This window comes from Triticum urartu, chromosome 7A (assembly GCF_056163025.1).
Source record: "Triticum urartu cultivar PI428250 chromosome 7A, HENAU_Tu73, whole genome shotgun sequence".
NCBI lineage: Eukaryota > Viridiplantae > Streptophyta > Magnoliopsida > Poales > Poaceae > Triticum > Triticum urartu.
Genome location: NC_141879.1, coordinates 667,485,919 through 667,558,007, shown reverse-complemented (window position 1 = coordinate 667,558,007; position 72,089 = coordinate 667,485,919). Strand labels below are relative to the sequence as shown.

The 72,089-nt window shown below is 48.5% G+C and overlaps 1 pseudogene; it reads right to left on the bottom strand.

Annotated features, from left to right (window-relative positions):
• Positions 1-33,604: 33,604 nt before the first annotated feature.
• LOC147961233 (uncharacterized) lies at positions 33,605-45,098 on the bottom strand (annotated as a pseudogene).
• Between the last annotated feature and the right edge of the window lie 26,991 nt (positions 45,099-72,089).

Here is a 72,089-nt window from a genome sequence, read left to right as displayed (position 1 = left end):
GAGAGTTAAGCTTTCTTAGCCACCCACATCTTCAAGGGTGGCTTAGAAGCAATAAGTCTAAGTGCAGCATCTGAGAACTTTGGCTTCGGAGCCCTAGCAAACAGTCTTGCAGGCGGACAATAGTACTCATAAGAATAAGCAGAATAGTTCTTGGTCTTATGAACATGGCGGTTTGATGAACCGCTCTCATATTCATATGCCTGAGTATGGGTTCCCTGCAAAACATTTGCGTTAGTGCGACTCAGGTGAGTCCTCTATCTGTATGAAGCCTTTGGACCGTATGAAGCCTTTGGTCTGAGGTTTGTCTTCTTCATGTGAGGTGTCATGATGACATTCACAGGAAGATTCTCCAGACACCTTTTCGGAACCCAGATCTTCTTCATAGGCGGTCCATTCCTACAGTTAGTACCAATGTACCTGGCAAACACTTCACCATTCTGATTCTTAAACAGTTTATAGTTTGCATCAAGGGATTCATCAATGATAATGGGGTTAGCACAAGTGAAGCCAGATAGATTGGATGGATCTGCTGAAGGTTCCTTTGCAGCAACCCACGTGGTTTTGGGGTACTGCTCAGGTTTCCAGTAAGAGCCATCAGCATTCATTTTCCTTACGAACCCAACACCCTCTTTCCTCGGGTTTCGGTTCAGAATCTGCTTTTTGAGGACATCACATAGTGTCTGATGCCCTTTAAGACTTTTGTACATCCCTGTTTCAAGCAATGTCTTCAACCTAGCATTCTCATCAGCAATAGCAGTGGTATCCTCGGCAGAGAGGTTCGTTACCACATCAACAGTTAAAGATATTGCAACAGTAGTAGCAGTAGAACATTCAGCAACAGAAGTAGCATTATCACGCTCAATGCATTTAAGACATGGTGGTTCAAATCCTTCCTGAGTGGAACTGGTCTGTTTGGCACGAAGTGACTCGTGTTCCTTTTGAAGATCTTCATGAGCCGCTCTCAATTTCTCAAGATCTTGCTTCCTTTGAAGATAATCATAGGAAAGCTTTTCATGAGTTCTTGAGAGAGTTTCATGAAGACTTTCAAGTTCCTCATACTTAACATGAAGATTTTTTATGTCTTCAATTAAGGATTCAGATCGAGTCATTTCAGCACCTAACAGATCATCGCTTCTGTCTAACAGTTTTTGAATATGTTCCATAGCTTTCTGTTGTTCAGTTGCAATTTTAGCAAGTGTTTTGTAGCTGGGTTTTGAACCACAATCAGAGTCATCGTCACTAGATGTTTGATAGTGAGTAGTGCGTGTGTTTACCTTGGCACCGCGTGCCATGAAGCAGTAGGTAGAAGCGGAGTAGTCCTTGTCATTTGCATCGGTGTCGGTGATGAAGTCATTGTCTTCAGTGTTGAAGATGGACTTGGCAACGTATGCTGTAGCCAGACTTGCGACGCCTGAATCGGACTCCTCCTCAGACTCCACCTCCGCCTCTTCAGAAGCGGACTCCTCCTCTGAATCCATTTCCTTGCCAACAAACGCACGTGCCTTGCCAGATGAGCTCTTCTTGTGTGATGAAGACTTTGAGGAAGACTTGGAAGAAGACTTTGAGTATTTCTTCTTCTTCTTGTCGTCAGAGTCATATTCCTTGCTCTTCTTCTTCTTTTTGTTCTCATTGTCCCACCGTGGACACTCAGAGATGAAGTGGCCAGGTTTCTTGCACTTGTGACATGTTTTCTTCTTGTAGTCGTGAGCAGAAGCTTCATCATTCCTTGAGCTTGATTGGGAAGACTTTCTGAAACCTTTCTTCTTGGTGAATTTTTGGAACTTCTTCACAAGCATAGCAAGTTCCCTTCCAATGTCTTCAGGATCATCCAAACTGCTGTCTGCTTCTTCTGATGATGAGGAGATAGCTTTTGCCTTCAAGGCACGAGTTCGCCCATAGTTTGGACCGTAGATATCTATTTTCTCAGAAAGCTGAAACTCATGTGTGTTGAGCCTCTCAAGTATGTCAGACGGATCGAGTGTCTTGAAATCAGGACGTTCTTGAATCATCAGGTCTAGGGTGTCAAACGAACTATCAAGTGATCTCAGTAGTGTCTTGACGACTTCATGTTTGGTGATCTCAGTAGCGCCGAGGGCTTGAAGCTCATTTGTGATGTCAGTGAGTCGGTCAAATGTGAGCTGGACATTCTCATTGTCATTTCGCTTGAAGCGGTTGAAGAGGTTGCGAAGGACACTAATTCTCTGATCTCTCTAGGTTGACACGCCTTCATTGACCTTGGAGAGCCAATCCCAGACCAGCTTAGATGTTTCCAAAGCACTCACACGGCCATACTGTCCTTTGGTCAGATGACCACAGATGATATTCTTGGCAGTAGAGTCCAGTTGAACGAACTTCTTGACATCAGCACCAGTGACACCTTCTCCAGCCTTGGGAACGCCATTCTTGACGACATACCATAGGTCGACGTCAATGGCTTCAACATTCATGCACATCTTATTCTTCCAGTAGGGATATTCAGTTCCATCGAAGATGGGGCACGCAGCGGAGACTTTAATTATCCCTGCAGTCGACATAGCTAAAACTCTAGGTGGTTAAACCGAATCACACAGAACAAGGGAGCACCTTGCTCTGATACCAATTGAAAGTGCGTTATATCGACTAGAGGGGGGTGAATAGGCGATTTTTATGAATGTCTTCAAAACGTGGAAGTTATGAAGACAAACGATAGAAATAAGCCTATTACCCTGCAGCGGAAGGTAGACTACACTAGGCAAGCCATAGTCAAGTATTCAATAGAGTGAAAGCACAATGACTAATAGCAGCAATGTAGTAAGGATCAGGTAGGAAGATATTGTGAAGCCACATAGAACACGCAGTCACTCAGTGAAGACAAAAGATAGTGCGAACATACAATGACTTCACAAGGAGTAACAGTATGTAAAGGGAAGGGAAGATGAAACCAGTGACTCGCTGAAGACAATGATTTGTTGGACCAGTTCCAGTTGCTGTGACAACTGTACGTCTGGTTAGGGCGGCTAGGTATTTAAACCTTAGGACACACAGTCCCGGACACCCAGTCCTGAACACGCAGCTCAGGACACCCAGTCCTCACTGTATTCCCCTTGAGATAAGGTCACACAGACCTCGCCCAATCACTCCGGTAAGTCTTCAAGGTAGATTCCCAAACCTTCACAGACTTCGTTCACCGGCAATCCACAATGTCTCTTGGATGCTCAGAACACGACGCCTAACCGGCTGGAGGATGCACAGTCCTCAAGTGTAATAAGTCTTCAGATCACACAGACAAGAAGACTTAAGTGATGCCTAATTCTCTTTGGCTCTGGGTGGTTAGGGCTTTATCCTCGCAAGGAATTCTCTCTCAAAGGCTTCAAGGTGGGTTGCTCTCAAACGACAAAAGCCGTACTCTGAATCTGAGCAGCCAACCGTTTATGGTTGTAGGGGGTGGGCTATTTATAGCCACTTGGCAACCCGACCTGATTTGTCCGAAATGACCCTGGGTCACTAAGGAACTGACACGTGTTCCAACGATCAGATTTCAAACTCACACGGCAACTTTACTTGGGCTTCAAGCAAAGCTGACTTGCCTGACTCTGGACAAGATTCGCTCCCAAAGTCTTCACCCGAAGACATAGGTTTTGTTTAAGCATCACTTCAGTCATTCTGACTGGTTCTCTTGGACCCCACTTAACAGTACGGTGGTTCCTATGACTCAACACAGAAGAAAGAGAACTACGAAAGATCTAAGTCTTCGAGCTCCATAGGCTTCATGTGGTGTCTTCTCTTGTCATAGTCTTCAATGTGAATATCTTCATATACCACCTTTGACTTCAATGTCTTCATACATTTTTAGGGGTCATCTCTGGTAGGAAAACCGAATCAATGAGCGACTTCTACCTGTGTTATCCTGCAATTCTCACAAACACATTAGTCCCTCAACTAGGTTTGTCGTCAATACTCCAAAACCATCTAGGGGTGGCACTAGATGCACTTACAAAGACAGTGCAGAAAGTGTTAGAAACATTTGACATTCTAGTAAAAAGTGTTAGAACCGTTCCACTGGGGCACGCCCCCTGCCTCGTGGCCCCCTCGGGCATTGTCTCGCGTTGATTCTTCTTCCCAAAAATCACATATATTCCAAAAAAATCTCCATCAGCTTTTATCCCGTTTGCACTCCGTTTGATATGGATTTTCTGCGAAACAAAAAACATGCAACAAATAGGAACTGACACTTGGCACTGCATCAATATGTTAGTCCCAAAAATAGTATAAAAAGTTGCCAAAAGCATATGGAAGTTGTATAATATTGGCATGGAACAATCAAAAATTATAGATACGACGGAGACGTATCATGCCCACGCGCGCGGTGGCTCGCAAGACGAGGATAGGGTTTTGACTACAGCGCCCTCTCCCTCTCGCTCGCCATCGCCCTCGCGGTGGACGTGCAGCAGTTCAATCGGTGTTAGATTGCCAAAAGCATATTGTATTGTAGTATCATCATTGTTGGACCTTCCGAAGAGGCGAAGAGCCAAGTGCAAGGTTCACACGAGTATGAACAGTTGAACCCCCGAAGAGGCAAAGAGCCAAGTGCTAGGTTTTATAGGAGTTGTCGTCCTAGTAGGAGTATTACAACTATAAGGAATGATGCTACTGTATGATGCCGCCACGTCACCTATATCCAAAGCTGTGCCACCTTTTTTTCTCAATGAGCGTGTTGGATCCTGTGGGAGTCCTGGATTAGGGGGTCTCCGGATAGCCGGACTATCTCCATTGGCCGGACTATTAGACTATGAAGATACAAGATTGAAGACTTCGTCTCGTGTCTGGATGGGACTCTACTTGGCGTGGAAGGCAAGCTAGGCGATACATATATGGATATCTCCTCCTTTGTAACCGACCTTGTGTAACCCTAACCCTCTCCGGTGTCTATATAAACCGAAGGGTTTTAGTCCGTAGGACAACAATCACAACATACAATCATACCATAGGCTAGCTTCTAGGGTTTAGCCTCTCTGATCTCGTGGTAGATCTACTCTTGTAACACCCATATCATCAATATTAATCAAGCAAGACGTAGGGTTTTACCTCCATCAAGAGGGCCTGAACCTGGGTAAAACTTCGTGTCCCTTGCCTCCTGTTACCATCCGGCCTAGACGCACAGTTCGGGACCCCCTACCCGAGATCCACCGGTTTTGACACCGACATTGGTGCTTTCATTCAGAGTTCCTCTGTGTCGTCGTTGTTAGGCTTGATGGCTCCTACTATCATCGATAGCGATGCGGTCTAGGGTGAGACTTTTCTCCCCGGACAGATCTTCGTATTCGGCGGCTTTGCACTGCGGGCTAATTCGCTTGGCCATCTGGAGCAGACTGAAAGCTACGCCCCTGGCCATCAGGTCAGATTTGGAAGTTTGAATTACACGGCCAACATCCGTGGGGACTTGATCTTCGACGGATTCGAGCCACAGCCGGGCGCGCCGCACTGTCACGATGGGTATGACCTAGCTCTGCCACCGGACGGCACTCCAGAGGCCGCGCCCGCATCAGCTCCGACCCTTAGCTCGGAGCCAACTGCGCCAATCAAGGATAGGTGGCTAGACACCGCCTCAGGGGCTACAGTCTCGACGGCGATAGAGCCAAACACCAGCATAATCCTCTGCACAGCCCATGACTCGAAGGTGCCGGACTCTCTTCCGGACCCCGAACCATCCGTGCCCCTGCCAATCGAATCCGATTGGGCATCAATCATGGAATTCACCTCCGCGGATATCTTTCAGCACTCGCCCTTCGGCGACATTCTGAATTCACTAAGGTCTCTCTCTTTGTCAGGAGAGCCCTGGCCGGATTATGGCCAACAGGATTGGGATGCGGACGACGAAGAAATTCGACGCCCACCCACCACCCACTTTGTAGCCACTGTCGATGATTTAACCGACATGCTCGACTTCGACTCCCAAGACATCGACGGTATGGACGACGATGTAGGAGATGAACATGAACCAGAACCTATAGGGCACTGGACAGCCACCTCGTCGTATGACATATACATGGTGGATACACCCAATAAAGGCAATGGCGACGAGATAGCGGAGGATGACTCCTCCAAGAAGCAACCCAAGTGCCGACGTCAGCGGCGCCGCTCTAAGTCCCACCAAAGCAAAAGTGGTGATACCGACACAGGAGACAATAACACTCCGGATAGCACCGAAAACAACAACAATCCCCTCCAGCAAGATTTAGAGCAGGAGGATGAAGGAGCCAGCTCTCCTAAGAGAGCGGCTGGCGGAGAGGAGGAGGGTGACAATCACATGCCCCCCTCCGAAGACGAGGCAAGCCTCGGCGACGATGAATTCGCCGTACCAGAGGATCCCGTCAAACAAGAGCACTTCAAACGCAGGCTTATGGCCACGGCAAACAGCCTGAAGAAAAAGCAGCAGCAGCTTCAAGCTGATCAAGATCTGCTAGCTGACAAATGGACTGAAGGCCTCGCGACCGAGGAGTATAAACTCGAGCGTCCCTCCTAGAGTTATCCAAGGCGCAGGTTACTACCCCGACTGGAGGAAGAAGCATATGAAACGGCTGACCGGCCACCTCGTGGCCGCGATAGAGAGGCATTCCAGCCAAAAGCTCAGCCTCCACCCCAACGCCATCCAAATAAAAAGGCATGGGGAGATACGCCAGACCTGCGAGAAATATTGGAGGACAAAGCAAAGCATTCAAGATCGATCTACGGATCACGACGGCGCACCACTCTACGAGACGATAAACGTCACGTCGAATACAGTAAAAGCAAATCCGGCCGGGCTGAACACAGCGGGCAGGACCCATTCGAGCTGCATCGCGATATAGCCCAATACAGAGGCGCCACACACCCCTTATGCTTCACAGACGAAGTAATGGAACATCAATTCCCAGAAGGTTTCAAACCTGTAAACATTGAATCATACGACGGCACTACAGATCCGGCAGTATGGATTGAGGACTTCCTCCTCCACATCCACATGGCCCGCGGTGATGACTTACATGCCATCAAGTACCACCCACTAAAACTCAAAGTACCAGCGCGGCATTGGCTTAATAGCTTGCCAGTGGACTCCATTAGTTGTTGGGAAGATCTGGAAGCCGCATTCCTCGACAACTTTCAGGGCACTTATGTGCGACCACCAGACGCCGATGACTTGAGCCACATAATTCAGCAGCCAGAAGAGTCAGCCAGGCAATTCTGGACTCGGTTCCTTACAAAGAAAAATCAAATCGTCAATTGTCCGGATGCAGAGGCCTTAGCGGCTTTCAAGCACAACATCCGAGACAAGTGGCTAGCCCGGCACCTTGGTCAGGAAAAGCCAAAATCTATGGCAGCCCTCACGATGCTCATGACCCGCTTTTGTGCGGGAGAAGACAGTTGGTTGGCTCGCAGTAATAACATATCAAAGAACCATGGTACCTCAGATACCAAGGACGGCAATAGCAGGTCACGTCGCAACAAGCATAAGCGCCGCATTAACGGAGAAAGTACTGAGGATACGGCAGTCAATGCCGAATTCAAAGGCTCTAAACACGGTCAGCGGAAAAAGCCATTCAAACAAAGTAAGCCAGGTCCGTCCAGCTTGGACTGTATACTCGATCGCTCATGTCAAATACACGGCACCCCATACAAGCCAGCCAATCACACCAACAGGGATTGTTGGGTGTTCAAGCAAGCCGGCAAGTTAATTGCCGAAAACAAGGACAAGGAGCCGCATAGCAATGACGAGGAAGAACCCCGGCAGCCGCACACTGGAGGACAGAAGAGGTTTCCCCCACAAGTGCGGACGGTGAACATGATATACGCAACCCACATCCCCAAGAGGGAGCGGAAGCGTGCGCTCAGAGACGTATATGCGTTGGAGCCAGTCGCCCCAAAGTTCAAACCTTGGTCCTCCTATCTGATCACCTTCGATCGCAGGGACCACCCCACTAGTATCCGTCATGGTGGATTCGCCGCACTGGTCCTAGACCCAATCATCGACGGATTTCACCTCACTCGAGTCCTTATGGACGGCGGAAGCAGCCAGAACCTGCTGTATCAGGACACAGTGCGCAAAATGGGTATAGACCCCTCAAGGATCAAACCCACAAAAACGACCTTTAAGGGCGTCATTCCAGGCGTAGAGGCCCACTGCACAGGCTCAATTAACCTGGAAGTGGTCTTCAGATCCCCAGATAACTTCCGAAGCGAAGAGTTAATCTTCAATATAGTCCCGTTCCGCGGTGGTTATCACACGCTGCTCAGACGAACTGTGTTTGCTAAATTCAATGCGGTACCACATTATGCATACTTCAAGCTCAAGATGCCAGGACCTCGCGGAGTTATTATAGTCAATGGAAACACAGAGGGCTCTCTCCAAACAGAGGAGCACATCGCGGCCCTTGCAGCAGAAGCGCAAAGCAGCCTCCCAAGGAAATCTACCAGTTCGGCGTTTCAAAGCCCGGACACCTTCAAGCGCGCTCAGGGCAATCGGCAAACAGACCGCCTGGCGCGATCTAAGCTCGCGTAGCAATACGGCGGCCACCCCAATCCCAGCCCAACGGCATTATTCGTGCCGCGCGTACATAATTACGCATTAAAAATACCATGGGCACAGGTGGGAAGGGGGGGCACAACTGCGGCACGCCCCAAAACGCGGCCTAAACCGCACTAGGGGCTTCCCGTTTGGTTATTTTTCTTTTTCTTTCAGGACTTTAACCTCTGGAAACACTGTCCGACAGCTATATTTCCGAACACATGATAGAGTAACCAAGGAGGCAGACAACTACGGAATTCCCAGGTTGATTACAGATTTCATATCGTTCCTCAGCTCGCCCTTGGAAGGGACATAGTCCTACTCTTTTGCTTATTGCACTATCTGTATCACTATGCTTTAATGCAATTTTTTAATATACAATGCATGACATTAGGACTATTATTGCATTTTCGTTATATATATATACCTCTGTGTTCATTAATGATGCCTTGCAACCGTACACTCTAGTACGGCCAATGCACCAGGGGCTTACGTACCCACAATATGGTGTGAAAGGTCCGAACACTTTCACAAGTGCGGCACCCCGAACTTATAGCATTATATGCATCAGCTCCGAATCATGTCTTTGGTCAAATGTTGGGTTTGCCCGGCTCCTATGTTTTGGTACCTTACGTTCCGCTCTATCGGCTAAGGTAGCGCTAGGAGAACTACTGCGATTGTGCCCCGATTCTGCCGGGCTGAGCACCTCAGTAGAGAAAGCTAAAACTGACTGTCATGATAAGGTGAGAGACTGGTCGCTGTTTGGCGAGGTTTTTTGAGTCCCTAAAGATTTATGCCGCTTAGGGCGAGGGGCCGGCTCTATCCGGCTTACAGGCATGTATCATGCCCTGAATTCGGCCTTCCGAATACCAGGGGCTTCACCGAAATTTAAAATTATAGAATTCTATGGCTAAGTGAGAGTGATAAAGCATTATTAGTCTGGTTGCCTTGTTTGTTGTGCTGAGCACCTCCCACGAAGGACCCAAACATGGGAACAAGAGTGCTCAGGTTTATCCCGAACACCCCAGCACTCATGGCATGGGGGCAGAAGCCGAGGACTAGCCATCTCTTAGATTGGATAAACAGCCAAACAGAAGGTAATATTTTAAATTCACACAAGCGTTGCACAGCGAATATGATACAAGTTTTCATACATACAGGACAAAACGATCAAGTCTCATTCAAATATTACATTTTGAGAACACTCATCCGCGGTAAGACGGGCGCCCGACAGAACACCCTCATAGTACATCTCGGGGTGGCGGTGCTCCTTGCCCTCCGGCGGCCCCTCCTTGATCAGCTTCACGGTGTCTAGCTTGACCCACTGCGTTTTTACACGGGCGAAAGCCCGGCGTGCACCTTCAATGCAGACGGATCGCTTGACGACCTCCAGCTGTGGGCAGGCATCTACAAGCCGCCTCACCAGGCCGCCTTATGTAGCTCAACCATCTGCTTCAGCTGGTCGCTCATCGGCACCGGATGTTCGGCCTCAGCATACTGAGACCAGAATAGCTTCTCCGTCGAGCTCCCGTCCTCGACCGGGTAAAATTGTGCGGCATCAAACACACTGCGGGGCATATCTGCGAATGCTCCTGAAGAGCTCCGGATCTGGGTAAGTAATCGATAATTTACTTTTACATGCTTGCTTTGCATATAGAAAGCCTTACCTGCCGCTATCCTCTTGATCGCGTCGATCTCCTGAAGGGCCTTCTGGGCCTCGGCCTTGGCACTCTTCGCGCTCTGACGGGCCGCGGCAAGCTCAGACTCTCGCGTCTTCAAGTCAAGCTCCAACGCCTCGTGCTTCGTCACGAGAGCCTGGAGCTCTTGCTGCACCTCGCCCACCCGAGCCTCGTGCCTCTCCCGCTCGGTGCGCTCCTGGGCCGCCTTCTCTTCGGCCTGGGACAGCGCTTGCTTCAGGGTCGCCACCTCGGTCGTAGCCCCTGGCAAACATACAATGATCCTATCATTTAGCAACCGCGTCCTTTTTCTCATCTATAGACGGGGTATTACTTACCCTTGTTCTCCTCGAGCTGCCTATTAGCAAGGACGAGCTCTTTCCGGGACCCCTCGAGGGCCTCCTTCAGTACAGCGACCTCCGTAGTTAGTGTGGCGGACGCCAGCAGCGAAGCCTGCATATGCATATTGACATACTTATATTAGAGTCCTGCGATATTATTTGATCCTCTGTTCGGCTTTTCTTTGTGAAGACCGAACAAAGCATCAGGGGCTACTGTCTATGCAGTAATATTTATACTACATTTTAAACATACTTACCTCGAAGCCTGTTAGAAGGCTAGTACAGGCTTCAGTCAATCCGCTCTTGGCGGACTGAACCTTCTGGATCACCGCACTCATGTAGGCATCATCATACGTATTCAAGCCCAGCCAGTCCGGAAGGCCGATCCCAATGGTTGAGAAGGGGTCTACGGGAACGGCCGCACTGCTGTGGATGTTGCGCAAAATGATGGTGGTATCTGGCCGGAGGTATGCAAGCCAATCTTCGTTGGCACCGACCCAGACCTATATATAAGATAGTGGGCAGCGGAGAAATTACGGGATGGAAATGGAATAACTAAGTACTACATGATCAAACTCCATGACTGACCTACTCATCGGACAAAATCTGACTACCTCTCAACATCGTCAACTCTAGCGGAGTCAACGTGCAACCATGCCCAGGGAGCGGTGGACTGTTCGAAGGATTGTCCCATAGAAGAACCTTCTCCTCGAGGATGCATGGAAGACCAACAAGCATGGCCTTTTCCCAAGCCTGTTTAAGCACCATCTTGAAAAAGTTGGTGCAGGAAGCACCGAGTCTTGCGGCGGTGACGATGTCGGAGCGGCATGCGATTTCTCCCCAAGGATTGTCGTCCAAGGTCTCCCAGCCCCGAGGAGGAGGAGAACCGCCTAGAAAAACCATGGGAGCAGTGACGAACTGCCTTCTCTTCGGGTGGGAGGGGAACTGGCGAGGAGGAGATAAGAGCATAGTAACCGCAGGGCCTCGTCCCTTCCAACTGTAGCTCCTCGATCGTTCCTTAGCGAAGGGGTGAGGCTATTATTTACTACGTACTCCTAATGTAGCAGTACTAGTACTACTTTCTCAACTAGTAGTGCGATGTCTGTGCTTCTAGTATAGTACACCAGTTTTGAACTCTTAATCTCAGGGCCAAGGAGCTACAGTTGGAAGTGGAGGGTAGTACTGTTCTCTAGAACCATCGCTGTACTATCAATGCAGGGAAAGTACACCTGCGTAGTGGGTACTCTCGGTGCTCTATTCAAGCGCGTAGCTGGCCTACTCACCCGCTCCTCTCACGCACACACTAGTAGCCTATTTATCAGCAACGGTTACTGCGGGGGCAGAACATTTGAGTTATTTGATACAACGAGACTAGGCTTTTCGCTTCCATTTGTGGAGGTGTAATGGATCTCGTCGAACTTTGTTAGTAGTTCCTTCTTTATGAGTGAGATGAGACAAAGCTTTTGCCTCTGTTTAAAAAAATCACGTCAAGAGGAATTTCTTTTATAGAGCCGATAATGGAGTGAAGTCCATGCGTGCAGAGCCATATTGCATAGTTCCCAATAACGCGCCAGGCTTTTCCGGCTCCTCGGGCTTAATTGGGAGGCGGTAGTTTAAATATGCTACTAGCTGATGAGGAAGCTGCAAGCGAGGTGCGTCTAGGGCGAGCATGCAAGCCACGAGATGATGGGAAGGAAACCCCGTTCATGTGGCTGGGCTATCCAGTGCACCCAGATTGTGCTGTGACACGTCCGTACGACTTCAAAACTCAAACTACCCGTGTACAATATTGGCTCGCAGCGAAGTTACTATTTAAAAAAAGGCCGCCGTGCATTCGGCCGGGGTAAAACCCACAAAACGAGGTATACACTCCCGTGACCACTAGTAGTACTCGTTGGAGTAAAACGCAACCTAGAATCGCCTTTTGCCACTAGTAGTACATTGTTCCTTACAAGAAACCACTAAATAATGCAAAGAAACCACTAATAATGCCAAGAAACTACTACCACTTGCATACGTGGCAGACTTAAGATAAGACTACCTTATCAACCATTGTACATGCCCTTACCAACCAGCCCTACCAAGAAACGACTACTCTACAAAGTGCCATTATAGGCACGTTTCAACCCATGTCGCCCCTTAAGTCAATGCCTTCTATTCGACCAGCAAGTTAGGACCTACATGTCAGTCTGCACAAAAATCCCCGAGTGACCTCCTACCTCCGGCCTGTCCACCTAGTCATCCTCGGCCATGGGATGCAGCTACCGCCGCTGGCAAAAGGTGAGGTCAAAACCGCAGGCGGTGCGGAGCCCATCTTGCGGCAGCCTGGATGCTAGCTCCGTCCAGCGCTCGCGGTCGCTAGCTAGCCAAGATAGCTCCGTCCAGCTGCTTGTCTGCAAGGTTTGCTAGCTAGATTGGCACGGCGGCGCGGCAGCTTGCTCGCGTGCGCCGCGCTAAGGCCAGCCATCTGGCTCGAGCGAAGGCCCGTGCGGCGGCTTTCTCGTGCGTGAGTCACGCTCGGGCCAGCCTTCCAACACGGGCAGAGGCCAGCACGGCGTCCGGCCCGTCCGGCGGAGCGGCGGCCAACTCCCTTATCACCGGCGCCACCGACGAACACACATCAGTACTGTTTGAAGTAATGTTCAGGAAAAATAATGATTTGAGGGGGAATATAACAGGATAGAAGGTCAGATGTGGGTCCCTCGTGTCAACGGTCAAACAAAATGTGTTGGTTTAAGCTGCCTCGTCACGACGTGTGGGCCAACCCTGTCATAAACGGGTTTAAACGAGCCTAATCGGCACTAGGTAGTAGTTTTTGGCACGGATTAGAAAATTTTGGGTATGTTTTTGCTATTTTGTGTACAATAGTTTCTTCCTAGGGCTGGTTGAAAGTGGTAGTTTTTTGTTAAATACTCTACATATTGTAAGTAGGAGCGAAAGTTAAGCTTTGGAAGCCAATAAGCAAGGCTAGTTACATAGTGCCTATGTGTACGTGATTGAAAGTAAATATCAACCATGGGTGACTAATATCTTGATGGAAAACTCGAAACTATGGAAATACTAGCATTTTTTTGGAATGGTTGGAAATACTAGCAATGTTCACGTGCGTTGCAACGGATCATAATTAGAATAATACTTATTCACAAACTTGTTACAAAACACTCTAATTTTGATATACATACTAGCAAGAGGCCCATGCGTTGCATGGAACATCAAGATGCATTTATACGACCTGTTTATCTCATGGGAGATGAAGATGAATGAGGGAAGTACTTATCTGCAAATGTGGAGAGGGGTGCGGGTATCTTTTTGCAAAATTGTCATAGTTTGCTTTCTATCCGTCAGATATAGATCGGACGGTCTATATTGCAGGATGGCGGGCACACTATCATCACCAACTCGATTTTTTATAAGAGTGTAGATATCACTAGAGATATAGTATATTTCAATCAGAAAATATTCCTTGGGATGTTTTGGTGAGGTGAGGGAGGGGTCTGGTTGGTTTTAAGACACTAATTGTGGGTTTTTCTGCAAATTGGTAGATAAGTGGGATGTTGGTGAGAAAAGGCAACAACTTACCTCACAGTCATTAGATGCAGATCTAATGGTTAGAAATGACGGATGGCAGACACACCATCATCACCAACTTAGTCTTCTGTAGGAGTACTAGCAAGATGTCCGTGCATTGCACGGAACATCAAGATGCATATTTTTATAAAACACTTGTTGTGATTGACCCATGTAGGAGTAATCCCATGTGTAAAAACTAATGATATCTCGTGAAAGAGGAGATAAGGTGAAGAGTAGTGGGCCATGGTGGTGATTGGTGGTTGGACTGAGTGGAGGCAAGGGGATGGACGACGCCGGCAGTGGCCACAAGGCCAGTTTGTTCCAGAGGCCTCCTTTTTTAATTGCTCAACAATGAGGTTGTTGGAGATAACGATGAATGAGGGAAGGTCTTGTCTGCAAATGTGGAGAGAGGTGCGGGTATCTTTTAGTTTAATTTCCATCCGTCAGATATAGATCGGACGGTCTATTGCAAGATGGCACGCATACCATCATCACGAACTCGGTTTTTTTATAAGATAAGAAATATAAGTATGGAGATACAAATGTATTATCAATACTAGCTTGTTTTCATAAACTAGGATCTACATTCTATTCAACGGCTCAGCATGTGGGGCCTTAGCACAATGACTTCTCGACTATGTAAAACAAAGGTTTTCCCGTCACCGATAAGGAGGGAGTGACGGCGGCACGCTTTCGGCTTGCTCTAGTCCAAGTAGTCATACTAGGTGGTCTACGCACGTGTAGATTTATTCTTTTTCACGTCTCGTGTTCGCCGTACTGCCACGACTGTTGATGAATAGATGGTAAATTATTCACGGGGAAACCCTTGTTGAGCGTGTTTGCGAGAGAGAGAGAGAGTGCGTGTGTGATATGTCTAGAGACTGAGGCAATGACAATAGATTCTTTGTGTCTATGTGTGTGGAGGATAGAGAGAGACGTGTACATGGGGCTTTTGTTGTGTAACATGGAGACACATAGACATAATCAGAGAGTGATTGTGTGAGATACACATGCGGAAATGGGGAGAGATGTGTGAGTTAGAGAGATGGAGAATTTTGGTGTGCATCTGAGCTAGAGAGGGGGTATATACATATCTAGTGTGTCTTAAAAGAAGGATCCAGATAGCTAGATGGGTGATTGTGCGTATTTGTGTGTGTTTGTGCGCGCGTTTGTGTGTGTATGTGGAGTAGAGAGACTACTAATGATGCAAACCTAGTATAAGGCATGTGTAGTAGCGGGATAGCATGGGTGCGGGCGGGGAACAGACTATTTCGAAGAGATATCGAGTGTGTGTGGGAGAGGGGTGTAAGAGCGAGAGAGAGAGAGAAAGAGAGCTAGTGACAGAGAGAGAGAGAGAGAGAGGAAAAGAGGGGGGAGAGGGGTCGTTTGTGTCTATAAGTGGCATATAGATAGGGAGACAATGTTGATGTTGTTTGAAATTGGCCTATGTCGGAGACACAAGGGAAGCGAGTCATCGTGTGTGTGATAGGGACTTCATGAGAGATCAAGAATAGATGGTGTAGAGAACAATGTGCGAGATTGAGAATGATGATACATTAGGGAGCTATGGAAAGAGTCACAGCATATATGTATACAGGGAAGGAGCTGGGGCGGGTCCGCATGTGGGAGAGATAGAAAGAGGAGAGTGGTGCACAAGGAGACAAAGTGTGCTTGTTTGAAGTGGGGGTGGTGTGTGAGGTGAGTGTGCGAGAACCACATAACTAGGGAGATAGACGTTTGGGGGCGACGTTTTGTGTGTATGAAAAAGATACACTCTACATAGTCTGTGTGCTTGGGAAAGAGAGATGCCGGGAGACCTGGAGATTGGGGGAAGAGATGTGTGCATGCCCGAGAGACAAAGTGATAAGAGATCTATATTGGGTTCCAGACTTTAGAAGAGAGGGGGGTGTTAATGTGCTCGTGTGTTCGTGTCTGGAGGAGAGAACGACTTGTGTGGGGGGCGTCGGAGGGGGTGGGGGGTTGGCTTCAGATAATGAGTTAGGTGTCTATATTTGAGGGACTTGAGCATAATTGAGATATATATGGTTAATAGTGTGTGCACTCATGGTTGATCAATTTGTTTCACAGTTTGGACTATGAGATAACGATACTTTTGAACATGCGTGATATACCTTGATGTTCCAGAATTACAAACCTAAGATTGAAATTTTGGAATTCAACTCCATCATTAGCTTTTGTAATTCATTTAAATGGAGCTACATTTTTTAAGCCAGGATTTCATGATGTCAAATTCATATATCAAACCTAGAGATATACACATACGGGCATGTTCAAACTTTGTAATCATCCACTTTATTCATACACATACACATTTTTTGCTTTTGTCATCATATTTAGGATAAACACATTTGGAATTTCATTTGAATTGACTGTATGATGGTATTTACTTGTACTAGCTCAATGATCCATATTTGAATTGAATGGACAATCTAAGTTTCGAGTTGGAGACATTGATTTTCAAAACTTGCACTTTTTTTGGGTGCAAAACAAATAAATTCTCGACCATGATATCATAGTCGGCCGTACAAGAGCAGAACACTTATAATTTCAGGCGCCAAAAGCTTTCAAACTTCCTGCTCACATCGAAATATCTCGCGCCCGAAAGTTTAGCCCTGCGATATGATACGCCTCCAACGTATCTATAATTTTTGATTGCTCCATGCTATATTATCTACAGTTTTGGGCAATATTGGGCTTTATTTTCCACTTTTATATTACTTTTGGGACTAACCTATTAACCGGAGGCCCAGCCCAGATTTGTTGTTTTATGCCTATTTCAGTGTTTCGAAGAAAAGGAATATCAAACGGAGTCGAAACGGAACAAAATCAACTGGAGAAATTATTTTTGGAACAAAAGCCACCGGATAGACTTGGACTCCACGTCAGGAGATACGAGAGGTGCTCACGAGGGTGGGGGGCGCCCCCCCCCCCTAGGGCGCCCCTGCCTCGTGGGGCCCCCGTAGCTCCTCCGACGTACTTCCTGCACCCATATATATCGTCGTACCCTAAAACTTCCAGAACGGAGATTAGATCGGGAGTTCCGCCGCCAGAAGCCTCCATAGCCACCGAAAACCAATCTAGACCCGTTCTGGCACCCTACCGGAGGGGGCAATCCCTCTCCGGTGGCCATCTTCATCATCCCGGTGCTCTCCATGATGAGGAGGGAGTAGTTCTCCCTCGGGGCTGAGGGTATGTACCAGTAGCTATGCGTTTGATCTCTCTCTCGTGTTCTTGATTTGGCACGATCTTGATGTATCGCGAGCTTTGCTATTATAGTTGATCTTATGTTTCTCCTCCCCCTCTTCTCTCTTGTAATGAATTGAGTTTCCCCTTTGAAGTAATCTTATCGGATTGAGTCTTTAAAGATTTGAGAACACTTGATGTATGTCTTGCCGTGGATATCTGTGGTGACAATGGGATACCACGTGCCACTTGATGTATGTCTTGGTGACCAACTTGCGGGTTCCGCCCATGAACCTATGCATAGGGGTTGGCACACGTTTTCGTCGTGATTCTCCGCTAGAAACTTTGGGGCATTCTTTGAGGTTCTATGTGTTGGTTGAATAGATGAATTGAGATTGTGTGATGCATATCGTATAATCATGCCACGGATAATTGAGGTGACAATGGAGTATCTAGGTGACATTAGGGTTTTGGTTGATTTGTGTCTTAAGGTGTTATTCTAGTACGAACTCTAGGGCTGTTTGTGACACTTATAGGAATAGCCCAACGGATTGATTGGAAAGAATAACTTTGAGGTGGTTTCGTACCCTACCATAATCTCTTCGTTCGTTCTCCGCTATTAGTGACTTTGGAGTGACTCTTTGTTGCATGTTGAGGGATAGTTATGTGATCCAATTATGTTAGTATTGTTGAGACGACTTGCACTAGCGAAAGTATGAACCCTGGGCCTTGTTTCCTAGCATTGAAATACCATTTACGCTCACTTTTATCACTTGCTACCTTGCTGTTTTTATTATTTCAGATTACAAATATCTTTATCTACTATCCATATACCACTTGTTTCACCATCTCTTCGCCGAACTAGTGCACCTATACAATTTACCATTGCATTGGGTGTGTTGGGGACACAAGAGACTCTTTGTTATTTGGTTGCAGGGTTGCTTGAGAGAGGCCATCTTCATCCTACGCCTCCTACGGATTGATAAACCTTAGGTCATCCACTTGAGGGAAATTTGCTACTCTCCTACAAACCTCTGCACTTGGAGGCCCAACAACGTCTACAAGAAGAAGGTTGTGTAGTATACATCACGATATTCCTGTTTTACCCCTGCCACATGAACGGAAAAGGGCTGCTTTGCTAACTTCATTGTTTTCCCCACTTTGCCCCCAACATTCTTTCCCAGAGCCCCTCCCCGACCACCCCCCCCCCCCCCCCGCCCCCAACCACGGCAAGCCGTGGAATCTAGTCCTCCGCCACAGCGATGGACCTCACACCCCGTCGGATCTACCTTCCGCACCTTGGAACCCCCAACTACCAACTCACCATTTCATCGGAGTCGCTTCACCGACTGGCTTGTCCACCGCTCCAGATCTCCTTGACTAACATCATGGTCCACCGCACCGGATCTGCTTAATCAGCGCCCTCATCCACCATAGTGTAGGCCCTTCACTGACTCCCTCATCCGCCCCATCGCTGGCCCTTCATACAAGCCCTCGTCCGCCACAACAGATCCGCCTCACCGAAAGCACTGTACACCGCGCCCGCCGAAGCCTTCGTCCACTGCATCGGACCCGCTCCACAGACGCCATATTCAACTCCATCAGCCCTGCTTTACTGACGCTGTAGCCTCTTCAGGTTATTACGATTTGTACGCCTTCGATTTTTCTCTTCTTTATCGTGGAACTGTTCACTTACCATAGATGAGCTTGCTTGTATGTCGACAGGTGCCGCAACCGAAGCACCGGAGCCGCTTCAGCGATGGCGACAGCCTGCCCAAACTCAACCGCAACACAAGCACCATCGACGATCCTTAGCTATCAAGTATGACAACGATACCCATACGCCACCGAGAATCAAGTACTATTATCCAACAGTCGACGCCTACGTTCACTTTCTTAGCATAAGCACCACACCTTTGAATTTCTTCAGGGCATCATTCAATTTTTCATGAGACGCGTTATTCTGCTTGCACCTGTAGGGCCATACTTCTGGCAGTGAACATGTTACATGTGCTAAATTACATACCAGTGCACATATAGTTAATATGCTTTAGTTTTGTCCTAAGTATTACTGTACTTCCTAGATATCACTGCCTACTATTTTACTTCTTGCATATGCTATATTTATGATAATGGTGTTGTTCTGATGCCACCTGGATGTTCCATCAGACTACTTCATGTTCTATGTGCTTAATTACACATCAGCAAACTAGCATGTGGTTCCGCTGCTTTTTGTTTGTTTTACCCTACATTTTTTGATGCTAGCTATTACATCACTGCTCCGAGCCTCTGTTCATTACTTTTTGTGTGTTCTTGATCTTCCCAAGTTGCATGACTAATTAAAAACTAGCCAGTCTTTGGGGTATGAAACCCATTTGGGCGAGAGTAGTACTAGGATGGATGACCTCCTGGGAAGTCCTCGTGAAAGGGTTTCATATCTAGCCTACTCCAACTTGTTTGGAATAATAGGCTTCATAAGTAAGGATTAATTATGGAGCTGCCAACCCCATCAAGCAAAATATTTGTTGTTTTGGGGTTGGCACCTCGAACAAGCATAAAAATATAGTGAAGCAAATATATTGTCGTGTAAGCACACACCCTTCTTTCATTAGTCTAGATGAAGCATTGATGATCAATTCGAACTAGTGCATGCGATTAAAATTAATTTTACCTAAATAGAGGGTGCAGAATAAACTACAACAACTATGTCGGCGTTCTGGGAACGAGGGTCCCCAGACTTGCCTGCCTGCGGCCTGCGGCGTGGCTCAAAGGGGGGCCCAACACGGCCCATCTGCACCAACACAAACTCAAGACCCTCGTGAGGGACCAAGCCTCGCGGGGCGGACGACACGAAGCTTCCTCAGGCACGGCCTCGTCAGGCTGGCTCACGAGGAGGCGGAGAGATCAAGGCGGGGTACCTCGCGAGGTGTCCGTGATGCAAGCCATGACGACTCAGGGCGCCAGGCGGGTGCCAGCCGCGCAGCGTCCTCCTTTCCTCTTTAGTGCAAAGGGGGCAAGCGCAGCCGCGGAGTACCGAGGCATCAGGCAAAGGTTTCCATTTCGGTGCAACGAGACCAAGACCAGGAGGACTACGAGACGGAGGTCACCGTGGAGCCCGGGCCGGCGTCATCACCAGAGCTTTGCGCAGACGAAGACTACTTTTGTCAGGATAGCTGATACTTGCTGTCCCCCTTCAAATTAGCCCGCCATTGTTGGCTCCCTTCCCGCTCGATATTTGGGAAGAGGACCAGCGCTCCTATAAATAGGGCCAGACACCCACATGGCAAAGGGTCGACCAGTTGGAAGGAGAGAGAGAGAGAGAGAGAAAGGTGGCTGAACTCCTCCCAACAGTTCATCGCCCCAGCCAAGAACAGACCCTCGCGAGGTTGTTCTTCCTTGTATTGTTCGTCATCATCAGCCCAAGAGGCAATCCACACACCACACACTGGAGTAGGGTATTACACCACAATGGTGGACCGAACCAGTATAAACCCTGTGTCCCTTGTGTTGTTCTTTTCATAGCTTTGATCCTAGCATGGCGGAGGGGTGCAGGTAGGTAGGAGGCGAAATCTCCGCGCGCACCCCATTGTTCGAACCTCAAGGGTCTGCCGATACCCGAAATCCGACATCTGGCGCGCCAGGTAGGGGTGCGCCGGAATTCGTCTTCCACCGCTCCGTTCTCCTCCGACCATCGCGCCCATGTCTGACGCTCGTCGGGCCCGCACAGAACGCCGGGCCGCCTTTGCTTCCCGCGTCGCCCAGACGGCCCCTGTCAGCGGGCGTCCCCGCCGTTCCCCGTCACCTGCCGTCAACGCCGCCACCGGCCCGGCGGGGGACGAGCAGCAAGCATCGTCCCGGCATCTGTCCGTGCGGCAAGACGGCCACACCGCAACTCACTCGCTCACCCCAGCTGGTTCTTCGTCCCGCGTGCTCCGCGCGCCCATGGAACCCCGCAACCTCTTCCCCGCCTATCGCGCTGCACCAACACCCCCAGTCGTCGCGGCCCTCTTGGGCGGCTCACAGGCGCCGCCTACAAGTTACCACGTCAAGCCGTTCATCCGCCAGGTCAGCGCCGCTTCCACACGGCAGGGGGCTCCCCTGGATCGGGCGGCGCCCGAGACAGGCCTGAGCTTCAGCCCGGAGGACCACCCCTCCAACTCGGCCTGCTCGGGCGCGCTCCCCATGCTATGCACCCCCACCATCTGCCAGGTGGCCGTCACCAGAACTCTCATTGATGGCGGGGCGGGCCTCAGCGTGCTCTCAGTCGAGGCCTTCAACCTCCTCTGCATACCCCTGGAACGGTTGCAGCCCAGCCGGCCCTTCTCAGGCGTTGGGGGCAGGTCGTCCAGCTCCTTGGGGCAGATCCGGCTCCCAGTGACCTTCGGCACCTACGACAACTTGCGCACGGAGCTGGTCAACTTCGACATCGCCCCCATCGGCCTCCCCTACAACGTCATCCTCGGCTACCCAGCGCTGGCCCAGTTCATGGCCGCAACGCACCCGGCGTAGAACCTCATGAAGATGCCCGGGAGCAGCGGTGTCCTCACCATGCACGGGGATACCGGTGACACTCTGCGGGTGCTCAAGCTCGTCTTCAGGACAGCGGCGTTGGCACAGCCTGCCGACTTGGGGGCCCCCGAGCCCAAGGGGGTTGCGCCCGCCAACAAGAAGCAGTTGTTCACCCAAGACAAGGTAGAAACCAAGCAGGTACCCGTCGATGAGGACGGGTCCACCAACGCCACTTTCACCATAGGCGCCCACCTCAAACCCGAGCAGGAGGAGGCCCTGGTCGTGTTCCTACGCGCAAACAAGAAGGTATTCGCTTGGGAGACGGACCAGTTAGCAGGGATCCCCAGGAGCGTAATCGAGCATCACCTCAACGTGTGCCCCAACGTGCGCCCTGTGAAGCAGAAGGCCAGGCGGCAGTCCACAGAAAAGTAGGCCTTCATCGTCCAAGAGAGCCGCAAATTAGAGGCTGCTGGGGTCATTCGCGAGGTCCGATACCCAGATTGGTTGGCCAACCCTGTCGTTGTGCCGAAGAAGGGAGGGAAGGAACGCATGTGTGTCGACTTCACCTACCTCAACAAAGCGTGCCCGCAAGATCCGTTCCCGCTCCCATGCATCGACCAGATCGTTGATTCCACTGCGGAATGCGACCTGTTATGCTTCCTGGATGCCTTCTCTGGGTATCACCAGATCAAGATGGCGGTGGAAGACGTCGAGAAGACGGCCTTCCTAACCCTGTGCGGGGTGTACTGTTACACCTGCATGCCGTTCGGGCTGCGTAACGCAGGGGCGACCTTTCAGCGGCTGATGCATATCACCTTGGGCCCGCAGCTCGGGAAGAATTTTGAAGCTTACGTCGATGACATCGTGGTAAAATCTCGGGAGGCCAGAACCTTGATACAAGACCTGGAGGAAACCTTCGCGAGCCTCAACGCAGTGAACCTACGGCACAACCCAGAGAAGTGTGTGTTCGGAGTCCCCTCGAGCAAGCTCTTGGGTTTCCTCGTGTCCCACTGAGGCATCGAGGCTAACCCGGAGAAGGTCAAGGCGGTGGAAGACATGAGCCCGCCAAAGACCCTTAGAGAAATGCAGAAGCTCACGGGGCGCGTGACCACGCCAGGGCGCTTCATCTCCAAGTTGGGGGAACGAGCCCTGCCCTTCTTCCAGCTAATGAAGAAAAAGGGGCCCTTCGACTGGACTGAAGAGGCCGGCAAGGCGTTCTAGGATCTCAAGAGATACCTGACCAGCCCACCGGTCATGGTGGCCCCGCGCCCTCAGGAGCCCCTGGTGCTCTACCTCACCGCCACTCCCTACTCCGCCAGCGCAGCCTTGGTAGTAGTCAGAGAGGAGCGCCGGATCAAAACCACGGTAACAGCCCGGGATAAGGCAGAACAGGGACAAGGAAGGCCCACAGAAACCGCCATCACGGCCGAGGAGGATCAGCCGCCGCAGAGGGGCGCACCAGAGGCTGAAGAGGGCCCCCTTCCAGATGGCCAGTCTCAGGAGGCCTCATTGCCTCAAGAGGCGCCACAGTCTCCGAAGGGAGCCACCAGCATTGACGCACTCCACCTCGTTGAGCACCCAGTGTACTTCGTCAGCACAATGTTGTGGGATGCAAGAGCACGGTACCCCATGCCTCAAAAACTCCTCCTCGCGCTACTGGTGGCTTCGCGCAAACTGCGGCACTATTTTCAGGGTCACCCCATCAAGGTCGTCTCGTCATACCCCTGGAGAGGGTGCTCAGGAGCCCCAATTCAACTGGGAGGGTCGCTGAGTGGAACATAGAGCTGCAAGCATTTTAGCTCGAATTTAGCACGACCAGAGTCATCAAGGGAGCAGCATTGGCGGATTTTGTGGCAGAATGGACGGAGGCGCCAGGCCTCAAGGCCGGCGAGGATCGGTCCCTGTCCCCGGGAAGCGAGGCGCCAGAAGGCTGGGTCATGTACTTCGATGGGGCGTTCTCCAGACACGGCACAGGGGCAGGGGCGGTGCTTATATCGCCCACCCAGGACAAGCTCTATTACGCCATGCAGCTTTGTTTCTAGCAAGGCGAAAAGGTCTCCAACAACATAGCGGAGTATGAAGGTTTAATAGCAGGCATGAAGGCCGCAGCTGCCCTGGGGGTGAAACGCCTCACCATCAAGGGCGATTCGCAGCTCCTTGTCAATTTCTCCAACAAGGTGTACGAGCCGAAGGATGAGCACATGGAGGCCTACCTTGCAGAGGTCCGCAGGATGGAGAAGCAGTTCTGGGGGTTGGAGTTGCAGCATGTGCCCCGTGGCACCAATCAGGAAGCCGACGACATCGCCAAACGCGCGTCCAGGCGGTTACCTCAGGAGCCTGGCATTTTCGAGGAGCGGCTCTTCAAGCCTTCAGCCTTGCCGTCATTATCAAACACGGCTCAGCCCAGGGAGGAGCTCCCTCAGCCACCTGCCTCAGGAGCTTCGGCTTGTGGCCCAGCCTCGGGAGCACGCCTGCTCCTGACGATGGAACCTCAGGAGGGATGTTGGATCACGGAGCTCCGGAGCTACCTAACACAAGGGACCCTGCCTGAGAAGGAGGAGGAAGCAGAGCGAGTGGCGCGCCAGGCCACGGCATACTGCATCAAAGATGGAGAGCTCTACCGGAAGCGACCAAACGATGTATCCCTGCGCTGCATCTCCAGGGAGCAAGGGAAGGAACTACTGGAAGATATACACGGCGGAGACTGCGGACATCATTCATCATCACGGACCCTCGTTGGCAAGGCGTTCCGCAGTGCGTTTTACTAGCCCACCGCGCTCAATGATGCCGTTGAACTAGTGAAAGCTAGTGAGGCCTGCCAGTTCCACGCCAAGCAGATCCATCAGCCGGCAGGGGGCTTGCAGACTATCCCCCTTTCGTGGCCATTCGCAGTCTGGGGGCTCGACATCTTGGGTCCGTTTCCTCGGGATCCAGGGGGCTACCGCTACCTTTACGTTGTTGTGGACAAGTTCACCAAGTGGGCTGAAGTGGAGGCTGTCCGCACCATTCCTGCGGGTTCCGCAGTCAAGTTCATCAAGGGCATCATTAGCCGGTTTGGGGTGCCGAATCGCATCATCACAGACAACGGTTCACAGTTCACCAGTAACCTCTTCAAAACATACTGTGCTAACCTTGGAACGCAGATATGCTACGCTTCAGTGGCGCACCCCCAAAGCAACGGCCAGGCCGAGCGAGCCAACGCGGAGGTCCTGAGGTGCCTCAAGACCAGGACGTTCAAGAAGAAGTTGGAGGCTTGCGGCAGAGGTTGGTACGACGAACTGCAGTCTGTGCTGTGGTCCATCTGCACCACCGCGACCAAGCCGACTGGAGAGACCCCGTTCTTCTTGGTCTACGAAGCAGAAGCGGTCCTCCCTCACGAGGTCAGACGTCGCTCTGTGCGGGTCCTGGCGTTCGATGAGGCATAGCAGGACGCCATGCGGGGGACGGACCTCGTGCTGGGGGAGGAGCGTCGCCGGGAAGCCGCGCTGCGAGCGGCGAGGTACCAACAAGCACTGCGGCGATATCACTGCCGCAACATCCGCCCTAGGACTCTTGAGGTAGGAGACCTCGTGCTCAGGCGGGTTCTCTCCAGGGAGGGATTGCACAAGCTCTCTCCCATGTGGGAGGGCCCGTTCAACGTTGTTCATGTTTCCAGGCCCGGCTCCGCGTGCTTGGAGACTCAGGAGGGTGTGCTGGTCCAGAATGCATGGAACATCCAGCACCTCTGGAGGTTCTACCCCTGAAAAGGCCCAGAGCCTGTGAAGCAAGGTGAGTGCCTGTGAAGCTATCACGTTTTGGAAAAGGCCCGGAGCCTGTGAAGCAAGGTGAGTGCCTGTGAAGCTATCGCGTTTTGGAAAAGGCCCGGAGCCTGTGAAGCAAGGCGGGTGCCTGAGAAGCTATCGCGTTTTGGAAAAGGCCCGGAGCCTGTGAAGAAGGCCAATGCCTGTGAAGCTCGCGGCCCATGACACTCTCACGTAATAATCAGTTGGGGCTGTACACACCCCGGAGTCTCAGGAGCGCCGGCCTCAGGCCCTGGGGCTCCCTCCCATGCCCAGTGGCAGCACTTAGCTCCTCGCTGGTGAGAAGACGTCAAAGACTAGACTAGGTGCCGGACGCGGCTTTTCATTTGCTTTCCGCAGTTGGCTTGTTCCTCTTCGTTTGAAGTTTCATTGAAGTTGTTGCCATCTTTGGCTTGCGGTTCTTCGGCTTTTCACTCTCCTGCCTCGATTTCTCTTGTGCAAGGCCTTGCGAGGGGGAGAGCCGAGCGCCCTCGCGAGTGTTCCTATCCTAGTCACCCAAAGAGTTCGCGACCTGGGCCCCTTACAGGAGCACCCCTCCAGTCCGTGCCCCGAGGGCACCGCGACACAAACAAAGGGCCTGGGTCGGTCGCCCCCCCCCCCCCCCCCGGCCGGGGCCGGGAACTATCCACGCTCGGGCACATAGCCGGAAGGTACAGCAACGAAAGCAAAACGATGATTGACAAGCAATAACCCAAACACGCCCCCGCGGGGCTCCGCACTATTGTCTTTGTTACGCAGGAAAAAGGGAAAAGGAAGAACAAATCCGGGGCGGCTCGCCTCACACCGGCCCGCAGGGAAGGCCCGAGCTGCCTCCGGAGCTCAGGCGGACTCCCTCTCGCGCTTCACCAGGGCGCGACGGCGGGCGGACACGTTGTCACCCCCCAAGCAGATACGACGATGTGGAGGCTGATCGCAGCCACCGCTAGAGGAGTCGCCGCCCGAAGAAGAACCGGCGAAGCTTGGGGAACCCCGAGCGCCGCCAGCCATGCGAGCGCTGCTCTCTCCATCATCACCGGAGCTGGGTTCCCAGCCGCGGTCGTCACCCTCGGGGCAACACCCTGCGCGGCGACCATCTTCCCCAAACACCCTCACGTAGAGGGTGGTGTCGCCGTCGAACTTGAAGTGTAGGGTGCACCGATGGCTCAGGCCACGCGCACGGGCAAACGTCTGCCAACCACGGGCCAGGGACAGGTTCCCGGCCATGGAGACCTCCAGAGAGACCCATGAGGCCCGGCTGCAGCAGCCATCGGCCTGGAGCCAGAGGCCGCCCAGGGCGCCGGCTGGGAGCTCGCCGAGGAGGAAGCGAGGAAGCGGAAGCCGGGTGCTAGCCGGCTCCGCCGACCACATGACAAACTCCGGCAGCACTTCAGCAGCACGAACGCGCGGCCTGGGGGGACATGCAGCCGGAGCGCGCCCCCCGGCTGCAGCAATCCGCCCGTCGTCGTGCTGAAGATCGCCTCCACGGCCGCGGGGAGCCACCGTGGTGGCCACAGGATGCTTGCGAGGGCGCCCTCGGCCGCGCTTGGGTGGGGGACAGGCGGGCTCAACCCGGCAAGCCTTCCCCTTCTCGGCGGCTGAGAACCTCCTCGACGGGGCCATGAAGAAAAAGGAGAAGCAAGGGGGGATGAACTGGAAGGGCGCGCGTCGGTCCATACTTATGGCTGGCGATGGCCAACCAACGGCCCCCACGATCGCAGGTAATTATGACCCTCTTTGCATGCAGGGACTTGTCCAATCCGTGCAGTTGCCGAGGCGCCGTGGGGAAGTGGAGACGCCCACGTCCAATCAACCACCACGCGGCGCCCAAGGCCGCAGGCTGTTAGGGCCCGCGGTGCTTCGCTCTTGCCCTTCCGCCTCCCTGCACGGCCAAGTCCGGGCACGCCTTGGGCCCGGGGGCTACTGTCGGCGTTCTGGGAACGGGGGTCCCCAGACTTGCCTGCCTGCGGCCTGCGGCGTGGCTCAAAGGGGGGACCAACACGGCCCATCTGCACCAACACAAACTCAAGACCCTCGCGAGGGACCAAGCCTCGCGGGGCGGACGACACGGAGCTTCCTCAGGCACGGCCTCGTCAGGCTGGCTCACGAGGAGGTGGAGAGATCAAGGCGGGGTACCTCGCGAGGTGTCCGTGACGCAAGCCATGATGACTCAGGGCGCCAGGCGGGTGCCAGCCGCGCAGCGTCCTCCTTTCCTCTTTGGTGCAAAGGGGGCAAGCGCAGCCGCGGAGTACCGAGGCATCAGGCAAAAGGTTGCCATTTCGGTGCAACGAGACCAAGACCAGGAGGACTACGAGATGGAGGTCACCGTGGAGCCCGGGACGGCGTCATCACCAGAGCTTTGCGCAGACGAAGACTACTTTTGTCAGGATAGCTGATACTTGCTGTCCCCCTTCAAATTAGCCCGCCATTGTTGGCTCCCTTCCCGCTCGATATTTGGGAAGAGGACCAGGGCCCCTATAAATAGGGCCAGACACCCACATGGCAAAGGGTCGACCAGTTGAAAGGAGAGAGAGAGAGAGAGAAAGGTTGCTGAACTCCTCCCAACAGTTCATCGCCCTAGCCAAGAACAGACCCTCACAAGGCTGTTCTTCCTTGTATTGTTCGTCATCATCAGCCCAAGAGGCAATCCACACACCACACACTGGAGTAGGGTATTACACCACAACGGTGGCCCGAACCAGTATAAACCCTGTGTCCCTTGTGTTGTTCTTTTCATAGCTTTGATCCTAGCGTGGCGGAGGGGTGCAGGTAGGTAGGAGGCGAAATCTCCGCGCGCACCCCAGTGTTCGAACCTCAAGGGTCTGCCGGAACCCGAAATCCGACAAACTAGATTTGCAACCACGGGTTGTTGACGATATCTTCAAACAACATTGCAACAGCACCGAGTCTTCACAGCAACATATGGTAAGCTACTGTGTTTTAGTGCATGTGAAACGTAATGCGTGTGGGCTGCTTTCTTGGATTGTACCCTCAACCTGTAATCCTACAGAATTACAAATAGTTCAGTTGTCTGCTTTGCTGTATTGCTTGATTCGAATGCTTGTTTGTTACTTGTTAGGCTATACCTGAGTTGGCCAATATGTCAGCAGTGCCTGCTGTACTATCGTAAAGAAATGCATGCCTAGTTCATTTGAGTCCTTAACTTTTCCTCTGAACTGCATCACAAGACTGTCTTCGTAGTTTATATGAGGCCACACTATTAAGTGCTTTCTCAGATTATTTGAACTGCTTAGATGCCTTGGCAACTTAAATATAGCGGTGGTACACGCCCTTTCAAGTTTCATCTTACCATTTTAATTTCTTTTCGGCTGATGCTTCTTTGAACCATTTAAATATAGCTTGCCATGCTCGGCAATAATTCATATGTCGTTTACCATGTAAGCTTACTGCCTTAATCATGCGTTAACTATCTCTTACTTATGTCCAGTGGAAACCTTTCAGGATGCCGTTCACACTAGGACACAATGCACAACCCCGGAATCTATTTGTGGAAGTAGTGCGCCATCCATGTTACCAGATGGTAGAAGTTCAGAGGCAACACCGCCAGAGAGCAGTATGAGCACAGATATTATAGTTCTTGAGGCTAAACTAGTGGTAGAAAGAGATGGTGTGGCTGCCATGAATGAGGTAATCTTGATCTTGAGGCTGGAAATTATGCAATTAGCTGCACACATTATGAAAGCAACCCAAGAATTGGAGGAAGTAAGAATGCTACATTTGAAGACGGAGGAGGTCCTTCTGTTTCTGCTATCTGAAGCCCAGGGTAATCCCAGTTCTTCTTTAGATACCAGTTGAAATTGTCAATAGATTAGTGTACTTGCATGTTGTGTCATGTCTCTGAATTGATTATGTTTTAAGACCCCCTATGTTGTCCATGTGTTGTAATGATCCGAATTTTTTAGGCGAGGTAATCCTCAGTACTTGTACGATTGACATAAGGTGAACTGCTTTTCGTGTGAGCATATTGTATTGGATGAAATAACTATTTGACTCGAAGTGTCTCCAACCTGCTGAATTTGAAGATCACAACATTTCTAAATCATAATCATATATAAAGGTGGAATAAATCTTTGTTATGGTTTTGAAGAAATAAATAACAAAACGTAGAATTATCGGTGAATATTCGTAATCGAATACAAATTGGATTTGAATTTAGTTGCTAGGGCCCAGGGCAAACGTGAATGCTAATTCTCGCAAGTTTTGAACTAAGCGGCTAAACACACACTATCATTTGTGGGCTGCCCGAAGCAAGTGTTTGCGAGATGGAAATTACTGTCTACCCCTGACACTTTGACATCCTTATCGACCGGATTTACACTGCTGTCGATAGGGGTAGACTAGTAACTTCAATCAGGCGTGACACGACCGCCTCTGAGCCCATTCTGACACGGTGGGCGCCAAACGTGGGCGGCAAAACACATTTTATTCAAGCTCGTCCGAAAGACATGTGTCTCTCCCTCCATTTCCCCATTCATACAGGGTAGGCGGCAAAAAAAACTCTCCTCGCCCGAAATCTATGTAGGCAAATATTTTAAATAGGGACAAATGTGTGACTTCCCTCAGACATGACACAACCGTCCTACCTGTCAGCCCCGTTCATACATCATGGGCAGCAAAACACCCTCTCCTTGCCCGAAATCGCTACCGGCAAATATTTGGGAGATGCGAGATTGCCGTCCTATCCCCAACCGACGTGATGTCCGATATTTTAAACGGGGGATAAGTTCGTAACTTTCACACATTTCAGACAAGCGCGTCCCAAAGTTTGAGATCCCCCCTTGTCGGTGTCAAAACCGGCAGATCTCGGGTAGGGGGTCCCGAACTGTGCGTCTAAGGTCGATGGTAACAGGAGACAAGGGACACGGTGTTTACCCAGGTTCAGGCCCTCTCTATGGAGGTAATACCCTACGTCCTGCTTGATTGATATTGATGAATATGAGTATTACAAGAGTTGATCTACCTCGAGATCGTAATGGCTAAACCCTAGATGTCTAGCTTGTATGGCTATGATAATGAGTATTCGGCCTATCTACGGACCTAGCCCTCCAGTTTATGTAGACATGGGAGGGATCTAGGGTTACACAAGGTCGTTTACAAAGAAAGGAATCTACATATCCGGTCGCCAAGCTTGCCTTCCACGCCAAGGAGAGTCCCATCCGGACATGGGTGCAGTCTTCGGTCTTCGTATCTTTACAGACCATCAGTCCGGCCCATGGCTAACAGGCCAGACGCCTGAGGACCCCTTAGTCCAGGACTCCCTCAGTAGCCCTTGAACCTGGCTTCAATGACAAGGTATCCGACGCGTAGATCCATCTTCGGCATTGCAAGGCGGGTTCCTCCTTCCGATCTCCCAGATATTCTTCGGATGTACTGATATGTCCGGACCTGTAACTCACACCACACACAACCGTAGAGATAATATTATATTTTACGAATCCAATCTGCTGACAACTTTTTTACAACGTGACATCACGTCTGCTCGGTCACTATATCGAACCATTTTGTCTGCCATCCCGTATTTCGAGATGCGGTTTCCATTGGCACGTCTTGTCAAAGCAGAGATCGTGTCCCCTTATTGTGGGATTCTCATCAATACGGGCGTGGGTAACCCAATCGTGCCGTTTACACAACCCTTGGGAATAGGCGAGTTTTAAGGTGAGTAGGGAGGCGTTCAATATTTACCGCCTTTATAAGGAGACAGGAATCCCTTTTCTCCACCCACGCCTTCTTTCTTCCTCTACGCTTCCACTCTTGAGCTCCAGCGCCCAAGTTCTCATCTTCTTCGTCTCGAGTAAGTACTCAACCATGTCCAGATCCGGAGGTCAAGGCAAGTGGATGGCCTCCTCCATCCAGGAGGAGGACATTGCCGAGCTTCGGGCGGCCAGGTACCTGGCAAAGGGAATTGCCCACCGCCTTCCGACCTAGGGACAAACCGTTCCCACGCCGAAGCCCAATGAGAGGGTAGTATTCATCCCCCATTTCCTTCGCGGGTTAGGATTTCCACTCCACCCCTTCGTCCGCGGGCTGATGTTCTACTACGGGATAGACTTCCATGATCTATCCCCAAACTCCCTCCTCAACATCTCGTCATTCATCTTCATGTGTGAGGCCTTCCTTCGCATCCAACCCCACTTCGGGCTGTGGCTCAAGGTCTTCAACATGAAGACGAAAGTGGTGGATGGCCAACACGCGGAGTGCGGAGGCGCCATAGTTAGCAAGCTAGCCAATGTCTCCTGGCCGAAAGGCACTTTCATGGAGACTATAAAGGAATGGCAGAAACATTGGTTCTATATCACAAAGCCCCGCGGCACCACCTGGGCCGCAACTGCCAAATTCAACTCTTGCGCTCCCATGTGACTCACCTCTGGGGTCGAGAAGGGCCCAAACTGGTGTTCGTCAGATGAGCTGATGGCGCTGCAGACGCGCATTCAAAGCAGGGTGGATAGAGATATCAAACTCGTCGATATAATCCAGGTGATGCTAGTCCGCCGGATTCTTCCATGCCAAAGCCGAAGCCGCCCTCTTTGGGAGTTCAATCTGAAGAAACACCATACCCTGAAGAGGCTCTTCGAAACCACTCATGAAGATGCCTGGAGGTTGCTTTTTAAGGGCAACGAAACTCCGCCGGCCACGGATTCGGACTGTGGGCATGACATCAACCACCTCGCCAATGAGTTATATTATTCTTACTGCATCCCTTACTTGTTTGTTTCAAGGATGAGGTCTAAGCCTTTATTATCATGGCTTCTTCAGGAGTGGACGGAGAAGACGAAGCTGATCCAATGTCTGGCTCCGCTTCCAGAAGAACCGGTCATCCCACGTTTAGCGAAGATGCTGGTGCCGGCGCATTATAAGGCGCCAGAGAAGGTCACCGGGAAGGCCAAGGGGGTCCGGAGTGGCCCCCACCGCCGGGGTGTGATACGTCTCCAACGTATCTATATATTTTGATTGCTCCATGCTATATTATCTTCTGTTTTGTACATTATTGGGCTTTCTTATTCACTTCTATATTATTTTTGGGACTAACCTATTAACCGGAGGCCCAGCCCAGAATTGTTGTGTTTTGCCTATTTCAGAGTTTCGCAGAAAAAGAATATCAAAAGGAGACCAAACGGAATGAAACCTTCGGGAACATGATTTTCGGAACGAATATACCTACGTACCCCCAAACAATCAAAGACGGAGCCAAAAACCTAATTCCACTTCCGTAACTTTCTCTATCCACGAGATCCCATCTTGGGGCCTGTTCCGGAGCTCTGCCAGAGGGGGCATTGATCACGGAGGGCTTCTACATCAACACCATACCCTCTCCGATGAAGTGTGAGTAGTTTATCTCAGACCTTCGGGTCCATAGTTATTAGCTAGATGGATTCTTCTCTCTTTTTTGGATCTCAATACAATGTTCTCCCCCTCTCTCGTGGAGATCTATTCGATGTAATCTTCTTTTGTGGTGTGTTTGTTGAGATCGATGAATTGTGGGTTTATGATCAAGTTTATCTATGAACAATATTTGGATCTTCTGAATTCTTTTATGTATGATTGGTTATATTTGAAAGTCTCTTCGAATTATCAGTTTGGTTTGGCCTACTAGATTGATCTTTCTTGCAATGGGAGAAGTGCTTAGCTTTGGGCTCAATCTTGCGATGTCCTTTCCCAATGATAGTAGGGGCAGCCAGGCACGTATTGTATTGTTGCCATCGAGGATAACAAGATGGGGTTTTTATCATATTGCATGAATTTATCCCTCTACATCATGTCATCTTGCTTAAAGCGTTACTCTGTTCATATGAACTTAATACTCTAGATGCATGCTGGATAGCGGTCGATGTGTGGAGTAATAGTAGTAGATGTAGGAAGGAGTCGGTCTACTTGTCTCGGACGTGATGCCTATATACATGATCATACTTCCTCCGTCCCGAAATTCATGTCGCAGGGGGTTTCAATTTTGAACTACCGTAATTTTCACAAAAACACCCTTCCGCAACTTCAAATTCTCTCAAAGCAACCTGCACGCAGGCTCAGATCAGGGGAAGATCCTGCCGTCGGCCGGGCTCCAGGCCGGTGGAGCTCCTGTCGCTGCTGCCGGTGGAGCTCCTGCCGCTGCTGCATCTTATGCTGCAGATTCTCCCCTGCTGTCGGCCGCTGCTTCCGCACAGGAGCTGCCCCCACTCCAAAAATGAGCCCGTCTCCTTCCCCTCCGGCAGCGGCATCCGCACAGGGGCTCGGTGCCGTCGCACCTCCTCAGTCCTTCTCGAGCATACCAGGAGCTCCGCCTTGCCGATACCTACACCCCCCTTGAGCCACGCTTACTGGGAAGTCGCTGATCAACAGAATCGATCCCGTCTCCTCCCACTCCGGCCGCCGATTCTGCACACGAGCCCAACGCCATCGCTCCTCCTCTGGTTTCCCAGAGCGGCTCAACAGCTTCAGGGTGATCTTCGGGTCCTCTAGGTCACTTTTCCCCTATCGATTGGTTGCTGGTTTGCCTGGCCGTGCTGGTCTGCCGCTTGCTGCCATTGGAGCTCGTCAGTAGCTCCTCCAGTGACCAAAAACCGGCACCGCTGCCATTGGAGTATCACCCATGCTCGAGTGCATGCACACTCGCCCACGCTGCATGCTTGCCGGTGGAGCTCGTGCTCGTGCTGACCTGTTGTTCTTCACTGCTGATCTTCTCTGAAGAAGAAGAAGAAGAAGAAGAAGGTACAGTATAATCTCTGGTCTTCTGTTGTTCTTCCCCTATCGATTGATCTGTAGCGACTGTTGTTGTAATCTCTGTTGGGGATCGTAGCAGAAATTTAAAATTTTCTATGCATCACCAAGATCAATCTATGGAGTAATCTAGCAAAGAGGGGAAGGAGAGTGCATCTACATACCCTTGTAGATCGCTAAGCGGAAGCGTTCAAGTGAACGGGGTTGATGGAGTCGTACTCGTCGTGATCCAAATCACCGATGATCCTAGTGCCAAACGGACGGCACCTCCGTGTTCAACACACGTACAGCCCGGTGACGTCTCCTACGCCTTGATGCAGCAAGGGGAGAAGGAGAGGTCGGGGAAGACTCCATCCAGCAGCAGCACGACGGCATGGTGGTGAAGGAGAAGCGTGGTAATCTTGCAGGGCTTCCCCAAGCACCACGGGAGAAGAGGAGGACTTGGGAGAGGGGGAGGGCTGCGCCAGAACTTGGGTGCGGCTGCCCTCCCACCTCCCACATATATATAGGGGCAAGGGAGAGGGGGGCCGGCCCCCTCAAATCCAATCTGAGGAGGGGGCGGCGGCCAAGGGGGGTTGCCTTGCCCCCCAACGCAAGGGGGCGCCCCCCCTTTAGGGTTCCCCCAAACCCTAGGCGCATGGGCCCTAGGGGGGAGGCGCCCAGCACACTAAGGGGCTGGTCCCTTCTCCACACACAGCCCATATTCCGGTGACCGTATGATGACTTCCCATATATAAATCTTTACCTCCGGACCATTCCGGAACTCCTCGTGATGTCCGGGATATCATCCGGGACTCCGAACAACATTCGGTGACCACGTACATACTTTCCCTATAACCCTAGCGTCATCGAACCTTAAGTGTGTAGACCCTACGGGCTCAGGAGTCATGCAGACTTGGCCGAGACAACTCTCCGGTCAATAACCAACAGCGGGATCTGGATACCCATGTTGGATCCCACATGCTCCACGATGATCTCATCGGATGAACCATGATGTCAAGGATTCAATCAATCCCGTATTCAATTCCCTTTGTCCAGCGGTATTGTACTTGCCCGAGATTCGATCGTCGGTATCCCGATACCTTGTTCAATCTCGTTACCGGCAAGTCTCTTTACTCGTTCCATAACACATCATCCTGTGATCAACTCCTTGATCACATTGTGCACATTATGATGATTTCCTACCGAGTGGGCCCAGAGATACCTCTCCATTTACACGGAGTGACAAATCCCAGTCTCGATTCGTGCCAACCCAACAGACACTTTTGGAGATACCTGTAGTGAACCTTTATAGCCACCCAGTTATGTTGTGACGTTTGGTACACCCAAAGCATTCCTTCGGTATCCGGGAGTTGCACAATCTCATGGTCTAAGGAAATGATACTTGACATTAGAAAAGCTTTAGCATACGAACTACACGATCTTTGTGGTAGGCTTAGGATTGATGTGATCCCTTATCAACGACATCCAATGTCCATGGTCAGGAAACTGTAACCATCTATTGATCAACGAGCTAGTCAACTAGAGGCTTACTAGGGACATGGTGTTGTCTATGTATCCACACATGTATCTGAGTTTCCTATCAATACAATTCTAGCATGGATAATAAACGATTATCATGAACAATGAAATATAATATAATAATAACTAATTTATTATTGCCTCTTGGGCATATTTCCAACAGTCTCCCACTTGCACTAGAGTCAATAATCTAGTTCACATCGCCATGTGATTAACACTCATAGGTCACATCGCCATGTGACCAACATCCAAGAGTCTACTAGACTCAATGATCTAGTTCACATCACTATGTGATAAACACTCAAAGAGTTCTGGGTTTGATCATGCTATGCTTGTGAGAGAGGTTGTAGTCAACGGGTCTTGCCATATTCAGATCCCTATGTATTTTGCAAAACTTTATGTCATATCGTAGATGCTGCTACCACGTTCCACTTGGAGCTATTCCAAATTGTTGCTCCATTATACGTATCCGGTATCTCTACTCAGAGCTATCCGGATAGGTGTTAAGCTTGCATCGACGTAACTCTTTACGTCGAACTCTTTATCACCTCCATAACCGAGAAACATTTCCTTATTCTTCTAAGGATAATTTTGACCGCTATCTGGTGATCCAGTCCTAGATCACCTTTGTACCCTCTTGCCAGACATGTGGCAAGGCACACATCAGGTGCGGTACTCAACATGGCATACCGTATAGAGCCTATGACAAGAGCATAGGGGACGACCTTCGTCCTTCCTCTATCTTCTGCCGTGGTCAAGCTTTGAGTCTTACTCAACTTCACACCTTACAACTCAGGTAAGAACCCCTTCTTTGACTGATCTATTTTGAACTCCTTCAAAAACATGTCAAGGTGTGCGTTCTTTGAAAGTATCATCAGGCGTCTTGATCTATCTCTATAGATCTTGATGCCCAATTTGTAAGCAGCTTTATCCAGGTCTTCCTTTGAAAAACACTCTTCAAACAACCGTTTATGCTTTCTAGAAAGTCTACATTATTTCGAATCAGCAATATGTCATCCACATATACTTATCAGAAATGTTGTAGTGCTCCCACTCACTTTCTTGTAAATACAAATTTCTAGCAAACATTGTATAAACCTAAAAGCTTTGATCACTCCATCAAAACATATATTCCGATTCCGAGATGCTTGCTCTAGTCCATAGAAGGACTTCTGGAGCCAGCATACCTTTTAGCATCCTTAGGATCGTCAAAACCTTTTATTGTATCACATACAACTTTTCTTACAAAAACTAGTAAGAAAACTTGTTTTGACATCCATCTATAAGATTTCATAATCGAAAAATACAGCTAATGCTAACATGATTCCGACGGACTTAAGCATCGCTACGGGTGAGAAATTCTCATCGTAGTCAACTCCTTGAACTTGTGAAAAGACTCTTTCCCACAAGTCGAGCTTCATAGACGGTAACATTACCGCCCACGTCTGTCTTCTTCTTAAAGACCCATTTATCTCACTGGCTTGCCGATCATCGGGCAAGTCCACCAAAGTCCATACTTTGTTCTGATATATGGATCCTATCTCGGATTTCATGGCTTCTAACCATTTGTCGGAATATGGGCCCACCATCGCTTCTCCATAGATCGTAGGTTCATTGTTGTCTAACAACATGATATCTAAGACAGGATTACCGTACCACTTAGGAGTAGTACATATCCTTGTCGACCTACGAGGTTCGATAGAAACTTGATCCAAAGCTTTATGATCACTATCATTAACTTCCTATTCAACAGACGTAGGCGCCACAGAAAACATCTTTCTGTGTTGCATCACTTTCTGGTTGAAGTAAAGGTTCGACAACCTCATCAAGTTCTATCTTCCTCCCACTCAATTATTTCGAGAGAAACTCCTTCTCGAGAAAGGACATGTTCTTAGTGACAAACAATTTGCCCTCGGATCTGAGATAGAAGGTATACCCAACTGTCACCCTTGGGTATCCTATGAAGATGTGTTTGTCCGCTTTGGGTTCGAGCTTCTCCGGCTGAAGCCCTAAGCATCGCAGCCCCAAACATTAAGAAACAACAACTTTGGTTTCTTACCAAACCAATGTTCATACGACGTCGTCTCAACGGACTTAGATGGTGTCCTATCTAAAGTGAATGCAGCTGTCTCTAATGCATAACCTCAAAATGAAAACGGTAGATTGGTAAGAGACATCATAGATCGCACCATATCTCATAAGGTTCGATTACGACGTCCGGACACACCATTACCCTATGGTGTTCCAGGTGGCTTCAACTGTGAAACAATTCCACAATGTCTTAAGTGTTTACCAAACTCATAACTCAGAAATTCTCATTGATCAGATCGTAGGAATTTGATCTTCTTGTTATGATGATTCTTAACTTCACTCTGAAATCGCTTGAACTTTTCAAACATTTCAGACTTGTGCTTCATTAAGTAAATATACCTATATATACTCAAATCGTCAGTGAAGATGAGAAAATAGCGATATCCACCGCACACTTCAATTCTCATTGGATCACACGCATCAGCATGTATGATTTCCAACAAGTTACTTGCCCGTTTCATTGTACTTGAAAACGGGGTCTTTAGTCATCCTGCCCATGACGCATGGCTCGCATGTGTCAAGTGATTCAAAATCAAGTAACTCCAAACATCCATCGACATGGAGTTTCTTCATGCATCTTACACCAATATGACCTAAGCGGCAGTGCCACGAGAAAGTGGTACTATCATTATTAACTCTACATCTTTTGGCGTGAACATGTGTATTACCACGACCGAGATTCAATGAACCATTCACATAGGGTGCATGACCATGAAAGGTATCATTCATGTAAACAGAATAACCATTATTCTCTAATTTAAATGAATAACCGTATTGCAATGAACATGATCTAATCATATTCATGCTCAACGTACACACCTGATAACATTTATCAAGGTTCAATACTAATCCCGAAGGCAGATGGAGCGTGCAATGGTGATCTCATCAACTTTGTAAACACTTCCAACACACATCGTCACCTCGCCCTTAGCCAGTCTCCGTTTAGTCCGTAGCTTTTGCTTCAAGTCACCAATAATAGTAACTGAACCGGTATCCAATACCCAGGTGCTACCAGGAGTACTAGTGAGGTACACATTAATAACACGTATATACTTTGTTGAAGTTGCCAGCCTTCTTATCTACCATGTATTTGGGGTAATTCCGCTACCAGTGACCGTTCCCCTTACAATAGAAGCACTTAGTCTCGGGTTTGGGTTCAACCTTGGTTCCTTCACTGGAGCGGCAACTGGTTTTCCATCCATGAAGTTTCCCTTCTAGCCCTTGCCCTTCTTGAAACCAGTGGTCTTGTTAAACCATCAACACTTGATGCTCCTTCTTGATTTCTACCTTTTGCGGTCTTAAGCACCGCGAACAGCTCCGGGATCAACTCCATCCCTTGCATGTCATAGTTCATCACGAAGATCTAGTAGCTTAGTGATAGTGGCTAGAGAACTCTATCAATCACTATCTTATCTGGAAGTTTAACTCCCACTTGATTTAAGTGATTGTAGCACCCAGACATTCTGAGCACATGCTCACTAGCTGAGCTATTCTCCTCCATCTTGTTGTCAAAAGAACTTGTCAGAGGTCTCACACCTCTCAACACGGGCATGAGCCTGAAATCCCAATTTCAGCTCTTGGAACATCTCATATGTTCTATGGCGTTCAAAACGTCATTGGAATCCCGATTCTAAGCCGTAAAGTATGGTGCACTAAACTATCAAGTAGCCATCAGGATGTGTCTGTCAGGTGTTCACAACATCCACAGACGACGTTGTAGGGGTTTGCACATCGAGAGGTGCATCAAAGACGTAAGCCTTCTGTGTAGCAGTGAGGACACTCCTCGGACTACGGGCCTAGTCCGCATCATTTCTTACAATATCTTTCAACTTAATCTTTCTCTAGGAACATATTGAAACAGGGAGCTACAACGTGAGCTACTTATCTACAACATATTTGCAAAGACAATTTAGACTATGTTCATGATAATTAAGTTCATCTAATCAAATTATTTAATGAACTCCCACTCAGATAGACATCCCTCTAGTCATCTAAGTGAAACATGATCCGAGTCAACTAGGCCGTGTCCGATCATCACGTGAGACGGACTAGTCAACATCGGTGAACATCTTCATGTTGATCGTATCTTCTATATGACTCATGCTCGACCTTTCGGTCTTCCGTGTTCCGAGGCCATGTATGTACATGCTAGGCTCGTCAAGTCAACCTAAGTGTATTGCGTGTGTAAATCTGGCTTACACCCGTTGTATTCGAACGTTAGAATCTATCACACCCGATCATCACGTGGTGCTTCGAAACAACGAACCTTCGCAACGGTGCACAGTTAGGGGGGACACTTTTCTTGAAATTTTAGTGAGGGATGATATTATTTAAGCTACCGTCGTTCTAAGCAAATAAGATGTAAAACATGATAAACATCACATGCAATCAAATAGTGACATGATATGGCCAATATCATTTTGCTCCTTTTGATCTCCATCTTCGGGGCTCCATGATCATCATTGTCACCGGCATGACACCATGATCTCCATCATCATGATCTCCATCATCGTGTCTTCTTGAAGTTGTCTCGTCATCTATTACTTCTACTACTATGGCTAACGCTTTAGCAATAAAGTAAAGTAATTACATGATGTTTATGTTGACACGCAGGTCATAAATAAATTAAGACAACTCCTATGGCTCCTGCCGGTTGTCATACTCATCGACATGCAAGTCGTGATTCCTATTACAAGAACATGATCAATCTCATACATCACATATATCATTCATCACGTCCTTTTGGCCATATCACATCACAAGGCATATGCTGCAAAAACAAGTTAGACGTCCTCTAATTGTTGTTGCAAGTTTTTACGTGGCTGCTATAGGTTTCTAGCAAGAACGTTTCTTACCTACGCCAAAACCACAACGTGATATGCCAATTTCTATTTACCCTTCAGAAGGACCCTTTTCATCGAATCCGATCCGACTAAAGTGGGAGAGACAGACACCCGCTAGCCACCTTATGCAACTAGTGCATGTTAGTCGGTGGAACCAGTCTCACGTAAGAGTACGTGTAAGGTCGGTCCGGGCCGCTTCATCCCACGATGTCGCCGAATCAAGATAAGACTACTAACGGCAAGCAAATTGGCAATATCGACGCCCACAACTGCTTTGTGTTCTACTCGTGCATAGAAACTACGCATAGACCTAGCTCATGATGCCACTGTTGGGGATCGTAGCAGAAATTTAAAATTTTCTACGCATCACCAAGATCAATCTATGGAGTAATCTAGCAACAAGGGGAAGGAGAGTGCATCTACATACCCTTGTAGATCGCTAAGCGAAAGCATTCAAGTGAACGGGGTTGATGGAGTCGTACTCGTCGTGATCCAAATCACCGATGATTCTAGTGCCGAACGGACGGCACCTCCGCGTTCAACACACGTACTGCCCGGTGACGTCTCCTATGCCTTGATCCAGCAAGGGGAGAAGGAGAGGTTGGGGAAGACTCCATCCAGCAGCAGCACGACGGCATGGTGGTGAAGGAGGAGCGTGGTAATCCTGCAGGGCTTCGCCAAGCACCGCGGGAGAAGAGGAGGACTTGGGAGAGGGGGAGGGCTGCGCCAGAACTTGCGTGCGGCTGCCCTCCCACCTCCCACATATATATAGGGGCAAGGGAGAGGGGGGCCAGCCCCCTCAGATCCAATCTGAGGAGGGGGCGGCGGCCAAGGGGGGTTGCCTTGCCCCCCAAGGCAAGGGGGCGCCCCCCCTTTAGGGTTCCCCCAAACCCTAGGCGCATGGGACCTAGGGGGGAGGTGCCCAGCCCACTAAGGGGCTGGTCCCTTCTCCACACACAGCCCATAAGGCCCTCCGGGGCAGGTGGACCCTCCCGGTGGACCCCCGGAACCCCTCCAGTGGTCCCAGTACAATACCGATAACACCTGAATTATTCCGGTGACCGTATGATGACTTCCCATATATAAATCTTTACCTCCGGACCATTCCGGAACTCCTCGTGATGTCCGAGATCTCATCCGGGACTCCGAACAACATTCGATAACTGCGTACATACTTTCCCTATAACCCTAGCGTCATCGAACCTTAAGTGTGTAGACCCTACGGGTTCGGGAGTCATGCAGACATGGCCGAGACATCTCTCAGGTCAATAACCAATAGCGGGATCTGGATACCCATGTTGGCTCCCACATGCTCCACGATGATCTCATTAGATGAACCACGATGTCAAGGATTCAATCAATCCCGTATTCAATTCCCTTTGTCCAGTGGTATTGTACTTGCCCGAGATTCAATCGTCGGTATCCCGATACCTTGTTCAATCTCGTTACCGGCAAGTCTCTTTGCTCGTTCCGTAACACATCATCCCATGATCAACTCCTTGATCACATTGTGCACATTATGATGATGTCCTACCGAGTGGGCCCAGAGATACCTCTCCGTTTACACGGAGTGACAAATCCCAGTCTCGATTCGTGCCAACCCAACAGACACTTTCGGAGATACCTGTAGTGAACCTTTATAGCCACCCAGTTACGTTGTGACGTTTGGTACACCCAAAGCATTCCTTCCGTATCCAGGAGTTGCACAATCTCATGGTCTAAGGAAATGATACTTGACATTAGAAAAGCTTTAGCATACGAACTACATGATCTTTGTGCTAGGCTTAGGATTGGGTCTTGTCCATCACATCATTCTCCTAATGATGTGATCCCGTTATCAACAAGATCCAATGTCCATGGTCAGGAAACTGTAACCATCTATTGATCAACGAGCTAGTCAACTAGAGGCTTACTAGGGACATGGTGTTGTCTATGTATCCACACATGTATCTGAGTTTCCTATCAATACAAGTCTAGCATGGATAATAAACGATTATCATGAACAATGAAATATAATATAATAATAACTAATTTATTATTGCCTCTAGGGCATATTTCCAACAATCTCTTCATCATGTCGTAAGATATGTGACTTAGATCAGTCATTCAAGATAACACAATTTATGCATGGCACATGAGTATAGACCTGATAATTAAGTAACTGACTCATGTTTAAAAAATGTACTCCATTCCAATTTAGCATGGATTCACAGCACATAGATGCATCCACAGCTCTAGGACCTCTATCAGTACTAGAGGAACAAACAAGAGAATGGTTGTAGAAACTGTTTGTACCATGATATATTAGACAGAATGTTGTCAAACTAATGGACTATCATCCGCAAAACGATCTGGCAAAATATTAAAACAATAAGCGGAAATAAGAGAGTAGAGATGTTTAACTACCCAAAATCTACCACTGGAGTAGTACAAAGTTCAACAGCTAACAATAGTAAGGTGAATTTTGCATGTCCAGCTAACAACAGCTAAACCACTTACTGCAAGAAGAATATGTACTTATCCCTTGCTCCATGATCAAATAAGTCCTTCAAATTCTTGCCTGCTGAATGTGGTACCATTACAACATTAAGTGAAGTATCATTGTCAGACAGTTTTGAATTATTTGAATTAATTTGGGTTAGTGGACTGAAATTTTTGCTTGACAACTACAGCAACTAATGAGGCAAGCAAGGCCTTTGCTGATCTGTATGCTTGGCAAGCAAGGCCTTTGCTAATCTCATCATATCATCTACTGATGATATGAGATTATGTTCTACTGCAATCGCAATCTAGCTTTAGTAAAAAAAAAGCAAGAGTCCCTTGTATGGAGTTAACTGAAAACTGAACATATTCTAAAGTTTTGAGTAAGCTGGAGCAGTACAAAAGCAAGTCTAAAGTTTTCAGTACAAAATAAATCTACTGAATTCTTGTAAAAATGTCTATTGAATTTGCTCCATGTTCTAAACAGAGTACTCCTATATTAATACAGCAACTCAAAAGATAGCACACTGATTACAAATGACACTTTCTAAAATCCTCCATAGACATTTTCAACTTGAATATGGAGTATTTTCAGCAATTGGAACGAATTCTAAAATTCAGTCATTCTAAAATTTACTTTATGCGCAGTTAGAATGACTGAATTTTCTACAATTGGAACAAATTCACCAAGACAGTTTACAGCATCTTCTTTATGTGCAATGTGAGTACAGCTCCTAGTTCATAGTTCACACCTAGATCTCTCTGTTTTTTCAGTTCAAAACCAGTACAAATTCAGACCGAGCTCTGAAGCCCAGAACTCTGAACAAGAACTCTGATCAAGTCTTTCTCCATTGTTCTGGAGGTGACAATGCCGCGCCATGTTTTAGCTGCTATAGAATGATGAAAATGGAAGTGCAGCAAAGACAGACAATACATGAAACTGGAGCTCATAGAGGAATCATTTGTAAGTTCAGCTTGATGACATTTTAGTATTGTTAGCGGACACAAAAAGGGAATAGCAAAAGGTGCTTCTTCCATTCAAGCGGAAACCCTCATTTTTTATTAAAACAGATGATTATTCAGAGCTCAGTTCTTCTAAAGTGTAAAGCCCTAACTCTAATTGGTTTGAGTGTAGTTTGAGAAAATGTAAATGTCCTCCTTTTCTGCCAAGCAGTAGATCAACTAGTTTCTACATAGAAGAAGCACGCACCTAATCAGCACATCCCAATCCCCAACACTGCCAAACTAAAAACGGGCCAATGAGGGGCGAAACAGATGTATGACCATGGTGCGCCAGGAATCCTGCCGTTACGAGGTAGCATTACTAAAGGCGAGCAGCATTCAGTTTATACTTAGACATGAATAAGAACTTTGTCTAAACATTCAGTTTATACTTCAAGATTAAATTGTCTAAAAATTTCAGAATGCTATTGACAGGAGTAGTAAACATTCAGTCTAAATATGAACTCTGCCATTACGTTCAGTATAATTATCAAAAATCTGTAATCTTGCTCAAAGATAGTGACTTGGACCTGCAATTCACCAGCAAATAGGATCTAGAGGGGGAAGGGGAGGGGCACCTTTGACAAGCTCGAGCACCTCCCGGATGCAAGCGCGTGCCCCCTTGGCGGTGGAGTCCTAGAGCGGACAGAGGAGCTCGCCCCCTTGGCGGTGTGGAGTCCTAGAGCGGACGGAGGAGCCCCATTGACGCCACCATCCCGCCGCCGCTGCTGCGTGGCCAGGTAGCCGCGGCTGTAGGAGACGCACTCCTCACCTAACGAGCGGCAGTGGGAGCCCCGTGCAGGCGACTGGCAGAAGCAGTTCTGTCGCGCCATCTTGGTAGTCCCCGCCACAGTTTGAGCACGGCCGCTGCAGATCGGAGTGCCGAAGGGGGAAAATTGCATTTTCACCGATGCGGAGGGACATGCGGGGGGAAGAGAGCGCCGGTGACGCGCGCAAGGGAGAGGGCGCCGGCGCTGGGGAGGGAGAGGAACCGCGGGGGAGGGAGAGGAAGCACAGGCGGCGTGGAGCTGCACGGAGGGGAGCGACGTAGGCGGCGCCGGCCGGTCGGAGAAGGAGGAAGAGAGCGACTACACAGAGGGACTTCGGGTTTGGTCGGGAAAAGGCTGAGGAGTAAATTGCAAAATGACCACTGCGACATGAATTTCGGGACGGAGGGAGTACCTAGATATTCTCATAACTATGCTCAATTCTGTCAATTGCCCAACAGTCATTTGTTCACCCATCGTAAAATACTTATGCTCTTGAGAGAAGCCACTAGTGAAACCTATGGCCCCGGGTCTATCTTCCATCATATTAATCTTCCAACACTTGGTTATTTTCATTGCCTTTTATTTTACTTTGCATCTTTATCATACAAATATTATCTTATCATATCTATCAGATCTCACTCTCGTAAGTGACCATGTAGGGATTGACAACCCCTTATCGCGTTGGTTGCAAGGATTTATTTGTTTTGTGTAGGTGTGAGGGACTCGCACGTAGCCTCCTACTGGATTGATACCTTGGTTCTCAAAACTGAGGGAAATATTTATGCTACTTTGCTGCATCACCCTTTCCTCTTCAAGGGAAAACCAACGCAGTGCTCAAGATGTAGCAGGGTGCTTCGGACGTGACGTCTGAAGATAAGACCAGCTCCTCCACTGTCGAAGACGGCGATGATGAAGAGGAGGAGGAGAACAACCCTCCCCCTAATGAGGGCAGGAAGAAGAGGGCGGCCTCGGTGAATCTGGAGGCGGAGACGTCCAAGAAAGGGAAGAGCTCCCTTGCAGATAACACCGCGTGGGACGTCGGCAGTAGTCCGGAGAGACGCCCCCGCACTAAGCCGCGGGCCGCATCGTAAGTGATAAAACCCATATCCACCCATGAACCAAGTCTTTCCTCTTCGTTGTATTGATATAATCAGTTATGCTATTGCAGTCCAGCTCACGATAGTCCCCAGCGATCCTCATCACGAGGTTCACTGGACTCAAAGGCGATGGCCAGTGATTCGCCGCCGGCCGCTCACTCCCCCAAGGCCAAGGACGATGCGGAGGTGCTTTCCCGAAGGACTGTTCCCGGCAGGGGAGTGGCTCGGGAGGCGCCAGAAGGCGAAACCCCCGTTGTCGGACACCAAGGGGAGTCAATCCCCATGGAGACTGGCGGGGAGGGCCGTATTCAGTTCGGCCCTCAGCCGGACTCGATTCTAGATTCCGGTGCAGCTCCGGAATCCGGCACGCAACCTCCTTCGAAGGAAGGGGGATGCCTATTCCCGTGGTGACCCTTGTCTAACCAGGGGCACCGGATAATCTGCTGGAAGCACTGCAAGGTGCTTCCATTGTGGATGAGCACCGTGTCCTTATGGGCACGGTAATTAAAAGGGTTCAGTCTGCCAAGAGCGGACTAACCAAAGCCTGCAGCAGCCTGTTGACAGGTTTTGAGGTAAGCAGCGCAAAAAAGGAGAAAACCCAATATAGAGTGAGGGAGTCCTAGATTAGGGGGTCTCCGGATAGCCGGACTATCTCCATTGGCCGGACTGTTAGACTATGAAGATACAAGATTGAAGACTCCGTCTCGTGTCTGGATGGGACTCTACTTGGCGTGGAAGGCAAGCTAGGCAATACGTATATGGATATCTCCTCCTTTGTAACCGACCTTGTGTAACCCTAACCCTCTCCGCTGTCTATATAAACTGAAGGGTTTTAGTCCGTAGGACAACATACAATCATACCATAGGCTAGCTTCTAGGGTTTAGCCTCTCTGATCTTGTGGTAGATCTACTCTTGTAACACCCATATCATCAATATTAATCAAGCAGGACGTAGGGTTTTACCTCCATCGAGAGGGCCCGAACCTGGGTAAAACTTCGTATCCCTTGCCTCCTGTTACCATCCGGCCTAGATGCATAGTCCGGGACCCCCTACCCAAGATCCGCCGGTTTTGACACCGACATTGGTGCTTTCATTGAGAGTTCCGCTGTGCCGTCGCCACCAGGAAGGATGTCTCGTCCTGTCTTTAAAGACGGCACTATCGCTGAGGGACCTCTGGCTATCGGCCAAACTCTCCGGTTAGGTTGTTTTCCTATGACCGCCTGTTCGGCCGCTGCGCCGACGATGACTTCTCGGGTCATCGAAAGCAATCTTCACGTCAACTCAGAACTCGCCGAGCAGTTAGATCCAATGGAGCTCTCTTTCCTGAACGAGCTCTTGGATCGCATCGCCGCCCTGGGAGTCGCTACAGACTACGATCAGATTGGGCCTCAACCCGATCTGAGAGAAATTAACTCTCCCCAGGTCACCCATCACGTTGCAGTGGTGGAAGAAAAATGCGGCAACCCTTCATCCATCTTAAGGACTAGCTACGTCCGGATTCCCGATCCCTCCAAGTCGGATACCCGCGGAGGGGAGGATGTCACTCAAAGCATGAACCCATAATCAGGCAGCAGGCTAGATTTACCAGAAAACGTCCAAGAATCCAAGCTTTCGAGTTCGGAAACTCCTTGGCCACTGAGCCTCAGATTGGGTGAGGATTCGGATTCAATTCCATCCACCCACCCAAACATACGTGATCTATCCCAAATTAGGCAAGAGCCCGAAGAAACAGTACACCATTACTGGGCCAAATTCCTCCTGGTCAAAAACAGCATAAAGGACTGCCGCGAGGAAGACGCAATTTCATTCTTCTACAATAATTGCACGAACAAGGGAATCCTCAACGCCATAAGTCGTCGTGAAGTTATACGCTTTGCCGACTTGGTGTCCATAGTACGAAAGTACTGTGCGATGGAAAGCGCCTGGAAAACCGAAATCAAATTTTGGGATAATCCGGCCCTGAATACAAACCCAGTCCGAAATAAAAGGGTGCATTATCACAATACACCTGGATTAACTACCAAAAAGCAAAAGCCCTCTACGGGGCAAGGAACCGTACTGGAGGGATGGCTCAACGGACCCTGCAAAATTCATAGTACAGCGGATGCGATACCAACGCACAGCCTTAGAGCATGCTGGATACTCTGGCAGGTGGCCAAAAGTGGCGAGGATCTACTCCTCGCAAAAACCACAGAGCACCACCCCGAGGACAACAATACGGTCTTAACGGTCTTTGAGACCTTCCATCAAATAATAGACGGAAGCGAACACTCCGCAGCATGTCCAAAATCTGCCACATAGCAGAAACAAATCCTTGGAGCGACATGGCTATTACCTTCAATGCCAGTGACGAACCTAAATTCTGAACAGCCCGAGTACCAGCTGCACTGGTCCTCAGTCCAATCATGGACGGCTTTGGACTCACCAAGGTACTCATGGACGGCGGCAGCGGATTAAACCTCATCTATGAGGAAACTCTTCAAAAGATGGAAATAGACTGGAGCCGCGTTAAGCAAAGCAGCACAACCTTTAGAGGAATCATCCTCGGTCGGGAAGCACGCTGCGCTGGAAAAATCACACTAGACGTGGTATTCGGCATGCCGGATAATTACAGGTCCGAAGACATTACATTCTAAGTGGCCCCGTTCAGCAGCGGATACCACGCTCTATTAGGGCGGGAGGCGTTTACAATCTTCCAAGCCATACCTCATTACGGGTACATGAAGCTCAAAATGCCCGGGCCCAACGGAATCATCACTCTTGCTAGTGATCCGGACATAGCACTCTGCGCCAAAAATAAGACAGTTGCACTGGCCCTTGAGGCACTATCCGAAGCCCTAGCGGCCAAAGAACTAATTGCGCTGCGCTCCACGGTGAACTGGGATGACGTGATACTCGATAAAAGATCCAAGTCCACCTCCTTTAAGCCGGCGGATGAAATAGTAAAATTCCAAGTCCATCCAACGGACCCTACAAAAACTGCTTCCATCGGGGCACAATTAAACCCTGATGTCGACGCCGCACTGCGAGAGTTCCTACGCGAGAACTGGGACATTTTTGCCTGGCACCCTTCAGACATGCCAGGAATCCCACGCAGGCTGGCTGAACACAGCCTAAATATCCTAAAAGGATTCAAGCCAGTCAAGCAGGCTCTTCGACGTTTCTCCGAGCCTAAAAGACAAGCCATGGGAGAGGAACTAGCCAAGCTATTGGAGGACCGGTTCATCAGAGACATAAAACATCCGGACTGGCTAGCAAACCTGGTGATGGTACCAAAGAAGGACAAATCCTGGCGCTTGTGTGTCGATTTTAAGGACCTTAATAAGGCCTTCCCAAAGGATCCCTTCCCCTCCCCCGCATCGATCAAATCATCGATGCTGCCGCAGAACACGATTCATTGTGTTTCCTCAACGCATACTCCGGCTACCATCAAATCAAAATGGCAGAGCCAGACCAAGCCGCAACGGCATTCATCACACCATACGGCCCATTCTGCTTCAACACAATGCCCTTCGGTCTAAAAAACGCCGGTGCAACATATCAGCGCATGATTCAGACATGCCTGGCAAACCAGATCGGCAAAACAGTGCAGGCATACGTGGATGACATGGTCGTTAAAACCAAGGATGTCGAAACTCTAGTAGACGACTTGAGGCTCAGATTCGACAACCTCCGAACATATGACGTCAAGCTCAATCCGGAAAAATGCGTCTTCGGCGTACCAGCAGGAAAGCTCCTGGGATTCATTGTCTCCAGTAGAGGTATTGAAGCTAATCCGGCCAAAACCCGAGCGTTGTCACAGTTGGCTACCCCAACAGACCTCAAACAAATACAAAAATTAACTAGATGCGTGGCGGCTCTAAGCCGCTCTATCTCCCGCTTGGGAGAAAAGGCATTACCCCTTTATCGCCTCCTCCGGCGCACCGAACACTTCGAGTGGATGGACGCCGCCACGGCCAGACTCAACGAAATAAAAGCCATATTGGCAACAAACCCAGTCCTCGCCGCGCCAAACATTGGCGAACCAATGCTATTATACATTGCAGCAACTCATCAAGTAGTAAGCGCAGTGCTTGTCGTCGAGCGGAAGTGGACGGACACAAATTTCCCATTCAAAAGCCGGTTTACTACGTGTCCACTGTCCTTACTCCATGCAAATCACGGTACCCGCATTATCAAAAGATAGCGTACGCGGTATTTATGGCATCCTGGAAGCTGCGACACTACTTTCAAGAGTGTTCGATAACGGTAGCCTCGGAAGTACCACTTAATGACAGTATAAACAACCGCGACGCGATGGGCCGGATTGCCAAATGGGCCATTGAGCTCCTCCCGTTCTACATAACTTACAAGCCACGGCGAGCTATTAAATCGCAAGTTTTGGCTGACTTCGTCGCTGAATGGACGGAAGCCGAACTCCCTAAAGAGTACGGCACATATTCAAACTGGATCTTGCACTTCGACGGCTCCAAAATGTTGGCTGGTCTGGGGGCTGGCGTCATCTTGACGTCCCCAACAGGAGACACCGTTCAATAAGTACTGCAGATAATGTATACAGACTCCAACAACGCAGCCGAATATGAGGCCCTTCTACATGGTCTCCGGATGGCAGTATCCATGGGCATTCAACGCCTAGAGGTGCGCGGGGATTCAAACCTTGCAATATCCCAAATAAATGGAGACTTTGATGCCAAGGACCCAAAAATGGCCGCTTATCGCAATGCCGTCCTAAAAATGTCAGCTCGGTTCGAGGGGCTCGAATTTCACCATGTGGCTCGGGAAAACAATCAGGCGGCGGATATCCTCGCCCGCATTGGTGCAAAACGCGACGCAGTCCCTCCCAACATTTTTCTGGAAAGGCTTTTCAAGCCATCCGTAGCATGGGAAGGGGACACCGGTAACAATAGTCTAGACCCGGCCAAAATACCCGATACCGAGCTCTCTGACACAATCGGAGGCTCCGCCACCGAAATAACACAATCAGCCCACGAAATAATGGCCATCATTGCCCCGTGGACAGAACCATTCCTGGCCTACCTAATTAGACAGGAACTTCCCGAGGACCAAAATGAGGCACGCTGCATAGTGCGGCGATCCAAAGCCTACAGGGTCCACGAGGGAGAATTGTACAAAAAAAGCGCTACCGGAGTCCTTCAAAGGTGCATCTCCGAAGAGGAAGGGCAGAATCTTTTGGCAGAAATCCACGCCAGACTCGGCGGTCATCATGCCGCAGCCCTGGCTCTTGTAAGCAAGGCCTTCCGCACAGGATTTTATTGGCCAACGGCCCGGACAGATATACAGGACTTGGTCCAACGTTGCACCGGTTGCCAGCTCTTTGCAAATCAAAGCCACATGCCACCCACCGCCCTCCAAACGATCCCCATTACATGGCCCTTCGCGGTCTGGGGGCTTGACATGGTCGGACCCCTGAAAGGGGGAACCCACAAGAAAAAATACTTATTGGTCATGGTGGATAAATTCACCAAATGGATAGAGGCTAAACCGGTAAAAACAGCTGAATCCGGACCGGCGATAGATTTCATATCCGGGGTCATACACCGTTACGGCGTCCCCCACAGCATCATCACTGATAACGGCACGAACTTCATGGTCGACGAGGTAAAACTCTGGTGCAGCAAAATGGGCATCAAGCTCGATTACGCTTCAGTCTATCACCCACAAACTAAGGGTCAAGTCGAACGACCAAATGGTCTTATAATGAGCGGCATTAAACCCCGATTAGTGCGCTCCTTAACGGAGTCCGATACGCACTGGGTAGAGGAGCTCGACTCCGTACTCTGGGGACTGCGTACCATGCCGAATCGTAGTACCGAATATAAACCATTTTCTATGGTGTACGGCACAGAGGCAGTCATGCCCTGTGACCTAATTCATGACTCACCTCGAGTGCGCATGTACGAAGAAAGAGAAGCTGAGCTCGATCGGCAGGACGGTCTGGATACATTGGAGGAAGAGCGCGACGTAGCCAAAGCCCGTTCTGCATTTTACCAGCAACAGGCTCGCAGATACCAAAGCAGAGAAGTATGGGCCAAAGCTTATAATGTTGGCGAACTAGTTCTACGTCTGCCGGGTAAGAAAAAGAACAAGCTCGCGCCCAAATGGGAAGGTCCCTTCATTATCGACCAAGTTCTGACCGGTGGAGCGTACCGACTGCGGGATGCATCGACCAGTCGACTCGAGCCGAACCCATGGAACGCAGCCAGGCTCCGAAGATTCTACGCCTAGCTCCAGACTTTATGTTAGTCCCCTCCCTTCGTCCATTTTCTGCATATGCATCATACGTCTTGTTTCCCGTTCTTTTTTTTTATTTCCCTAGGCCTTCAAGGGTCACCTTGTGCCTCACTCATACATCACAAATGCGCTAGCTGCACTCTTCGTACCTGGGGGCTTCTCTCACAGAAGCTTAAATTATTTACCTGGGCCCCACGCCCAACACATGTGTTATACTTCCGCATGTACCTTTTTTTCACCATTATATGCATCGAAATGACTTAAGTTTTGGCCAAGCTGGGTTTCCTGGCTCTTGTATTTATGCCCTACGTTCCCATTAATTTGGCTAGGGCATAAGGGGAGCACCTCTGCGATTGTTACCGCCGGGTCAGCCGGACGTGTACCTCAGACTGGGTGAAGTTGAAAGCTAGCGTTCTTAAGAGAATATTCGGTCGGTGAACAAAAGATGACTTTTATTTATTATCCATATCTGCCCCCAGACGTTTTCACTGCGCTTCTTGTCACAGTCCGGACATGCACTTTAGGGCATGCCTACCCAGGGAAAGGAACCCTTAACGGAACTATTCTCTCTGGAAGATGTTTCTTACTATCCATGTAATATAACATAACTAGTTGGGCACTTGTCTGATAAAGCACTAATGACCCCTACGCCTGGTCTCCACGCATGCCCCGGTTCTTATATAACCGAGAGGGTATTCGGATACACTCTGGACTGTCGGGTCCCGAGGTTGAAGCGAAAAGGTCCGCCACGACAAACGATCTACAATCCGGCTAGAAGGCATCATATATGTCACTTTACAATTACATAGTAAATTTGACTGGTTGAATTCCTCTTCAATACCATCCAATAGGCTGTCTAGTCTACAGTCCTATTGGGAATACTTTGCGGCCAATTCTACTTGGCCGTACACTAAATTCACAGGGATCTCCTTGCCATCAGGCCCCACAGGCCCGACTTCGGCCATGTGGTTCGGGTCAGCCTTCGTGTACCGTGTCTTCACCATCGCCCAAGCTTCCCTGGCGCCCTGACGGCAGGCCAATATCTTCCATAATTGGAAGCGCCGTCGTGCTCCCTTCAGCTTTTCTGCAAGCTCTCCAAGTCCTTCGGGTATGGAGACGGACGGCCACAAGGCCTGGGCAACGCCTTGCATCACCTGCCGAACTCGTTCGTGCAACTGTGCAAGCTCGGGAAGAAGATCACCCGTCGAACTAGGCATCTCCTCGGCAGGACGACCTGTTAACATACCTACAGACATAACTCTGTCAACCAGCTTCCTCGCCGAACTCTTTTTCAAAGTTCGTTCAAGCACTTACTAAATATGTCGCGTCAAAGCCGCCGATTCTCCTTAACAGAGTTCGATAGTTGGGCACAAACATCTTTTAGTTCCATGCTCAGCTTGGTGTTGGCATCTTGGAGATCATTCTTCTCCTGCCTCGCCCTTGTAAGCACGCTCTCACCGGCCTTCAGCTGGCGTATGAGTTGTTGCTTATCCGGATTCACTCCAATGTCATCTGCAATTTTATCGTCAGATCTGCACATAAAGCCGCACTCTAATATGATACTTATCATTTGACGGATATGTTACCGGAGGGGGTCTCTTTGGGCTCCCCTGCTGCGGCAAGTGCGGCCTGAAGTTGGGCTTTGCACTCTTCCAGTTCCTGGGACAGTTGAGTATTCTTTTCTGTAAGAACCTACATAACAAATGATCCTTAAATCAGTTATCCTAACTGTTTCAAGTCTCAGGGGCTACTGATATATATAATCATCAAATTTTCTCACCTGTATGTCTTTTACATACTGCTCCGTGGCTCTGGCTAGACCATTTTGAGCGGCACGGAGGTGCGCGTCTCCCAAGTTGAAGGCATCCAATGCCTCTGGGGAGAAACAAGCGTCACGAAGAACAGTCTGGCGACGCCTGTGGTTCATAGCACTTTCCACCTCGGAATGGGTGGCAAACAGTCTATCCGTATCCTCTGTCGGAGGAACACCCGATGCACGCCTTGTACTCGTTCCCACCTCTGAGTCCGACCTTGGAGCCTGGCTTGTGGAGGCGCATTGGTAGCCTCTCCGGGTATAGTCCGGCGAGCGCTCTTTTCCTGAAAAGAAGGCATGGGCGTTAATATGCCTCTGTAAATAATGTCTTGTAATAAAGACGGCGTGCCATACCGCTGCACCGGTGCCTCAATCCGGACTGCGGATCTTTTCAGCCTGCCTGGCCTAGCGGCCCCTTGTTGGCTAGTTGCCACGGGCTCGGCCTTCTGCCTCGAGGACCTCCCCTGCAAAACACGGCGTTATACAGCAATAAAAAAAGGAGCACCAGGACGGATCACTTTTTAAGTACTGGGACTTCGGTCTCAGTCACCTGTGAGGCTGGAACTAGCCCAGGGTAATCGGCCGTAATGGCTACCAAAGTATTGTCATTACTCCCTTGGTAAAATACCCCGTCGATCAGCTCCAATGATATGTCCGGATCCTCCTGGGAGGCCGGGTCAAGGGACCGTCCAGGGTCCTCGGGCTGTGGAGGAGGGTTGTTTATCTCCTTTACTGCCGGGCGCAGCTCCTGCAATGAAATCGCTAGAATGAATACTTAAACTACGGGAATACGAAACAGATGGGCTAGAGAAAGTCTTCACTTACCCAGCTCGGAGGACTATTATTAGAGAATCCGCCCTGCGAGTTGACACGATGGAATTCCTCCTCTTCTCCCTTGTACAAAGTGGACAAGATCTTTATTAGATCAGTAGCCGATCCCGGCCCTTTGCGGCCGTGGCGGGTGGCGTCATCCTCCCCGTTGAAATCCCACATGGGGTGGCCTCTATACTGGAGCGGCTGCACCCCCGCATAATGCATATAGCCATGACCTCGATCATGGTCAGTCCAGATCGAGCTAAAGAACTTATCCAGCTCATCAGATAAAGAATGTCCCTGTCGTCTTCCTCCAGGGAGCTCCGAGGGCGCCAGCTCCGGCGCTTCTTCAAAGGGGAGTTGTCGAACTCAGGAAGGCCGATCCGAATAGGGTCCAGAAGGGGGACATCTTCTGTATAAAACCATTCTTAAGGCCAGTCTTCGGACATCTTCTTCGGAGTCCCGGACAGGTATCCGGTCCTGGCAATACGCCACACTTCGGCTCCGCCCACTTGATATATTGATCCCTTCTTAGAATGGGGCACAAGGCAAAACAACTTCTTCCACAGAGCGAAATGAGCCTCACAGCCCAAAAATAACTCGCAAAGGGCTACGAATCCCGCGATATGCAGCAGGGAGGCAGGCGTAAGGTTGTGTAGCTGGAGGCCATAGAACTCCAGAAGCCCTCGGAGAAACGGATGAATTGGAAATCCAAGCCCTCTTACCAGATAAGGGACAAGGCATACCCGCTCTCCCTTGGAGGGATTGGGACGGCTCTCCGCTTGCTCTCCGCCATTATAGGTGGCAAGCCCGGCTTGAACCGGGACCCGGTACGCTGGGGGAGAAATCCCTTGGACTGAAGCATCACCAATTTCTTGTGCGGGATGGAACATCTCTCCCAATCTCCAGGCTTGGAACTGGGGGTGCGAGAGGAGGAGCTGCATCGACCGGCCATGGTGGAATGGATCTTTGTCGGGTGCGCTCCGATGAAGACTCGGCAAGGGAGGATGATGTGATTTGGATCTGAATCCTCTTCTTTTTAAATAGGCAGCTCATTTACATAGCTAGGGGGTAAATGTGAAAACACCCTAGCTCTTCACATTCGCTCGACACGTGGAAAGTGGCCATTATTGGGCATAGAAGCCAAGGTGTACAAATCGTCACAAGAAACCGGACATTATTTTAATAGGTACACAGAATTTGGAGAGGAACCCGCCTTGCAATGCCGAAGATAATACTGCGCGCCGGACTCAACGTCATTGAAGCTTGGTTCGGGGGCTACTAAGGGAGTCCTGGATTAGGGGGTCTCCGGATAGCCGGACTATCTCCATTGGCCGGACTGTTAGACTATGAAGATAAAAGATTGAAGACTTCGTCTCGTGTCCGGATGGGACTCTACTTGGCGTGGAAGGCAAGCTAGGCAATATGTATATGGATATCTCCTCATTTGTAACCGACCTTGTGTAACCCTAACCCTCTCCGGTGTCTATATAAACCAAAGGGTTTTAGTCCGTAGGACAACATACAATCATACCATAGGCTAGCTTCTAGGGTTTAGCCTCTCTGATCTCGTGGTAGATCTACTCTTGTAACACCCATATCATCAATATTAATCAAGCAGGACGTAGGGTTTTACCTCCATCGAGAGGGCCTGAACCTGGGTAAAACTTCGTGTCCCTTGCCTCCTGTTACCATCGAGCCTAGACGCACAGTTCGGGACCCCCTACCCGAGATCCGCCGGTTTTGACACCGACATAGAGAGTAGCCCCTGAGACACTGTCCGGTGTTCGGAAAGAAAAAACCAGACAGAGGATCAATCTCCTATTGCAGGAAACTAACTAAATTTGTCTGAAATGTATGCACAGGCATCGCTGCTGGCCGCGGCCTCGCATACTGTCGAAGTCTCCGGACTGAAGCAGAAACTGGTGAAGGTCGAGGAGGAGCTGAGCCAGGTGAAGAGGCAGCTCCAGGAAAAACATGGTAAGAATAACTTGTTGTATATTTGAAAAAGGGAAATGATATGCAATGACCGAAATACCATGATGTGAACAGAGGCGACGACCGAGGTCGAAGCCCTGAAGGCGGCCCTGGTCGAAGCCGAGGGGAAGGCTGTCAAGAAGCAAGCCACCCGTAAGAGGCTCAAGGCCCGGGTCAACGAAGTCCAATAGGAGCTCCAGGACGCGGTGAGGAAGTGCGAGACCTTGGAGCACAATGTGTCGGCTCAAGAGGACGAACTCGCCAAGGCTCGTAAGAGTGCGGAGACGGCCCGGAGCGAAGCCCAGGGCGCCCTCCAGGAGATCCAGGAGGCCAAGAAGATCGCGATGGGTAAGGCATTCAATATGCAAAGCAACAATGTGAAGAGGAAATATCTTTTACTGGCCCGGATTCGGAGTTCTCCAGGGGCTTTTGCTGATCTGCCATGCAGTGTGACCGCCACCGCCGAATTCTTCCGAGCCGAAGGAGGGGGCTCCCCGGAGAAGCTGTTCTGGTCGCAATATCTTGTGCCGAAACATCCGGTGCCCTTCAGCATTCAGCTAAAACAACTAGTCGAGCTGCACAGGGTGGCCGAACTGGCCATGAAGGATTTAATAATCCGGTTGTGGCCAGCCGAAGCTATACCCGGCAGTTACTTCGGCCTCGTGAAGAGGCTGGTCGATGCATGTCCCCGGCTAGACGTCATCAAGCGGTCCGTCTGCATTGAAGGCGCGCGTCTGGCCTTCTCCTATGTCAAGGTCTAGTGGGCGAAGATGGACGCCGTCAAGTTGGCGACCGAGGGGCCGCCTGAAGGCAAGGAGCACCGCACACCCGAGCGATACTTTGGCGATGTCTTGGAAGGGTCCCGTATTGTTGCGGATCATTGTGTGAAAGACACTATCTTTGAGTGAATGTATTCGAGCTCCCTCTGTCTTGTATGATGAAACAAAGTGTTTATGCAATATAATGCTGGTTATGTTTTTAAATTTTTACTTCCTGTGCGGCCGTGTTGTACAAAATCTAAGGGTTAACCAGTCGTCGGCTTCTGCCCCCACGTAGGTAGTACGGGGGTGTTCGGGATGGAATCTAAACAATCTTGATCCAATTAGATGGTCCTTGAAGGATTTGTTTAGCGCAACGAACCAGGCAACCAGACTATGCGGCTGTAACACCCTCACTTAGCCATAGGAGTGCGGCAATAAAAACATGGGCGCAGCCCCTAGAATTCGAACTAGAGTGCTATAAGCATCTGATCGGTAAGTACCAATCCTTCGCGTAATGCGGAAGAAATCTCAAACGATTTGCGACCTCCGAACAGCTGACCAGCTCTCGCCGCATCATGACAGTCAGTTTTCGGCTTTCTCTACTAAGGTGCTCCTTTGGATAAACCAAGGCACAATCGCAATAGTTCTCCCTTTACTACCTTAGCCGATATAGGGGAACGTAAGGTAGCAAGCACAGGAGCCGGGCAACCCAACTATTGGCCAAAGACATGATTCAGAGCCAATGCATATAATGCTAAATTCGGGGTGCCGAACTATACTTATAAAAAGTGTTCGGACTTTTGTTGCCGTAATGTGGGGTGCTATGAAGGCCCTGGCAAAACATCAAGCATACCAAAGTGTACGGGTGCTACCTGATAGGGTTATCCACAGGGGAGCTGAAAAAGAGAAAGAAAACAGAAAAGGTACAAGGTAAAGAGCTGGGGCCCTAAAGCTCCAGCCGCAAACTGTTCTCATTGTAATTTAATTAGTACGTCAAGGCGCATTGATACAGGTAGTGTGATAATCAACAGGCTATTTGACATGCCGAAACCAAGGGAGAGCTGCATGTGGGTTCTGAAAAATAGGTAGAGTTATCGTTAACGGAATCACCTAAAAAGTCCCCCATATGTCTGCGTTTCTCGTCGTCTTGGTGTGTTTATCCTTCAAGAGGACCGATGACCCGACCACCAGATGGAGCCTGTGGGATTGAGACCTGAAAAGGAAACAAGTAAAAGTGAAGGTATGTGTGTATCCGATGTCGGTTGAGCCGTACAATGAACCACAAGCTAGCTATGCCTCCGTCGATGCCCATGGGATTTTGAGTGCGTAGTTATGTAAGCGCGGCGCGAATGCCACCACTTGATTGGGACTGAGACGTAGGCCGGATTGCTAGTCGAGCTTCTGACGAGCCGAGCTCTCCTTCTACAGAGTAGTTCGGACCCTCTTAACGGTGTCCGTGGGCTTGGCAGCCGAATTAAGATTCTGCTTGAGAAGGCTGCTCTGTACTTCTGCTGCTAAGGCGGTTGTGTGCTCTTCTGTACGGAGGGAGCATTCCATGTTTCCGTAGACTGTTATGACGCCGCGTGGACCGGGCATATTGAGCTTGATATAAGCATAGTGTGGTACTACGTAGAATCGAGCAAACGCAGTTCGTCCGAGCAGTGTGTGATAGCCGCTGCGGAAGGGGACGATATCAAAGATTAACTCCTCGCTTCGGAAATTGTCCTGAGATCCGAAGATAACCTCTAGTGTGATTGAGCCTGTACATCGGGCCTCTACACCTGGTATGACTCCTTTAAAGGTAGTCCTGGTGGGATTGATCTGACATGGGTTGATGCCCATTTTTCGCACGGTATCCTGATAGAGCAGATTGAGGCTGCTACCTCCATCCATAAGGACGCGAGTCAGGTGGAACCCATCAATTATTGGGTCTAGGACCAGTGCGGCTGAGCCACCGTGACGGATACTGGTCGGATGATCCCGGCGATCAAAAGTGATCAGGCATGACGACCATGGATTAAATTTTGGGGCGACTGGATCTATCGCGTAGACGTCCCTGAGTGCACGCTTGCGCTCCCTCTTGGGGATGTGGGTAGCGTATATCATGTTCACCATTTTCACCTAAGGGGGAAACTTCTTCTGTCCCCCTATGTTCAGTTGCTGGGGCTCTTCGTCATCGTCCTCGCTTTGTGATCCCTTTTCCCTATTCTCGGCGTTTAATTTGTCGGCCTGTTTAAAAACCCAGCAATCTCTATTTGTATGATTGGGTGGCTTGTTTGGGGTGTCGTGAATCTGGCACGGACGATCAAGTATGCAGTCCAAGCTGGATTGGCCTGAGTTGTTCTTTTGGAACGGCTTCTTCCGCTAACCAGACTTAGAGCCCCTGAATCTGGCTTTGACTGTCATGTCCTCAGTGCTATCAATGTTCGATGCTTGTATCTGTTGCGTCGAGACTTGTCTTTGCTAGTTTTAGCTTCAGGGGTACCGACGTCGCTTGCATTGTTTTTGCTATGGGCCAACCAACTGTCCTCGCCCACACAAAAGCGGGTCATGAGTGCCGTGAGGGCTGCCATTGATTTTGTATTTTCTTGGCCGAGGTGACGAGCGAGCCATTCGTCGCGGATGCTGTGTTTGAAGGCTGCTAGGGCTTGATACGTCTCCAACGTATCTATAATTTTTGATTGCTCCATGCTATATTATCTTCTTTTTTGGGCAATATTGGGCTTTATTTTCCACTTCTATATTATTTTTGGGACTAACCTATTAACCGGACGCCCAGGCCAGATTTGCTGTTTTATGCCTATTTCATTGTTTCGAAGAAAAGGAATATCAAACGGAGTCGAAATGGAACGAAATCAACTGGAGAAGTTATTTTTGGAACGAAAGCCATCGAATAGACTTGGACTCCACATCAGGAGATACGGGAGGTGCTCACGAGGGTGGGGGCGCCCCCCCCCTAGGGCACGCCCCCTGCCTCGTGGGACCCCCGTAGATCCTCCGACGTACTTCCTGCACCCATATATATCGTCGTACCCTAAAACTTCCAGAACACACAATAGACCGGGAGTTCCGCCGCCATAAGCCTCTGTAGCCACCGAAAACCAATCTAGACCCGTTCCGGCACCCTGCCGGAGGGGGCAATCCTTCTCCAGTGGCCATCTTCATCATCCCGGTGCTCTCCATGACGAGGAGGGAGTAGTCCTCCCTCGGGGCTGAGGGTATGTACCAGTAGCTATGTGTTTGATCTCTCTCTCGTGTTCTTGAGGTGATACGATCTTGATGTATCATGAGCTTTGCTATTATAGTTGGATCTTATGTTTCTCCTCCCTCTCTTCTCTCTTGTAATGAATCGAGTTTCCCCTTTGAAGTTATCTTATCGGATTGAGTCTTTAAAGATTTGTGAACACTTGATGTATGTCTTGCCGTGGATATCTGTGGTGACAATGGGATATCACGTGATTCACTTGATGTATGTTTTGGTGATCAACTTGCGGGTTCCGCCCATGAACCTATGCATAGGGGTTGGCACACATTTTCGTCGTGATTCTCCGGTAGAAACTTTGGGGCACTCTTTGAGGTCCTTTGTGTTGGTTGAATAGATGAATCTAAGATTGTGTGATGCATATCGTATAATCATACCCATGGATACTTGAGGTGACATTGGAGTATCTAGGTGACATTAGGGTTTTGGTTGATTTGTATCTTAAGGTGTTATTCTAGTACGAACTCTAGGGCTGTTTGTGACACTTATAGGAATAGCCCAACGGATTGATTGGAAATAATAACTTTGAGGTGGTTTTGTACCCTACCATAATCTCTTCGTTTGTTCTCCGCTATTAGTGACTTTGGAGTGACTCTTTGTTGCATGTTGAGGGATAGTTATGTGATCCAATTATGTTAGTATTGTTGAGGGAACTTACACTAGAGAAAGTATGAACCCTAGGCCTTGTTTCCTAGCATTGCAATATCGTTTACGCTCACTTTTATCATTAGTTACCTTGCTGTTTTTATATTTTCAGATTACAAATACCTTTATCTACCATCCATATACCACTTGTTTCACCATCTCTTCGCCGAACTAGTGCACCTATACAATTTACCATTGTATTGGCTGTGTTGGGGACACAAGAGACTCTTTGTCATTTGGTTGCAGGGTTGCTTGAAAGAGACCATCTTCATCCTACGCCTCCCACGGATTGATAAACCTTAGGTCATCCACTTGAGGGAAATTTGCTACTGTCCTACAAACCTCTGTACTTGGAGGCCCAACAACGTCTACAAGAAGAAGGTTGTGTAGTAGACATCAAGCTCTTTTCTGGCGCCGTTGCCGGGGAGGTTAGCGCTTGAAGGTATATCTTTAGATCTTGCAATCGAGTCTTTTAGTTTCTTGTTTTATCACTAGTTTAGTTTATAAAAGCAAATTACAAAAAAATGGAATTGAGTTTGTCTCATACGCTTCTCCTTTTTAATATCTTACGTGAGTATGATGGAAAGGATAATTGTGCTCAAGTGCTAGAAGAAGAAATCTATAAACTGTTTGGCACTAAATATTTGAATGATGAGCATGATTGCAATGTTGTTAGTACGAATTCTTTGAATATCCATGATGCTAATGATGATTGAACTAGTTATGATGAAAATGCCTCCTATAAACATGTCAATTTTTGTGGAGTAGACTGGGTTTGCAAGTACACACCAAATAGAGAAGATAGATATTGCAAGAGGCATAAGTACTTAGAAACCAAATTGTTGCAAGAAGAGCTAGATGAGTGTGCTGAAAATTTAAGATATCTTACCCATACTTGCGAACTTTGCAATGAACATGGTCATTTAAATATCAAATGCAAATTGTTCCATGACTGTATCGTTTCCAAAAATTGTGATGACTTGATTTCCCTTGCACATCATAATTAACTTAGTTTGCTCTTGGGTTATGAAGAAATGAAATGTATAACTGAGGGTATTCCAAAATTTAATCTCGATAAACTTCTTGGTTTTGATCTAGAGAAGATTTATATGTATTGTGCGGTGAATTATATTGAAAATCCTTATATTGCCAATTACATAAAGAAAAGAAAACAAATAGAAGATGAAGAGAATACTAATGAAAGGGAAGAGACTTCCCAATATCCTCCTATTATTTCTTATGATGAATCAGGTAACGAGGCAGAGCCACCTATTCAACCAATATCATTAATAAGGAGCTCCCAAAAGAGGATTGAACCCACACATGATGTGGTGAAGAAGAAGAAAAGAAAAAGGAAGAGAGGTAAAAAGATATCTCTCCCAAATAATGCTGCTCCTATTACTATTGTGCCTCATGAAAATATAATTGAGGAAGATAATGATACTTCTTATGATCTTTAAAATCTTTTTGGCACTTGCTTGGAAGAATATGATAATTGCTATACTATTGGTGCTATCTATACTATTAATGATGAGAGTGATTATGCTTATGATATGAAAAGGCCCAAGCTTGGGGAAGCTATGTTTGATGAGGATGACATATTTGAGAATATATTTGCTGCAATTAATGTTTGTCTCAAGCTTGGGAATGCTATGTTTAATAATGATGATATTTTTAGCCTCTCAAGTTTTGATATGCAAAGTTGTTATGATGATAGCATGCCTCCTACTTATGATAATTATTGTGATGATACATATGCTATAAAAAGTCATGATTATATTTATAAAACTTGTCATGATTATGATTACCCCTTCTCTGAACATTACTCTTTTAATGTGGAAACAATTTATAGTATCCAAGTCTCTTATGATACTTCCACTATCCCAAATGAGAAGAATTTTGCTTATATGGAGAGTAATAAAATTTATATGCTTGTAGATCATGAAAAGAATGCTTTAGGTGCTGGTTATATTGCTGAATTCATTCATGATGCTACTGAAAATTATTATGAGGGAGGAACATATGCTTGTAGGAATGGCAATAATATCAAGTTTCCTCTCTATGTGCTTAAAATTTCGAAGTTATGCTTGTTTTGCCCTCCTATGCTAGTTGATTATTGTTCCCATAAGTTGTTTTCTCACAAAATCCCTATGCATAGGAAGTATGTTAGACTTAAATGTGCTAGTCCTATTCTTCATGATGCTCTCTTTATGTTAAAATTCTTATCCTTTATGTGAGCATCATTGAAATCATCATGCCTAGCTAGGGGCATTAAACGATAGCGCTTGTTAGGAGGCAACCCAATTTTATTTTTGTTCCTTACTTTTTGCTCCTGTTTAGTAATAAATAATTCATCTAGCCTATGTTATGATTGAGTTTTTATGTTTTAAATAGTGTTTGTGCCAAGTAGAACCTTTGGGAAGACTTGGGTAAAGTCTTGTTGATCATGTTGAAACTTTAGCACTCACGAGAATTGCTGCCATTTTTATTTCGAGAGTGCTATTTAGTTAATTATTTTTGCAGATGATTAATAGATAAATTCCTCAGGTCCAGCAATTTATTTGAGAATTTTATGAGTTACAGAAGTATACGTTTGATCCAGATTACTACAGACTGTTCTGTTTTTGACAGATTCTGTTTTTCGTGTGTTGTTTGCTTATTTTGATGAATCTATGGCTAGTAAAATAGTTTATAAACCATAGAGAAGTTGGAATACAGTAGGTTTAACACCAATATAAATAAAGAATGAGTTCATTACAGTACCTTGAAGTGGTCTTTTGTTTTCTTATACTAACGGAGCTTACGAGTTTTCTGTTAAGTTTTGTGTTGTGAAGTTTTCAAGTTTTGGGTAAGGATTCGATGGACTATGGAATAAGGAGTGGAAAGAGCCTAAGCTTGGGTATGCCCAAGGCACCCCAAGGTAATATTCCAGAACAACCAAGAGCCTAAGCTTGGGGATGCCCCGGAAGGCATCCCCTCTTTCATCTTCGTTCATCGGTAACTTTACTTGGAGCTATATTTTTATTCGCCACATGATATGTGTTTTACTTGGAGCGTCATTTTATTTTATTTAGTTTTGCTTGATGTTTGAATAGAATACCAAGATCTGAAATTATTAAATGTTAGAGAGTCTTCACATAGTTGCATAATTATTCGACTACTCATTGATCTTCACTTATATCTTTCGGTGTAGTTTGTCGATGCTCTAGTGCTTCACTTATACCTTTTAGAGCATGGTGGTAGTTTTATTTTGAAGAAATAGATGAACTCTCATGATTCACTTAGATTATTTTGAGAGTCTTAATAGCATGGTAATTTGCTTAAAATCCTAATATGTTAGGTATTCAAGAATAATAAAATTCTCTTATGAGTGTGTTGAATACTAAGAGAAGTTTGATGCTTGATGATTGTTTTGAGATATGGAGGTAATAATATCAAAGTCGTGCTAGTTGAGTAGTTGTGAAATTGAGAAATGCTTGTGTTGAAGTTTGCAAATCCCGTAGCATGCACGTATGGTAGACGTTGTGTAACAAATTTTAAACATGAGGTGTTATTTGATTGTCCTCCTTATGAGTGGCGGTCAGGGACGAGCGATGGTCTTTTCCTACCAATCTATCCCCCTAGGAGCATGCGCGTAGTGCCGAGGTTTTTGATGACTTGCAGATTTTTGCAATAAGTATGTGAGTTATTTATGACTAATGTTGAGTCCATGGATTATATGCACTCTCACCCTTCCATCCTTGCTAGCCTCTTCGGTACCGTGCATTGCCCTTTCTCACATCGAGAGTTGGTGCAAACTTCGCCGGTGCATCCAAACCCCGTGATATGATACGCTCTGTCACACATAAACCTCCTTATATCTTCCTCAAAACAGTCACCATACCTACCTATTATGGCATTTCCATAGCCATTCCGAGATATATTGCCATGCAACTTTCCACCATCCAGTTTATCATGACACCCATGCATCATTGTCATATTGCTAGCATGATCATGTAGTTGACATAGTATTTGTGGCAAAGCCACCGTTCATAATTTTTCATACTTGTTACTCTTGATTCATTGCATATCCCGGTACACCGCCGGAGGCATCCATATAGAGTCATACTTTGTTCTAGTATCGAGTTGTAATCATTGAGTTGTAAATAGATAGAAGTGTGATGATCATCATTCAATAGAGCATTGTCCCAAAAAAGGGGGGAAAGAGAAAGGCCAAAGAAAAAAAAGGAGGCCCAAAAAAATATAAAAAGATAAAAATAAAAAAGGGGCAATGCTACTATCCTTTTTCCACACCTTGTGCTTCAGAGTAGCACCATGATATAGCGAGTCTCATATATTGTGCTTCAAAGTAGCACCATGTTCTTCATATAGAGAGTCCCATATATTGTCACTTTCATATACTAGTGGGAATTTTTCATTATAGAATTTGGCTTGTATGTTCCAACAATGGGCCTCCTCAAGTGCCCTAGGTCTTCGTGAGCAAGCAAGTTGGATGCACACCCACTTAGTTTCTTTTGTTGAGCTTTCATACATTTATAGCTCTAGTGCATCCGTTGCATGGCAATCCCTACTCCTCGCATTAACATCAATCGCTGGGCATCTCCATAGCCCATTGATTAGCCTCGTTGATGTGAGACTTTCTCCTTTTTGTCTTCTCCACATAACCTCCATTATCATTATTCTATTCCACCCATAGTTCTATATCCATGGCTCACGCTCATGTATTGCGTGAAGGTTTATAAGTTTGAGATTACTAAAGTATGAAACAATTGCTTGGCTTGTCATCGGGGTTGTGCATGCTGAGAGCATTCTTGTGTGACGAAAATGAAACATGACTAAACTATATGATTTTGTAGGGATGAACTTTCTTTGGCCATGTTATTTTGAGAAGACATAATTGCTTAGTTAGTATGCTTGAAGTATTATTATTTCTATGTCAATATGAACTTTTGTCTTGAATCTTATGGATCTGAATATTCATATCACAAGTAAGAAGAATTACATTGAAATTATGCCAACTAGCATTCCACATCAAAAATTATCTTTTTATCATTTACCTACTCGAGGACGAGCAGGAATTAAGCTTGGGGATGCTTGATACGTCTCCAACGTATCTATAATTTTTGATTGCTCCATGCTATATTATCTACTGTTTTGGGCAATATTGGGCTTTATTTTCCACTTTTATATTATTTTTGGGACTAACCTATTAACCGGAGGCCCAGCCCAGATTTGCTGTTTTATGCCTATTTCAGTGTTTCGAAGAAAAGGAATATCAAACGGAGTCGAAACGAAACGAAATCAACTGGAGAAGTTATTTTTGGAACGAAAGCCACCGGATAGACTTGGACTCCATGTCAGGAGATACGAGAGGTGCTCACGAGGGTGGGGGGCGCCCCCCCCTAGGGCGCGCCCCTGCCTCGTGGGGCCCCCGTAGCTCCTCCGACGGACTTCCTGCACCCATATATATCTTCGTACCCTAAAACTTCCAGAACACACAATAGATCGGGAGTTCCGCCGCCAGAAGCCTCCGTAGCCACCGAAAACCAATCTAGACCCGTTCCGGCACCCTGCCGGAGGGGGCAATCCTTCTCCTGTGGCCAGCTTCATCATCCCTGTGCTCTCCATGACGAGGAGGGAGTAGTTCTCCCTCGGGGCTGAGGGTATGTGTAACGCCCTTGATGCGGCTATATCTCCCACGTGTCGAAGCACGACTTAGAGGCATAACCGCGTTGAAAGCAATGTCGCAAGTGAGGTAATCTTCACACAACCCATGTAATACATAAGGGAAAGAGATACATAGTTGGCTTAGAATCGCCACTTCACACAATTACATGAATAAAGCATTTCATCATCCAGATACACACAAGGTCCGACTACGGAACCCAAAATAAAAGAAGACTACCCCAAATGCTACACAGATCCCCGATCGTCCCAACCGGGCTCCACTACTGATCGACTAGAATGAAACAACACAAAGGACAAGATCTTCATATAGCTCCTCCTTGAGCTTGGTTCCGTCACCTGTTTGGTAACATCGGCACCTGCAAACTGGTTTTGGAAGTATCTGTGAGTCACGGGGACTCAGCAATCTCACACCCTCGCGATCAATACTATTTAAGCTTATGGTAAGGTAAGGTATGATGTGGAGCTGCAGCAAGCGACTAGTATATATGGTGGCTAACCTATTCGCAAAAGAGAGCGAGAAGAGAAAGGCAAAAGCACGGTCGAACAACTATGATCAAGAAGTGATCCTAGAACAACCTACGTCAAGCATTACTCCAACACCGTGTTCACTTCCCGGACTCCGCCGAGAAGAGACCATCATGGTTACACACGCGGTTGATGTATTTCAATTAAGTTAAGTTTAATGTTATCTACAACCAAACATTAACAAATTCCCATCTGCCCATAACCGTGGGCACGGCTTTCGAAAGTTCAAAACCCTGCAGGGGTGTCCCAACTTAGCCCATCACAAGCTCTCACGGTCAACGAAGGATATTCTTTCTCCCAAGAAGACCCGATCAGACTCGGCATCCCAGTTACAAGACATTTCGACAATGGTAAAACAAGATCAGCAAAGCCACCCAGATGTGCCGACAAATCCCGATAGGAGCTGCACATATCTCGTTCTCAGGGCACACCGGATGAGCGCTCCGTACAGCTAAAACCAAACCTCGAGTTTCCCTGAGGGGGCGCTGCAAAGGACTCTAGTTTGGACCAACACTCAGAGGAGCACTGGCCCGGGGGGGTTAAAATAAAGATGACCCTTGAGTCTGCAAAACCCAAGGGAAAGAAAAGGCTAGGTGGCAAATGGTAAAACCAATGTTGGGCCTTGTTGGAGGAGTTTTATTCAAGGCGAACTGTCAAGGGGTTCCCATTATAACCCAACCGTGTAAGGAACGCAAAATCAAGGAACATAACACCAGTATGACGGAAACTAGGGCGGCAAGAGTGGAACAAAACACCAGGCATAAGGCCGAGCCTTCCACCCTTTACCAAGTATATAGATGCATTAATTAAATAAGAGATATTGTGATATCCCAACAAAATATCCATGTTCCAAACATGGAACAAGTTCCAATCTTCACCTGCAACTAACAACGCTATAAGAGGGGCTGAGCAAAGCGGTAACATAGCCAAACAACGGTTTGCTAGACAAGGTGGTTACAGGCTTGGCTTAACAATATGTGAGGTATGATAAGCAAGTGATAGGTATCGCAGCATAGGCATAGCAAAAGAGCGAGCAACTAAGAAAGCAAAGATAGAAGTGATTTCGAGGGTATGGTCATCTTGCCTGAAATCCAGCAAGGAAGAAGAACGAGTCCATGAAGAAGACAAACGGACATAGTCGAATGGGTCCTCACAAACGCGACGTTATCGGAACCAACCCGAAGAAGCAACACCGGAAAGAAGCACACAACATAGTAAACAACCAACACATGAACATAGCATGATATGCAGGATGCGGTATGTGATGCATATGCATGATTTGGAAAGGAATGATTGAACCTGGCCTCAACTTGGAAATCCAAGAGTGCCACTGGAAAGAGGGGTTTATTTCGGTTGAAATCGATATAAAGATCACTAGAATCGGATGCACGGTTTGGAAATGGAAGGCAAACAAATATGGCACCGGTCTACGATAAACAGCAAGTGACCATCTACATGTATCAAGTTAAATATGCTACAGCACTCAAACATGACAACAAAATACATGGCAGGGATCCACTCAAGATGCTTGACAAAAGATGAACACTAAGCTACATCTAATTCACTCAATAACAGGTTCAAACAACCATGGCAAAAAGCTCAAATGATAACAGGTTACAGACTTAGTGAAATTAACACAAGTCTGGAATTTATCATCAGGAAGCAATCTTTAGAGCATGATAATTACATGCTACAGGAACATATCATGGCAAAGCAAGGCATGGCATGAAGCTACTACAAGCATGTAAAAAAAGTCCCTTAGTGACCATGAGCCAAAAGGGATCAGAAAATACAATTGCAAGCATGTGAACATAGCAAAAACATAAACAGATATAGACTTAGTGAAAAACTGGAGCATGCAAAACAGATTAACAAGTAGGCATGTTTACGAGCTCGATGCACTCACTACAAAGCATGGCATGACCAAATAAGAATACACCCATCAAGAAGACATGTCATAGAAGCTAGACATGGCAATAACAACATCATAGCCTGCACGGATCAATAGTAACAACCTTGGCAAAATCGCTAAACATGTTAACAATCTGCCAGGAACATTTTATAGCAAAAGTAGAGCTCGATTGACTCAAGCTAGGTTGCTCCATAAATGCAAACAAAGACATGGATGGATAGAGCACCACAATATTAACAAAACATCCTTACTGATCATCCTCAAAAGAGGCACGGATCACAAGTAAACAACATGAACATATGGCATAACAACAAAATCAGGACAAGGACTTAGTGAAATTCTAAGTCCCTGAAATCAGCATCAACGATTACGCTACTTTGCAAGCTTGTGCTAGTCACCACAAATATCACGAAATATACATGGCATACACCTCTGCAAAGATGGCATTGCATTCTACAAAACACATGTAGAGGTCAGGATCAAAGCATGCACACATTAATCATGGCAAAAATGACAAATGGCCATTTGTTGAAACAGATCTGACATATTCATCACATAGCCATCTTCCAGTAGCATTACGGGCATCAAGATAAGCTCAAATTAAAATGATGCAATGAGATGAAATGATGTACTCGTCGAGACGAACATTTTGATATGCTAAATGCAAAAATCAGAGCTACGATGAGGGAGTTATGATGCGATGCAAAATGCATAAAATAACTGGGATCTGGGGACTTGGTGAGATTTTTACCCCGCGAAAAAGTCAACGGACCGGATCTAGAGCTGGGCCGGCTCTGGCGCGCTGCGCTGGGCCAGGGAGCTGGGCCGGCCCATGTGATAGGTCAACGGGGCAAGGCAGGGCTCCTCCCGCTCGACCCCGAGCACAGCCATGGCGGCGGCGGCGTAGCAGAACTCCGGCGACGGAGCGAGGCAACGGCGAGGCATGGGAGGACGAGGGAGGCCGGGAATGGGTGCGGCGGAGGGTTCAGAGTGCAGATCCGGGCTTGACTCCTCCGGATCCGGCCTCGGAGGTGGTCGGCGGCGAAGAACGACGAGCCGGGGAGGTTCGGCGGCAAGGAGTTGGAGGCGGTCCGACGACGAGGGAGGAGGCCGGCGACGAGGGTCGAGGCGGCGGCGCACGGCGTCCACGGCGAGAGGCGAGGCGGCGGGGACGGGCGCACGCCTGCGGGTGACGGCGGCAGTGACCGGGCCCGCGCGGGCCGGATCTGGGCCCCGTGGGCTGCGCGGTGGTGGAAGGCGGCGGTGACACTTGGCGCTGCGGGATTGGGCGCGACGGACGGCGGTGATGACGTGTCGCCTCCCGGTTGGTCGTGGAGACGGGGTGGACGCGTCCGCCGGCGAGACGGACATGTCCGGCGGCGCTGAGGGAGGAGTTTTAGGGTTTCGGGGAAAAGATCCGAAAACGAAAATGAAGGGGTCTATTAATAGAGGTAGAGGGAGCTAGGAAGCTCCAAATGAGGTGCGGTTTTCGGCCACGCGATCGTGATCGAACGACCGAGATGATGGAGGGGGTTTTGGTGGGTTTTGGGCCACTTTGAAGGGGTGTTGGGCTGCAACACACACGAGGCCTTTTCAGTCCCTCGGTTAACCGTTGGAGTATCAAATGAAGTCCAAATGGCACGAAACTTGACAGGCGGTCTACGGGTAGTAAACCGAGGCCGCATGGCAAGTCTCGGTCCAATCCGAAAACGTTTAACACCCGCACATGAAAAGAGGTAGAAAGGGACACCGGGTGACATAGGAGCGCCGGATTGCAAAACGGATAACGGGGAAAATGCTCGGATGCATGACACGAACATGTATGCAAATGAAATGCACATGATGACATGATATGCAATGCATGACACGCAAGCAATGACAAGGCAACAACAGCGAATAACTGGAGGACACCTGGCACATCGGTCACGGGGCGTTACAGTATGTACCAGTAGCTATGTGTTTGATCTCTCTCTCTCTCGTGTTCTTGAGGTGATACGATCTTGATGTAACGCGAGCTTTGCTATTATAGTTGGATCTTATGTTTCTCCTCCCCCTCTTCTATCTTGTAATGAATCGAGTTTCCCCTTTGAAGTTAGCTTATAGGATTGAGTCTTTAAATATTTGAGAACACTTGATGTATGTCTTGCCATGGATATCTGTGGTGACAATGGGATATCACGTGATTCACTTGATGTATGTTTTGGTGATCAACTTGCGGGTTCCGCCCATGAACCTATGCATAGGGGTTGGCACACGTTTTCGTCGTGATTATCTGGTAGAAACTTTGGCGCACTCTTTGAGGTCCTTT